The sequence below is a fragment of the Prionailurus viverrinus genome, chromosome B3 (genome assembly GCF_022837055.1).
Source record: "Prionailurus viverrinus isolate Anna chromosome B3, UM_Priviv_1.0, whole genome shotgun sequence".
Taxonomy (NCBI): domain Eukaryota; kingdom Metazoa; phylum Chordata; class Mammalia; order Carnivora; family Felidae; genus Prionailurus; species Prionailurus viverrinus.
This window is the reverse complement of record NC_062566.1, coordinates 37,171,284-37,242,982: the sequence shown is the minus strand read 5'-3', so window position 1 is coordinate 37,242,982 and position 71,699 is coordinate 37,171,284. Positions and strand designations below refer to the sequence as shown.

Genomic DNA, 71,699 nt, shown 5'->3' with positions numbered 1-71,699 from the left:
GTATTTTAATAGACTTTCAGGTGGCTGTGGACATTCTTCTTTGATATTACATCAAAATTGAACAAGTGGTAGTTTCTTAAACATTAACTGCAAGGTAGAATCTGGAACCATAGCAATGAACTTTTCATATTTGGTTATATTAAAATCCACTGGTTCGTGTTGCATTTTGAATTTCCTAACATCTTGTTTGTATAGATCTTCCAAATGTCAGCGTATTTCATAATACGATACCAACTTCATTCATTAAGGTCTCAATGAATCTCAGGGTACTAGAAAGCTGTCAAGCTTGTGGTGTCAGATATAAGCCTACCAAAATTCTAATTTTCACTTGAAAACTCAAGATTTACCATTGGCAACAAATACTGTTATAGGATTTCTTTGAAGTGACAGGCTTACCTGGCTCATTTTTAAGAAAATGCCTGCCAAACTCCCAAGTTAGAAGAAGTTGTCCACTATCCTTTTAGGTAAAAATGGTATTTCATTAAAAAGTGACTAATTCAGCTCACAGTTCACCTCTACAGCTCACAGTCTCTCCTCAAGGCAACTGATCATACTTCGTGAACACTTCCCGTTTTGTCACACCAAATATTAAAAGAGAGTTCTACTCAGTGGGCAAGGTTTAATAGAAGAAATTTCTATGGCTTCACCAAGGACATTCTTAAGTGAAACACTTTCTTTTCTCTAGGAGTGCGTGGTGAAGAATACACCAACTAGTTCAGTTTGCTGCCACTGCCTTGATCTGTGTGACAGTGACAGCAGTGTCAGCCACCATTTCTCCTACCCCATCAATGAAACTGTTAACACCTTGAGAAAGATAAATAATGTTATGATGATGATGATGATGATGAAAATAATTTTGAACACATAGATCCCTAAAAGCTTCTCTCAGACCTGGGCAGGGGGAGTCTCATGGACCAGATTTGAGAACCACTGAACTAGAGTAGTGTGCTTAATCGGACTCAGTTTTTAATAAAGTTCCCAGACGGAGGGGCACCTGACTGGCTTAGTCAGCGGAGCATGTGACTCTTGATCCCTTGTACTCATGTTCAAGCCCCACATTGGGTCTAGAGATTACTAAAAATAAAGTAAAATAATGTTCCCAGACTTTGAAAAATTACATGTTAGCTTACAGATTTTTTTCCTAGGAAAGATGCAAATGATTTTTGCTTAGTAGAAAAGGGAACTCCAAGTGTTGTAATTTATTGCCATATGGGACATTAACCAGTCCTGTATCTAACCTAGCAATTATATCCTAACATTCTTTTATTAAATTACTGATAAATACATAGCTTCTCAAACACGTTCTAGACTGGTCTTTACATCTTCCTGTTTCCCTCATTAATTGATGAATTCAGTAAAATCTTTGACATATGTTTATTTATATTTGCATGAGTCATGATTTTAACTTTTTTCAAAATTGTCCTTTAGCAAACTCAACTTTTACCATCATCAGCATCATTATCACATTCATGTTACTAGTAGCAAATCACTTGTTTAGCAAAACATCTTTAAATTAATGTCAGGGCATGTGGGTGGCTTAGTCAGTTGAGCATCTGACTCATGATTTCAGTTCAGGTCATGATCTCGTAGTCATGAGATCAAACGCTGAGTCCGGCTCCATACTGGGAGTGATGCTTACTTAAGATTCTCTCTCTCTCTGTCTCTCTCTGTTCTCTCCCCCTCCCTCTCCCCCATTGAATTATTTGGGGTTCAATGTTACATACATTTCAAGGGAAATATCTTGTAGACCTCTAGGATTACCAAAATTAATTTTATTTGAATGCTACTTAAATATATACTAGCATGGAATTATGTATAAACTCCTTATGCTATTACACAGCTATAAATACAAAACATATCGAATATGTACAGAGCCACAAAACCAAGATAATACATACCTGCATCTACAGCACCATGAAGAATTCCTGACCCAAGAAAGACAAGTATGAGCAGAAAATTAGCACTTGACTTGTGGCCGAGAGTGGTATAATATTCACGAACCCACAGACCCTGACAATGCCATTGTTATCAGTGGAAAACCCACATGGACATGTGGCCACCTGCTGAGAAATTTTAGGTGCCTCTAGACAAGAAATTTACTTCTCTGAGCTCCTCTGCAAAATAAGAGTGTGCCTACCTATCTAATACAGATGTTCACTTGGAGAAGAAAGCATGCAGCCATTTTTGATTTCTAAAAGAAGATTTTAAAAAAGCATGTCACTGTTTTCATTCTTCTCTCTCCCCTTTCAAGAACTGTCTCATTCCCTAATTTTGTTCTCAGGGTTGGCCCTGGAGCCAAACTCTTAGTTCTACCCTTGCCTACAGATTTGACCTTAAACAAATATTTTACTCTCTCACTTCAGATTCCTCATCTGTAAACTGGAGGTGATTATAACCTCTACCTCATAAGAGTATTGGATGGGCAGTTTAGAATAGGGGATATAAAGCACTTGAAAGTAATCAGTAAATTATTATTACTAGCGTAATGCTCGGCGCCCAAGAGCTAAATAAATGTTGGTTATCATTAGTCAGATTTTAGGTGACAAGTAAGGGTATAGTCCCTTCTACAATGATATTTTTAGAAGGAGGACAAGAAAAAAACTGGCAGTTAGTGAATGGACACCTTGTGCCAGGTACTTTTCATACAATCCGTAATTTCATCTTCACAAAGCCCTGTGAGGCAGATATGATCATCCAGGGTGGGACTAGGGTGAGGGGAGTGAGGCATTTAAGGTTCAAAATTAAGGAAGCACATAGCACACAGAATTAAGGAGGCACTCCCTCTTAGTCTTATGCTCAGGAAAAATGAGACCCACACACAGGAACTTGGCAACAAAATGGTAAGCGACAGAGAGGGGATTTACCCTCTGGTCGGCCAGCTGAAGCTTAAGTGGATCCTCTGAAAAAGAGGGACCATGGGTGGGTCTTCTTTCCTATGGGTTCTTACCCCTTTACTACATTCAGATAGTATAGGTCTCTGAGAGATTTCCCCACCTGTTCTAGAAATTTCCCAACTGATTTTCCTAATTGTGATTGAAGTCCCTGACATACTAAAATGTTCTAACTTTTCTTTCACAGGAGTGCCCTGTTAGAGCTTCACTTAAACTTCTGGTTAAGTATCATAGCAAGGGCCTCTTAAGATTTTCTCAGTGAGTCCAGATTCTAACAGCTTCTAACAACTTAATAAGAAAAAGCCTCAGGAGAAAAATGGGAAGTTAAGATCTTTCCGAGAGAAGTTTGTCTTTGTAACCTGGAGGATGCTTTTGGAAGTCTTAACTGTCATTAGGATGAGTCCTTCAAGCCTACCCTAGGTATTGTTTTCTAACATCCTCTTTTACCTAAAAGGTTAAAATGAGTCTGGAAATAAGAAAATCTGCCCTACAGTTTAGTTTTTCCCTTTCCTTAAAATAGAAAGATTGGCTGAGTGAACTTTGGAACAAAACATTGAATCCAGGTAGAAACCAGCTTCTTAGAATTTGGGGGCTTTCTCTAGGAATCCCTGATGCATTTATGTGACTAAGCAACCCAAGGGCAGGAAAAACCTTCAAAAGAAACAATTAAAGTCTGTTTGGATAACCTTTCCTGGAGCCTGAGGGTAGAATATAGACGGAAAGGTGCCCCTCCCTCCACCCTACCTCAGGAAAGGAGGCTGGGCGGAGCAATGAGTTTCGGGGAAGGAATGTGCCAGAAAAGAATGACTGTGTGTTATTTCCAAGATTTAGTGATTCCTTTAGGAGCATGCTATGAACTAAATTATTTCCCCCAAAATTCGTAAGTTGAGGCTCAAATCCCCAGTGTGACTGTATTTTATGGAAGGGCCTGTAATTAAGATTAACTGAGGTCACAAGAGTAAGGATCTGATACCATGGGATTGGTATCTTTATAAGAAGAGACACAAGAGGTCCACCATGTATGTGATCGAGCCAAGAAGAGGGTCGTCACCAGATCCTGACCTTGCTGGCACCCTGATCTCAGACTTCCAACTCCAGAATCGTGAAAAAACAAATTTCTATTGTTTAAGCCACCCAGTCTATGATATTCTGTTATGAAAGCCAGAGCTGACTAATACAAAATACTTGGGGTAATGTTTCATGCCCAGAGTTTCTTCAGTTGGTTCCCAATGACTCCAGCCGTATTTATGCTGGTTTCACTAATTTTACATCTCTGTCTCTTTAATGCTTGCCACCCATTATGTGGCTAATAATTTTTTTCTGTTTCGCAGCTGAAACTTAGAATAATAGATTATTTGGCTTATAGAATCAAAAACAGTAAGGTCCAGAGCTGGGTGGTCTTATTTGGATCACTTAACCTTTCTGGGCATTAATTTCTCCAGCTGTAAAATGGGGAATATATTAGTTTCTACTTCATAGATTGCTTATGAGGATCTAAGTATCTGCCCCACAATCCCCAATGGCCGGTGTAGGCACTGACCAAGCAGGTCAGAGCCAAGATCTGGTTCCTAGAAGCCAGAATTAGAGGAGGCCAGAAAGGAGAGAACCAGAGGGGTGAGTGAGTGTTCATGTTCTTAAACACTACAAGTTTCAGTGCTAAGAGAGGGTATAGGGACTGGGCTCAAATAGGAAACACATGTGTGTGCCTTACTGGGGGAAAGAGTGTCCTGGACAGGCAGAACAGATGACGGAACAGAAGTGGCCACAGCTTGCCCTATTGGCCATCAGATAAGGCGGAGGCCACAAATAGAATGAGTTGGGGTGACTTACATATTGTGTGGTAATGAATGAAATCATTACCAAAGGCATTAATTTGTTTTTTAACACCTTCATCCCACACCCCTCAACCCAACCCCCCGTGATTCAAGTACAAGTTGAGAGTCACAGATGTTAATGATGAAGTATGGGGTTTGGTAGGAGTCAGGGCTCAGGTGTGCATAGATCTCAACTATGAGATTTTAGAGCCTTAGTTATGTGTTGGATGCAATAGTTACTGAGTTTTAATTTGCTTCCCTCATTTCTTACCCTTTTCGTAATGCGTAATTGAACAAAAGTAATGGCCCTGTTTGGAGCCCACTGGCCATGTTCCCTGTTTGGGAGCCTTCAGTGTTCATGCCAGGGTGCACTCTCCCCTCCCCGACTGCCTCTCTGCTGAGCTGCGAGGCCAGGGCTCTGACCCTTAGATAGCAGAACCTAAGAGGATGTTTGTTCCAAAAGCGCCTGCTCCCTTTAACAAGTGACTTTAATTGGGACCTCCAAGTAGTCCCACTAGGATACTTAGGACCAGACACTCACATTTGAAATCTTGGAAATTCTCTCCCAATGAAGCAACCAAATGCTTTGTTATAGAAAAGCATATTGAGAAAAAAAATGTTTATGCAAATTCTCATTGCACCAGAAAATATGCTGTATTTGAAGAGGGAGAAGGGCGAGGATTCTGAGATATTTAATCTGAAACAATGAGGCAGAGATTGTTCTGGACTCCATTGCCTTTTGCACCCCAGAGTTATTTGGTTTGAACGACTGCCAAATCCTAAAGTTCGAAAGAGAGTCACAAGTGGGGAAGGGGGCCAGAATTCTTGGGGTTGGTTTCCCAGAATGCTCTGATTTATTGTAAGCTTCTCCCTCTGAGGTCAGCCTGCTCTGTCTGGTGGTTCTGTTTTAGAGACAACCCCTCCCGCTAGACTGGGTCTGACAGGAAAAGCATCAACTATGTTGGCCACCCAAGGACTTGAATTTGGATATGTAAACTTCTTCCGGAAGCCACCACCATGGTCATGTCTGAGGTTCATAAGGATGTGCAACCCTCTCACATGCAAGGCAGCTGTTCTCATCAGGCCTGTCATAAAGTACACAAGAGTGGGCATTTTGTCCTTTTAACAGTGTTTCATTGCAATTGAATGTAAACATCAGTTAATAGGAGTTTATGTAAGCCATTAGGCTTGGTTTCACCTTTACAATCTTCCCCTCTGTGCCCTCATCTTCAAACTTCCACCATGCCCTGGTGGATTTTACCTCCAAATTTCCACACCAATCACTTTTCTCCTCCACTGCCACCCCGGTGGCCAGGTCACACTCATGGTTTGCCTTTGTTACCTTGAGAGCCTCCTAACTGCTCTGTCTGCACCAATTCTGCCCTCTCCTCACCCAGAGTCTGTTCTCCACGCTCTAACTAAATCGATGGTTTCAGCACCCAAGTCTGACCTTTTGCTCTTAGGCTGAAACTCAAAACCCTTCCCTTGGCCCCTGGCCACCTCTGCGGCCTCATCCTGACCTTCCTCCTGTCCATCCCCTTCGGCCTGAAGCCACGTTAACCTCACAACATCTTCCTTCCCTCCCCTCACCCACCTGATGAGCAAAGTTCAAATGGCACTTCCTGGGAAAGTTTCCCTTGAGGACCCCAATCTAGAACAAGTCTCTTTGTTTTAAGTTTTCATTAGCCATGTTTCTTTCCTTAAGAGCAATTACCTTCATTTTTAATTACACATTGATGAGTGTGATTATTTGATGAAGATCCATCTTCCCTATGGGTCTCTAGGTTTTATGAGAGCTGGGGCAAGTCTGCTCACTGCTGTGCAGCTAGGTCCTTCCAAGGTGCCTGGCACACAAACAGCTTCTCATGGAACATTTCTGAATGAATTTCAGAGAGGTAGACACTTGAGTGGGAAACACAGACAACTGACCTCAGCTTCCCTAAGGTCCTTTCCACTGGGGAGCCCGGCCTGGCCTGCGGAACCGCTGGCTCTTCTTTGTAAAGACCACACTGGTCACTGATAGTTGCTAGTTATGTGTGGGCTATTCGGTGAGCTCTGGGAAATAGAGCAGAGACACTGGCACCAGAGAGGCCGAAGTTCAAATCCCTTCTCTACGCCACTCAATGGTCACGTGATTGTAAACAAGTTACTTAACTTCCTTCGATCGTCATTTCCTAACCTGTAAAATGGAGGTGACAGCTTCCTAGTTCATAGTGTTGTTGGACAGATTGATAGAGACAATGTATGTCTAACGCTGAACCCAGAGTCAGGGCCACAGTAGACATCCCATCAAGGTTGCTCTCTCCCACCTTCTTGCTCCCCACCACCCTGCTGTCCATGCACTTCCCCTGTGCTCACCTCTTTTTATGTGAGACTCTTCAGCTACTTTCTCTAGGAATGTGTAAGCCATGTGGTGGCCCTGTGTTTTGTTAGGCCCAGGGCTACAAATCAACGGCCTCAGTGATCACACTTCCAGCCAGTTGCCTGATGTCTTAGTTGGGTTCCCCCAGAACTGGCACCTGAGACAAGGATTCCAGTGTAGGTGGTTTGTCTGGGAGATGATTCTAGAAGCCACAGTAGAGAAGGGAGACAGGGCGAGGAATGACGTGTGATCATGCAGGTCACCACTGTGCCCATCTGGAGCTTAACCCTCAGGGAACTCTAGAAGACAATTATTCTATCCAAGGAGCAAGGGAATTAAGGCATACACCTGGCCCCAACAGTCTGTCTTTTCACAGGGGTGAGGGTGGCATGGCAATGACCCTCTGACACCTCCTGTGTGCCACATTCATGTGCAGGACTGAGAATGTGTGGCACCAGAGAAGCCTCACGGGCACAGAGCTGCAGGTGCTGGCATGGAAGGGGTGACATGGAAATATGGGCAAGACACCAACAGCTTCTGCCTCAACTTGTGAACAGCTCCTAAATTCATGCCTTCCTGGTCACAGCTTCCACGTTTCCTCGACCAAAGTGAGTGTAACATGGCTACTGCCTTGTTCTAGACATAACTACATTCTAGCCATAGACTCTTCCAGTTTGCAAACTGATAAATGAAGGAACTTCAGGGGCGCCTGGGTGGCCCAATCGGTTGAGGATTCAACTCTTAATTTCAGCTCAGTTCATGATCTCACCATTCATGAGTTTAAGCCCCACGACTGGCTCTGCACTGACCGTGTCAAGCCTGCTGGAATTCTCTCTCCCTGTTTCTCTGCCCCTCTCCCCCCAAAATAAATAAATAAACTTTTTTTTTTTTTTTTTTTTTTTTTTTTTTTTTTTTTAGTGAAGGAACTTTATACCTGTCTTTTGATTTGGGACAGGAAGGAACATCATTTCCTAAACCAAAGGCTGCTTTCTCTGCTTTCTATTATACTCTCAAATATCCCACGTAACTACCTTCATTTGGCAAGTTTTAAAGACACAGTCTGCATATTTAAAGCCTGTGTAAGTCCAAGAGAAAGTTTTCATCACCTTTAAAATTTCTAATTCTTTCCCCCCACCCAATCACATATAGATAGCTCAGGTTTATTGTTAACATTACCTGAGGATATTTTAAAACATCCATATAATCGAGAACCCTAATTAATGAATGTCTGGATAATAGGAGGGTCACTACATTAAATGCCCGTTGATAATATAGGCCAGATAAAGCACAGGGGAGGAGTTTCAGATGTGACCTCTGACCCTCTGGATGCTATTCATTATTAAGCAATATGTACTAAGTGCCTACAAGGTGCAGAGTGCTGTGCTAGGCGCACAGAGAGGTTTCAGAAAGGTTTCAGAAAGAAAGAACTTCCCTTCCTCAAAACAATTCTGAGCCTATTCTAATTTCCGCTATTAGAGATTTTTTTTTCTTTTCCAGAATCCTTTTATACAATGAATCCTCACTAGGAGGGATCAAAGTCCCAGATGATACAGCCAAGAGGGGCCTCAGTGTTCCTACTGCTGTACAGATAGAGACCCAGAAGGGAAATGATTAGCCTGAAGTGACCCAACCCACAGTGGGTAGAGCTGGGCCTGAAGTCCGTGCCTCTGTCCCTACTGTCTGCTTTCTTCACATTTTAAAACTGTTATCTGACCTTCGCATTTGAGGGTGGATTAATTAAGGGCTGGTCTCCAAGATAGCTTTCTTTCTTTTTTTTTTTTTTTTATTTTTTATTGTTTATTATTTTTGAGAAAGCAAGCACGGAAGGGGCAGAGAGAGGGAGACACAGAATCGGAAGCAGGCTCCAGGCTCTGAGCTCTGAGCTATCAGGACAGAACCCGATGTGGGGCTGGAAGTCACAGACTGCAAGATCATAACCTGAGCTGTAGTCGGTTGCCCAACCGACTGAGCCACCCAGGTGCCCCTCTGAGATAGAGCATGTACTGGCAAAGTGGGTTTTACCACCTGCCCCCACTCTCAACTTTGCAGCTGATGGTCATTTTCTCTGGCAGACCCTTTGCTGGCTAAACTCCTTTGAACACCCTTCTAGCTCACCGCTGTTTCTCCTCTGACCACTGGATCAAAATCCAATGGGAAAATCATTTTAAGTGTTCACTTTTTTTTTTTAATGTTTATGTATTTTTGAGAGAGAGAGAGAGAGAGAGCAAGCACAAGCAGGGGAGGGGCAGAGAGAGGGGGACAGAGGATCCAAAGTGGGTTCCGCACTGACAGCAGAGAGCCCGATGCGGAACTCGAATTCATGAACCGTGAGATCATGACCTGAACTGAAGACAGACGCTCGACCAACTGATGCACCCAGGTGCCCCAAGTGTTCACTCTTTTTTTTTTTTTTAATTTTTTTTTCAACGTTTATTTATTTTTGGGACAGAGAGAGACAGAGCATGAACGGGGGAGGGGCAGAGAGAGAGGGAGACACAGAATCGGAAACAGGCTCCAGACTCTGAGCCATCAGCCCAGAGCCCGATGCAGGGCTCGAACTCACGGACCGCGAGATCGTGACCTGGCTGAAGTCGGACGCTTAACCGACTGCGCCACCCAGGCGCCCCCAAGTGTTCACTCTTAAGAGCCCCCGTACTCCAGACCTACTGAGTCAGAACTCACCTCAGGGGCTTGGGCCAAGGAAACTACACTTGTAATAAGCCTTTCATGTGTCACACCAAAGTTTGAGAACCATCAGCCTACTGGTTGAAGCCCAGCATCTTCAATGTGGCTTAGAAGACCTGCCTACCTTCTGGCCTCACCTCCATCAGCCAGGCTGAACCACCCGCTGTTCCAGAAACAGGCCTCAATATTGTCAAGTCCCTGCACCTTTGCTCACTCTGTTTCCCCTGCCTTGTTTGCCTTTTTTTCATCAATTCTACAGGGTGAATTCCTGTTCCTCCTGTTCTCCTCCAAGGCCCTCCTGAAATGTCCCTTCCTCTCTGTCACTCTTCTTGACTCCTTCCCTGTTTCTCCTTCCTTCTCATAGTTATCGATACCTGTATCTATTACAGCACTTATGTTCCTGTAGGAATGAGTTCTAGGCCTCTACCTCGATCCAGGGCCCCTGGGAACACACATTGCTCCTTTGTGTGTATTAGAAAAAGGCACCCCTTCCTCCAGAGCCAGACACGTGGCTTGGCAATAAGAGTAGAGGCTGGATTTCAGCCCAGGCACCCTCCCCAGGCACCCTCGTGCAGGCCAGAGGCTGCTCAACCACGTGCAGGGGCCCTCCACCTGCCTTCTCGGCTGTGAGCTCCTGAGGGTCCCCTGGAACTTGTTCACCATTGTACATCCCCAGCCTGGAAGTGTGGCCCTGCAGTGACTGTCTATAAAAGGTTTTATGAGCTGAAGTGAACGGTACGCGGGCTGGGAGCATAGGCAGTGTTGCTCCTCACATGAGTCATCAAATGCTGTGAATTGCAGGAGGCCCCCAGAGCAGCATAGGCGGGATGAATAATGTCATCTGTTCTGTTCTCCATGGATTTTGGATATTTTAACATCTGCAGCTGGAAATTGTTCAGAGCTGTGAGACTAAAATAGATGCCTGCAGCAATCTGTTAACTCATTCTTTGCCTTTTGGACCTAAAAAAAAAAAAAAATCCTTTCTATTTTCCCCAGAGTTAATCTATCTGAGGCTAGTTGTTATTAAGGCCATGGGAGAAATCGCCTGCCTGAAAGACCCTCCACAAGATCCCTTCTGCCGCACAACTCGCCCATCAGTCAAGTGCGGTTGCCTGTCAGGCCCCCCGAGGCTGAGTCACTAAGTCGGGAAACACAGTCATCCACAGTAACAGAACGACAGAGCGCAGTGTCAGACTCCCTGCTGCTCTGTAGAGAGGGGACATGGGTGTCAGTGCAGGGTTTAGTTCCAGTTCCCGGGCGTTTAACATTCTCATTACTCCAGTGAGAATGCATTCCCGTGTGACTTGATTCCTTTCCTTAACAAGGTCATTATGACATTTCACAACAGGGTTGTTCGTTAACCTTCTGTCAGTACCAATCCAGGAGAGGCATAGGAATTGAATTCCTATTTTGTCTTTAATCACTGAGGCAGTGACCAAACAATGAAGTCGACAAGTGGAGGAAAAGAGATGTGAGAGCAAGACAAACCATGTAAGAATAAACTGGAAGATTAGTTCACATGCAGCAGGAAAAGAACTGGTGACTTTAGTAGTTGACATCTTGGGTGTTTGTTTGTTTGTTTGTTTGTTTTAATTTTCACTAAAAATAATATTAGGGGCAGAATAAACAGTTCTAATTTGTACTCTTCATCAGCTGGCATCCTCACTAAAGTTTATATTTCATCATTTTTACAGGTCCAAGCACACTTAATTGTCACAACAAACAATCAGTGTCGTTATGATGAGTCCTACCTTACAGATGAAAAAAACTGAAATTCAGGACTCATCACCCAAATTCAGACCCAACAGGTCATAAAACAGGTGCTGAGCTTTGTATATGAGGGACACAAACATATGTAAGACAAAGTCATGCCTTCAATGGTTTGCAAACTAAATCAGAATAAACAACATGGACAGTGATTGGAAGACAAAAGATCAAGGTAAAAGACAGAACATTTAGCTCGGATATTAACCAGAGAAGTCTACATGCAGGAGGCAGAAATCGGAAGTTGTGCAATAATCACATTCAGGAAAAGACATGAAAACATTCTGAGGGTCCTGAGGTTTGGATTTTTTTTTTAATATACAGTTAGTACCAGAGCAGGGATTTGAGCCCACTTCAGAACTCATCACAATTTCATTTGCACCCTACATTTTCTAAAAGAGACCATTTTTCGAGCAGATTTAGGATAACAACAATATTGAGCAGAATATTCCAGAGATTTCCCATATATCTCCTGCCTCCACACATGCATAGCCTCTCCCATTATCAACATCCTCCACCAGAGCAGTATGTTTGTTACAAATGATGAACCTACCTTGACACATCATTATCATCCAAGGTCCACAGTTTATATTAGTATTCATTCATGGTGTTGTACATTCTATAGGTTTGACCAAATTTTAATGACTTTATAGTATCAAACAGAATAGTTTCATTGTCCTAGAAATCCTCTGTTCTCCACCTTTGTATGCCTCCCTCCCCACTAATCCCTGCACTGATCTTTTTACTCTCTATAGTTTTGCCTTTCCCAGAATGTCGTGTAGTTGGATTCATACCTTATGTAGACTTTCCAAACTGGCGTCTTTCACTTAGGAATATGCATGTGAGTTTCCTCCATATCTTTTCATGGCTTAATGGCTCATTTCTTTCTTTTACTGCTGAACAATAGTCCCTTGTCTGGATGTGCTACAGTTTATCCATTCACCTACTGAAGAACATTTTAATTGCTTCCTAGTTGTGACCATTATGAATAAAGCTTCTATAAGTATCCATGTCCAGGTTTTTGTGTGAACATAAATTTTCAATTCCTTTGGCTAAACACCAAGGAGAGAGACTGCTGGATTATGATAAAATATGTTTAGTCTTGTAAGAAATTGTTAAACTGTCTTCCAAAGCAGCTATACTGTTATGCATGCCCACCAGCAATGAATGAGAGTTGCTCCATATCCTTGTCAACATTTGGTGTTGTCAGTTAGATCTTGACCATTCTAATAGGTGTGTAGTTGTATCTCACTGTTGTTTTACTTTGCATTTTCTTGATGACATATGATGTGGAACCCTCTTTCATATGCTTATCTGTCATCTGTGTGAGGGGTCTGCTGAGATCCTTGGCACATTTTTAATTCAGTTGTTTGTTTTCTTATTGTTGAATTCTAAGAGTTTTTTGTATATTTTTGGCTAACAATCTTTTTCGGCTTGGGGGTTTGTAGGTTTTGTTTTTTGGATAACAGTCTTTTATCAGATATGTCTTTTGCAAATATTTCTCCTCCTTTGTGACTTCTCATTCTCTTGATGGTGTATTTTGCAGAGCAGAAATTTTTAATTTCAGCGAAGTCAAACTTATCCATTTTTTTCATGAATCATGCGTGTCTTTAGTGTTGTATTTATGAAGTCATGGCCAGACCAAAAGCCATCTAAATTTTCTCCAATATTATTCTCTAGAAGTTATATAGTTTTGCATTCTTAATTTGTTTTTGTGATGATTTTAAGTTAATTATTGGAAGAGTGTAAGGTCTGTATCCAGTTGTTTTTTTTTTTTTTTTTTTTGCATGTAAACATCCAGTTGTTCCAGCATCATTTGTTGAAAAGCCATCTTTTCTCCATTGTATTGCCTTTGCTCCTTTGTCAAGGACCAGTTTACCATAATTATGTGGGTCTATTTATGAACTTTCTATTCTGTTCCAGTGATCTATTTGTCTGTTATTTTGCCAGTACTTGATTACTGAAGCTTTAAAGGAAGTCTTGAAATTGAGTGATGTCAATACTCCAACTTTGTTCTTCTCCTTCAATATTGTGTTGGCTATTATGGATCTTTTGCCTGTCTATATAAACTTTAGAATCAGTGTATTGGTATCCACAAAATAAATTGCCAGGATTTTAATTGGGATGGCAATTAACCTATATATCAGGTTGTAAAGAACTGACATCTTGACAATATTGAGTCCTCCTTGCCACAAACATGGAATATCTCTGTACTTATTTAGTTACTTTGATTTTATTCATCAGAGTTTTGTAGTTTTCCTCATATAGGTCTTGTACATATTTTTCCAGATTATACCTAAGTATTTTGTTTGGGGGGTGCTAATGTGAATGGTATTGTCTTTAATTTCAAATTCCACCTGTTCATTGTTAGTATATTAGGGAGGAAATTAGCTTTTATATATTAACCTTGTATCCTGAAATCTTGCTATAATGGCTGATTAGTTACAAGAGATTTTGGTTAATTCTTATGGATTTTCTACATAGATAATCATTTCATCAACAGACAAAAGTTTTATTTCTTCCTTTCCAGTCTGTAAACCTTTTATATGCTTTCTTGTCTTATTCCATTAGTTAGGACTTCAGTATAATGTGGAAAAGCTGTGCTGAGAGGGGACATCTTTGCCTTGCTCCTGATCCTAGTGGGAAAGTTTTTCACCATCAATTATGATGTTAGATGTAGGGTTTTTTATAGATATTCTTTATCAAATTGAGGAAATTCTCTAGTCCTACTTAACTGAGAGGGTTTTTTTTTTTTAATCATGAATGGAAATTGATATTATCAGATACATTTTTTTGCATCTATCCATATGATCATATGATTTTTCTTCTTTAACCTGTTGATGTGATGGATTACATTAATTGATATTTGAATGTTGAACCATCCTTGCATACCTGGGATAAATCCCACTTGGCCATGGTATATAATTCTTTTTATACATTGTTGGACTCAATTTGCTGGTATTTTGTTGAAGATTTTTGTATCTTTGCTCATGAGAGGTATTGGTCTATAGTTTCTTTTCTTGTAATAACTTTGGTTTTAGTATTAGGGTAATGCTGGCCTTATAGAATGAGTTTACAAGTATTCCCTCTTCTCTGCTTCTAATCTCTGAAAGAGATTGTAGAGAATTGGTTTAATTTCTTCCTTAAATATTTATTAGAATCCACCAGTGAACCCATCTGAGCCTGGTGCTTTCTGTTTTAGGAAGTTATTAATTATTGATTCAGTTTCTTTAATATATAGAGGCCTACTCAGATTATCCATTTCTTCTATGTGCATTTTGGCAGACTGTCTTTCAGGCAGTTGGTCCATTTCATCTAGGTTATCAAATTTGTAGACATAGACTTGTTCATAGTACTCCTTGATTATTCTTTTTATGTCTGTAGGATTTGTGGTAATGTTCCTCTTTCATTTCTAATATTAGTAATTAGCATCTTCTCTCTTCTCTTATTTTCTCTTCTCTTCTCTTCTCTTCTTATCCTAGGTAGAGACTCAACAATTTTATTGATCTTCTAATCAAAGAAGTAACTTTTAGTTTCATTGATTTTCCCTATTGATTTTCTGTTTTCAATTTTATTGATTTCTGCTCTGACTTTCATTTCTTTTCTTTTGCTTACTTTGTATATTTAATTTGCTCTTCTTATTCTAATTTCCTAAGATTGAAATTTACATGACTGATTTTAGATTCTTTTTCTTATTTAATATATGCATTTAGTGGTATAAGTTTCCCTTTAAGCACTGCTTTTGCTGCATCCCACAAACTTTGAAAAGTTATTTAGTTCAATAGTTTCTGTGGGGATTTTTTAATGTTTATTTATTTATTTTGAGAGACAGAGCACAAGCAGGGAGGGGCAGAGAGAAAGGGAGAGAGAGAATCCCAAACATCCTCCATGCTGCCAGCACAGAGCCCGACGGGGGCATGCAATCTCATAAACCATGAGATCATGACCTGAGCCGAAATCAAGAGTCAGTCGCTGACTTAACCAACTGAGCCGCCCAGTCACCGCAAGTTCAACAGTTTTTTAGTTAATTTCCCTGAGGTTCTTCATTGATCTATGTGTTATTTAGAAGTGTGTTATTTAGGGGTGCCTGAGTGGCTCAGTTGGTTAAGCATCTGACTCTGGCTCAGGTCATGATCTCACAGTTTGTGGGTTTGAGTCCCATGTCAGGCTCTGTGCTGACAGCTCAGAGCCTGGAGCTGCTTCAGATTCTGTCTCCCTCTCTCTCTGCCCCTCCCCAGCTCATGCTCTGTCTCTCTCTGTCTCTCAAAAGTGAATAAAGATTTTTAAAAAACATTTCTTAAAGAAAATTGTGTTGTTTAGTCTCCAGATATTTTGAGATTTTTCTAGCTATTCTCTATTCTTAATTTCTTAAATTTTTTTTTTAATTTTTAAAATTTTTGTTCTGTTACTCATTTCTATTTTAATTCTATTAGAGTCTGAGAGCAGATGTATGATTTCTATTCTTTTAAATTTGTTGAGGTAGGGGCACCTAGGTGGCTCAGTCGGTTAGACATCTGGCTCTTGATTTCAGCTCAAGTCATGATCTCTCAATTCATCGGGCTCTGCACTGACAGAATGGAGATTGCTTGGGATTCTCTCTCTCTCTCTCTCTCTGCCCCTCCCCAGCTTGTGCATGCACTCTCTCTCTCAAAATAAATGAATAAACTTTAAAGAAAAGCTTGTTGAGGTGTGTTTTGTGTTTTATGGCCAAGAATGGGGTCTGCCTTGGTGAATGTTCCATATGGGCCTGAGAAAAATATGTATTCTGCTCTTACTGGATAAAATGAACTGTAGATGTCCATTATATCCAATTTATTAATAGTGTTATTGACTTCGGCAGTGTCATCCCCAATTTTCTGCCTGCAGGATCTGTCTGTCCATTTCTGATGGAGGGGAGTTGAAGTCTTTAACTATGACAGTGGATTCATCTATTTCCCTTGCAGTTCTGTCAGTTTCTGCCTCACATCGTTTGACTCTCTGTTGTCAGGTGCGTACATATTAAGAATTGTTATGTTTTATTGAAGAATGAATCATGAGGATTCTTTTTAACTGCATTTTTTAAATTAAACATTTTGTTTTCTGAGATAGGTGTAGATCACATGCCCTGATAAAGAATCCAAAGAAATCCCATGTGCCCTTTACCCAATTTCCCCCAATGGCAACATCTTGCAAAACCATAGAAATAATATCACAACCAGGACATTGATATAACTGCAATCCATCAATACAAATCAGGTTTCCCAGTTTTACTCATACTCATTTGTGCATGTCTGTGTATTTAGTTCTGTGTAATTTAATCACACATGTAGGTTCATGCGTCCACCGCAGTCAAGATAAAGAACAGTTCCATCACCACCAATATGCTTCAGGTTGCTTTTTATAAATGCTCCCAACTCCCTTCTCTCCTCCTCCTGCCCCAGTCCCTATCCTCTTGTAACCACTACTCTGTTATCCATTTCCATAATTTTGTCACTTCAAGAATGTTATATAAATGGGAAAAGGATCCAAATAGACGTTTCTCCAAAGAAGAAGGACAAATGACAGATAAACTCAACATCATTAGCCTTCAGAGAAATGCAAAGCGAAGCCACATTAGATAGCACTTCACACCTGCAAGGATGGCTGTTATCAAAAAGACAGTATTGGCAGGGATATGGAGAAATTGGGACTCTCATCCAATGCTGGGGGGAAAGTAAAATGATGCAGCTGCTTTGAAAACAATCTGGCAGGTTCTCAAAAGATTAAACATAGAGTTATCATATAACCTAGCAATTGCAGTCCTAGGTCTATGCACAATGAAAACCTATGTGCACACAAAAACTTGTATATGAAGTTTCATTGCAGCTTTACTGGTAGTAATCACAAATTGGAAATAGCTCTAATGTCCATCAACCAATAATACATAAACAAATTGTGGTATATCCATATAATGCAATGCCACCCACCAGTAAAAGGGAATGAACTATTAATACATGAGTTAGCATGTATTAATTTCAAAATATTATGCTGAGTAAAAGAAGATATACCAAAAAAAGAGCATATACATGCCATATTTTTTCACATACATAATATTCTAAAAAATGCAACCTAATCTACAGTGCCAAAAAACTGTTGCTTAGGGAATGGATAGGGAAGCAACTAGCAAGGCAGGAAAGGATTGTAAAGAAGATGACGGAGGGATGCCTGGGTGGCTCAGTCAGTTGAGCATCCAACTTCAGCTCAAGTCATGATCCCACAGTTCATGGGTTTGGGCCCCACGTCAGGCTCTGTGCTGACAGCTCAGAGACTGGAGCCTGCTTCGGATTCTGTCTCCCTTTCTCTCTCTGCCCCTCCCTGCTCACTCGATCTCTGTCTCAAAAATAAATAAACACTTTAAAATAATTTATAAAAAATTTTTAAAAAGAGGATGATGGATATGTTCATTGTCTTGATTGTGATTGATGGTTTCACACTTAACCAAACTGTACACTTTAAATACATACAGCTTATTATATTTTAATTATATCTCAATAAAGTTTGTTTTAAGTACACCATTAAATAACATACTTCTAAAAAACACACATAATCCTACAAATTCCTCCTCCTCTACATTCTCATGTCTTTATACGTGTTTGTGTTTTTACTACTGCAAAGCAGAATGTCTTACTTTTTCCGCTTAACACTGTTTCAATGATTATTTCTTAAATTATGCTTTATCATTTTTTCAAGTTTTTCCTTTTTCTTAATTTTTTTTTTTTTAGTGTTTATTTTTGAGAGAGAGAGACAGAGCATGAGCAGGGAAAGGCCAGGAGAGAGAGGGAGACACAGAATCTGAAGCAGGCTCCAGGCTCTGAGCTGTTAGCACGACGTGGGGCTGGAACTCATGAACCACGAGGTCATGACCTGAGCCAAAGTCAGAGGCTTAACTGACTGAGTCACCCAGGCACCCCTCATTTTTTCAAGTTCTTATTTTGTTATACATGAACTTTTACATGAAAATATAAAATACAGGGGTACCTGGGTGGCTCAGTCGCTTAAGCATCCGACTTCAGCTCAGGTCATGATCTCACAGTTTGTGAGTTTGAGCCCAGTGTCAGGCTCTCAGCTGCCAGCACAGGGGCTGCTTCAGATCCTCTTACTCCCAATCTCTCTGCCCCTCCCCCACTCATTGCATGTTCTCTCTCTCACTCTCTCTCTCTCATAAATACACACATATATATATATAATACAGAGAGAAAAATGCGCAAATTATAAGTATACATCTCAATGAATTATCACTAAGTGAACACATCTATAAGATTTCGCTTTGAAAACAAGGATCTCTGGGGCACCTGGGTGGCTCAGTCACTTAAGCAGCCAACTTCCGCTCAGGTCATGATCTTATGGTTCGTGGGTTCGAGTCCCACATCTGGCTCTGTGCTGACAGCTCAGAGTCTGGAGCCTACTTCGGATTCTGTGTTTCCATCTCTCTCTGCCCCTCCCCTGCTCATGCTCTGTCTCTCTCTCTCTCTCTCTCTCTCTCTCTCTCTCTCTGTGTCAAAAATAAACTTTAAAAAAACATTTTAAAAAATTTATTTTTGAAAACAAGGATCTCTTTTTGAAGAATAGTATTTGGGGCTGAACAATTCACAGTGCACCGTCAAAGATAAACACGGTAGGGCATTAGTTCAAGTGGTGAAAACAGATTTTCTTCAGGAACCACTGACAGTAGAGGAAAGAGCAGAGGGCCATTCAGATTTGTACAGAGGTGCTGGAGTATTTTAAAGGAAAAATGAGGGTACAGGGAGGGGGCAGAATGAACAGAATCAGAGAAGTGAAAAATTACAAAAAGCTGAGAGAGTTTGTGTAAAAGGCATCTGAATTAACCTGCTAGTTAACCTGTTAATAACCTGCTAGTTATTGAAGTTAGGTTCCTACCCACCCATAGAAACTGGGAGACAGATGGCCTGTCTTCAGGTGTTGACTGACACAAACAGTAAATGCTTTTGGCAGCCCTGATTTTTGTGGGGCAAGCACCTTAGAGGGGAGGGTCGGCCTAGAGATATGGCCTTGAGCTGTTAGAAACTGTTAGTGTCGGTTTATGGGTTTTTTTTATAGCCAAGGTTGAGGCCTAGTCGAGAGGAGGGCTCAAAGGAGTCTGGCCAGAGTTTGGTCACGGAGAAAATCTTTGCCAGCACAACTCTCCCACAGATTGAAGGGCTTTCAAAATCATCCTGGGCCCCTTTCCACTAAATGTCAGGGGCCCCCCTCCTCCCTCCCCCAATTATGATAAGCAAAAAAAGAAAAAGACAAAATAGCTCAATGCCTTCCTAAATGCCCCATCCCACTAAAACCACCACACTATATAATGTCTGATGTGTCTTCCAGCTTTACAATCCTCAAGTAATACCACTGGCTATTTTGTCTCCATTTGAAGATAGAGTCAGGGGCGCCTGGGTGGTTCAGTTGGTTAAGCTTCTGACTTCGGCTCAGGTCATGATCTCTCGGTCTGTAAGTTCGAGCCCCGCGTCGGGCTCTGTGCTGACAGCTCAGAGCCTGGAGCCTGCTTCGGATTCTGTGTCTCCCTCTCTCTCTGCCCCTCCCCCACTTGTGCTCTGTCTCTCTCTATCAAAAATAAATAAATCTGAACAATAAAAATAAAATAAAAAAAGAAGATAGAGTCAAAGAAGCAGGCAGAAAAGACAGTATGCAGAAATGGCAGGCAGGGAATGGAGGGTGGAGGCAGCTATCGCGGCCCTGCCTCCTCTGTAAATCTACATGGCAAATGCATACACACTCCCTTGTATGAATCACTTTGTACAAATCCCCAGGCAGCAAAGCAAGGAAATGCGCAGACCCTGGAGCAAACCCTAATTCTAATTCCAATTCTTCCATTTGACTTTATTTCTTTGAGCAACTTAGCCTCTCTTAGCCTCTGTTCTCTTACTTGTCAGGGAGATAATACCTACTGCTCAATGTACAAATGCATATCAAGTAGCCAGCACATAATAAAGTCCAATGATGGTGAGCTCTCCTCCCTCAGGGGGTGAGATGGCCCAGTGCTAGTAAGGTCTTCTCCCCGGGTGAATTCCATTTTCTAGTCCTCCAGTAGGATTCTCTCAAGCTAAAAAACAAAACCAGCAAGTGAAAACCTTAGGAGATGGAACTTGAGTAGCAGACTGCAACTATTTTTCTATAAAAAGTACAATTTTACACTCATTCATATAGAGTCTTCAATATATACTTATTGAAAGCTCACCATGTGCCAGGCACTAGGGCTAAACCCAGATGAAATAGTCTCTGCTCTGAAGGAATTCACAGACCATTGGCAAATCCAAAAAGTTGGGTAAAAAAACAAATCCAAAGAGTTAGGTCAAATTGTACCACAGGGCTAAGTGCCGCAATGGAGGAATGTAGGGCAAGATGGAGGCAGGAAGGGAGCGTCCCACACCCTCCAGGGCGGGGTTTGCTGGGTAAACCCCAGATGTTGATGAGAACTTTCCAGGAAGAAACAAAAGCTTGTGCAAAGGCCTGGAGGCAACCAGCAGCCTGTTCTCTGAGAACTGGAGATAAGAGCCCTGATGAGAAGTGGGAGGTGAGGGCGGTGGGAAAGTTGGGAGCATACTGTCTGCTGCAGATTACAAAGACCACTGTAGCCAGGTCAAGTAGAAAAGGAGTTTATTGAAACATATTGGGTGGGATGACCATATATTTTCTCGCCCCATTTGAGAGGGAAAGGGCACTATTTTTAATTATGCCTGACGGCAGATGTACAGGAGACACGCATGGAGTTGTTAATATTAGGGCACTCCCCAAAGCTGGAAAATTGAGAGCAGTGTGCAGCCTGGAACACTGCCCAGGCCTGCAGTGGGGCGGCCCTGCCGCCCAGACAGGCACTGGACACTGGACAAGAACTCCTGTCACTGCCACCCAGGGAAGCACCCTTGATGGCATTACCAGCTTCCAAAAACGGGCACCTCTGATTGGTGGAGGCTACTTCACACACCTGCCACCAAGTGAAGGAAGACTGAGAAGATAAATTCCTGACACCACCACCTACTGGCTGGGAGGCTTTGGGCCAATTACTTCACTTCTCTGTACCTCTATTTCCTCATGGAGGAAATGGCAAGGATAATAACACTAGCTGCCTTTAGAGTTGGCACGCTGCTAAAATGAAATATGTGTCAAGAGCTTAGACCTGTGCCTGGCACAGAATAGCACTATATAAGCATTTGCTATGATTGTCGTTTATTCCCCAAGGAGGCAGAATTCAGAAGAGAGGAAATTCTCTCAAAGAAAGGAAAAGTGTTTTTGCAGGGGCCCAACGGAATGACACATATCCACTACACCTTGATTCAGTGCTGAAATTGTAACAGAAATGAATTATTCCACTCATTTATTTACTCAATAAAAATGGCAGTGTCCATGGGGCTGAGGGTACAAATAATGCCTTATCTTTTCATTTGCATAAATCAAATCAAACATAGCAAAAGCTCCACCCATCAAGGTTGGTAAAAAGCACTAGATGGATCTTCTTTGTGGGGGTGGGACTCCTTACACCACCTTAGTATTAAACAAGACCCCAGAAAGTTGTGGGATTGTGTTGCTGGACCCCTGTCTATGGTTGTTGTTGCTGTGGTGCTCTGCCAGGGGCGAGGAGTCCCCGGGTCTGTGGAGGCTATTGTAGGTGGGATTCTTCTCTGGACACGTAACCTTGTCAGCCTCCAAGTTAGTCTGGGAGACCTTCGCTGAGCTCTGCAAAGCCGTGGGTTTTGGAAGTTCCCGCTCAATGTACACAGGCAACCGTGCCTTCTAGGGGCAGGCCCTGTAAGGCTCTGCCAGCTGCATGGCCCAGACCCAGGGCCACACCGGCCACCATTCTTACACCAACCACCTTTCTCCCGTCAGCCCCCTGACTCCACAACTGTTCCTGGTGGTGAGTGTAGGCGTGAGGGACTGGAAGGAGGGGAGAGGGCGATGAAAGCAAGCAAGCCAAAGCCCCCCTTCAACCTCTGCCAGGGGCCTCAGTGCAAGAGGCAGCCTGCCCAGCTCCTGGAGAGAGGGTGTTGAACTGCACTTGGCAAAGGAAAAAGTACCTAGAGCAACTGAATGTTCCCTTGAAATTACACTACTTTAATAGCTAGATGTGACTGAAAACGTTTGGGACGAAACAGGGATGTCACTAAAGTTCCTTTCTACCCAGTTGGAAAGAGATTTAGCCAAGCAAAGTAGATAGCTGGGAAAAAACAAAACCTTCTCTGTTTATACTTTGGTGGGTTGAGATCTCTCAAACAACCAGTTACAGTTGTTAACTGCCCCCTGGGGGATAAGGAAAGCCCAGACCTTCAGGTTGCAGAGGCCTGGCTACCCTCTTGGCAGAGAAGGAAATGTCGTTCATTCCTTTGTGGTAAATCCAATTCTGAAAAGAAAAAAAAAAAAGTTTCTCAATAGGTTATCCTACCACGTGACGAACCACAGGAGTCTGGACTTTCTCCTGTTGAGAAATAGCACTTTAAAGCATTTAAGTAGGGGATATGCATGATTACATTTCAGTTTTGGCATATTCATCCTGGTTCACACTACATCTTGTATTTTTAAATAAGCTTTTTAAAATTTTGGGATAACTGTAGATTCACATGCAGTTCTAGGAAATGAGACTGATCTCGCATACCCTTTCCCAGTTTCCCCGTGGTAACATCTTGCAAAACTATAGGGCAGTATCCCAACCAGGATACTGACAGTTGATGCAGCCAAGATAGAGAAAAGTTCCATCACCACAAGAATCTCTTATGTTGCCCCTTATAGCATCTCTATATAGATCCTCACCACAAGGATCTCTTATATTGCCCAACCCCCTCCTTAACCCCTGGCAACACTAATCTGTTTTTTATTTCTGCAATTTTGTCAGTTTCAGAATGTTATATAATATAGAATCATACAGATACATATACATGTTTAGATATGTACATATATATGTATGTAGATATATATGTATATGTACAGACATATACAGATACAGATATATAAGTATTATATATACTGTATTCTCACAATAAAGTAAGCTAGAGAAAAGAAAATGTTAAAATCATGAGAAAGGGGCACCTGGATGGCTCAGTCAGTTAAGCGTCTTACTCTTGATTTCGGCTCAGGTCATGATTTCATGGTCCATGGATTTGAGCCCCGAGTCATGGGTTTGAGCTGTGCCGACAACACACAGCCTGCTTGGGATTCTCCCTCTCCCTCTCTGTCTGCCCCTCCCCCACTCATATGTGTGCACGCACTCTCTTTCTCTCTGTCAAAAGAAATAAATAAACATTTTAAAAAGGAAATTATAAGGAAGAGAAAAATGCATTTACAGTATTGAACTCTATTTATCAAAACAAATCCACATATAAGTGGACCCATGCTATTCAAACCTGTGTTGTTTAAGGGTTAATTGTATATACTTTTAAACCTAAAAAGCTTTCAAAAACACAGATGTGTACCCATCAAAAATATGTAATATTGTTCGTGTAGGTTTTAAAAATGTATACAGGGTATTATTATATACAATTCTCTCGCTTCTCAGTTTTCTTTTTTCATTAAAAAAGGGGGGTTTGTCTTACATTTCTTATAGGTGACCTAGAGAGAGACCTAGCCCATTCCTTTCAATGAATACAGAGTAGCCACGTGGTATGTATGTGCCACAACTTACCCATCCTTCACTGAAGGATATTTAGGTTGTTTCCAATGTTTTGCTATTACTAAAAATGCTACAGTAAACACCCTTGCATCGTTTCTGTATGCGCGTGTGTGAAAGATTGCAAAAACGGGCCATCTTCTCTGTATCCATTGTAATTTTTCAACCTCCCTGAATCCACTGCAATATGACTTTGAGGCTCTGCCCATCAGCAGTTAACGTCTGTTTCTCCTCCCTTTGAATCTAGGATGACCTTGGGCTTATTTGGCTAAGAGAATGCAGCAGACAAGACAGCATGCCAGTTCCAAGCCTAGGCCTCATGAGGCCTTGAATCCTTCTCCTTTTCTCTCTTGGGTCCTTATCCGCCACCACGTGAACAAGCTGAGGCCAACCTGTTGGTTGGAGAAAGAGAGACCACACTGAAGAGAGTTGAGCTGTCTTCTGAGGGCATCCTGTACCAACCAGACCCAGCTAACCCAGCACGAACTGCTGACAACGACTGAGGCCAGAGGAAATCAAAACTGCCTACCTGAGTCCAGACCACCTGCCAGTCTGAAGAACTGTGAGTCAAGTCATTGTTTGAACAGCGAAAGTTATCAGATACACTTGTGCAGGTATTTCTTTAGAGTGGTTTTCAAACTGTAGCATGTATCAGAATCAGCTGGTGGGCTTTTAAAATCACAGATAGCTGGGCACCCCTGGTGGAGTGTCTGATTGAGTAGGTCGATCTGGGTGAAACCTGAACATATGCGTTTCTAATGACTCGGGTCATGCTAATGATGGTCCAAGTGCCATACTTTGAAAATCATAGCTCTAGAGTGTACAACCTAAAATGGTGTTGCTGGGTCATGAGTTACAAGCATTTTTTTTAAACAGCTAATAGACACTCCCAAGCTGCCATCCGAAGTCAAGGTACCCTCAACTAAATTTTAAGGGATGAAAGAATAAACTACCAAAAGAACACATTAAAACCAGATAGTATGGTACAACAAGTGTAACAAAGGAAACAGCAGCATGAAAGAGGAAATGCTCTGAAATTCTTGTGGTTGGAAGGTTGGGCAGGAAGCTGATTAACTAATAGTTATGACCCCTGATATCTACACACCAAAGCACAGAGTATGAGTGATGAAGTAATTTTGAAAGTCTCCCTAGAAAACAGATAGTATTGCATAATACTATATATTATAGTATAGCTTACACTGCACTGAGATCCGGTGGAATAGGACTTGTGGCAAGAAGCAGCTCTAGAAGAATATTCTTTCTTCCAAAGAATCAAAGGGGAGATAAGATCTTGAATGTCAGTGCTCAGCCTCATTTCTCACTTCTTTCCCCTTTGTTTTCCATGATGGCCACCATGGCCCCTTTTAATTTCTTGAATGAACCCTCCTCCCTCCTACCACAGGGTCTTTGCTGTTGCTGATCCCTCTACATGGGACACTTCCTCCTCTTTCTGTCCATACTTGGACCAAGTTAATTCCCATTTATCCTTAAGATCTTAGATCTCATTTTGCCTCATTAGAAAAACCTTCCCTAATCTTCCAATACTAGATCAAATCTCACCATTATAACCTCTCAACACACTATGCACCCCTCCTTCACAGCTCTTGTTACAGTTGGAATTTTACATTTATTTGTGTGTTTATATGATTCATGAATATCTTACCCTCCCGCCTGTGATCTCTAGGGGGTCTGAGTATGTGTCTGTTTTGAGTAACCATTGTAACCTTAGCACCAACTTTGTCTGGTAAAGAGCAGATACCCATAAATATGTGTTGGATGATTAAGAGTAGGGTTCTGTGAAAGCCTTCAATGAACCTTAGATCAAAAGTGCAATGGGAAACATTCTGAAGAGGAAAATAGGAGAGGAAACAGAAGTACTTTCAGGACATCACACACTAGCAGGTCACAAATAGCAATGACGGGCTGCCAGCCATTTAAACAACCACATCAAAAGTACTGGCTACTAGATCTCTGATCTCCTGGAGAAAAGTTTCTATTGGTGGACTAGTGGGTTCTGTATGAGGTCCAGTCATATTCAATATTTGAACAAGATGGAAGGCTTACCTATCTTGTTTGCAGATGATATGAAAGCCAAAAGGTTATTATAACATAGACAGTGACAGAATTTAGGTTAAAAATAATGCCAATGGAAATAACTAAGCCAGGGGCGCCTGGGTGGCTCAGTTGGTTAAGCATCCAACTTCAGCTCAGGTCATGATCTCATGGTTCATGGGTTCGAGCCCTGCATCAGGTTCTGTGCTGACAGCTCAGAGCCTGGAGCCTGCTTCGGATTCTGTGTCTCCCTCTCTCTCTACCCCTCCCCTGCTTGCACTCTCTCTCACAAAAATAAATAAACATTAAAAAATTACAACAACAAAAAGAAATACTAAACCAAAACAGGTAAGATAAAGGTTAATCAATCTTGCAAGTACATGCTAAAGAAGGGAAGCTAGGTTTGACTATATTGTTTATATAAATAAAACAAAACAAAACAAAAAGACTTGATTGCTGACCACATATTCATTATGAACCAGTCTTGCAATTCAACTGGTGAAAATGCCAACTGTCCAGAAGAGGGAAGATGATGGGCTCACTTTACCGTGGACCCTGAAGCACAGTGTCTGCTAGTTCTTAGAACCGGTTTGGGGCCCGGAAACCTTAAGATATGAAGAACGATTAGAGCAGCTGGAGAAGGTTAGCCTGCAAAAGTAAACATTGAGGGAAAACAAAAACTGACCTCACGTAAAGGCAGCCCACGAAATTCATATTTCCAACTTCAGAAAAGATGCTCTTTTTAAATCTCTCATGATTTTTTATTTCCACAATTTCTGATAAATTCTTTTTAATATCTTTGTTGTTTCACTTATTCCTATTTTTTCATAATTCCTTACTTGTTTTGTGAATATTAGGCATTCATTTCTCTCTTCGAGGATTCTTTGGGAAAAAAACATACTTTGTTTTCTATCAACCTTTTTTTTTTTTTTTTAACCAGGGAATGGCTTCTTTTTCCTCTTTTCCTATAGATTGTCCTACTGCTTTCATTTGATTGAGGTATTTCACTTTTTGATTATTGCCAGTGTTTCTTAGGAATATTTTCCTTCATATGTTTAGGAAATTTGGTTTGCCAGTTTATACTTAATGGAAATTTTCTTTCCTTCTTACTTTTCCTTCCTTTCCTTTTTCTCTATTCCTATCTTTCCCCTCCTCTTTCTGTCTTTACTTTTTAAAGTAAAAGTTTACTTTTCTTCTGTCTGGTTTCTGTGGCTCCCAGTCCAGAGCAAGCTAAAATATTGCCGTTCTGGGCTCTGGCCCCATGGTGATAGTAAAGAGGCAGCCAACACTTCTGCCAGCTGTTTGGATAGGTTGCCTCCTAGGTACTTGGCTCTCATGGAGAACATTTATTCTCTGTTACCTTCACAGAAGCTATACTATGGGTGGCCTCTACCTGCTTCTGAACTGCTGGAAGTCCACCAGCAACTTGCCTTTTGCTCTCTGCATGGCTCTGTGCTTCTATTCCATTTTTGATCCAAGGAGAAGTACAGAAGAGTACATAAAATATATGTACAAATTTAAAAAGAATACTAAAATGAGAGCTCATTGTGACCACCACTAGCTATGTCTTTTACATTTTTGTCTTTGTATTTTTGTTCTCTTGTTGTCATGTGTTTGGAGTAGTGGGGCTTCCAGCAATACCATCTGATAGAATGCACCTGTCCATTCTAACTGCAGGTGGTGCTCTAGAGACCTCTGTGAGTTTCAGTGCCAAACCCCTGAGTCCTAGGATACCCTGATCTCTTGCTGGTAGTGGCTTTGTTAGCAGCCCCAGTGCTTTATAATTATTTAGCCCCAGTGTCTCCCTAATAAATACATATATTGAAAACTAAATATGCATAATTGTAAAATTGAAATGGATAAGTGTTTAATTATCTTTAAAATTAACATCGCCATTACTTGTTCAGCAATAATTATACATCTTTTACATGTAGCAATTAAAAAATGTTTTAATGTTTATTTATTTTTGAGAGGGAGAGAGACAGAGACAGAGACAGAGAGAGTGTGAGCAGGGGAGGGGCAGAGAGAGAGCGGGACACAGAATTCGAAGCAGGCTCCAGGCTCTGAGCTGTCAGCACAGAGTCCCATGTGGGACTGGAACCCACAGAGGGCGAGATCATGACTTAAGCCCAAGTCGGTGGCTTAACCGACTGAGCCACCGAGGCGCCCCTTTTGTAGCAATTTGATGTTAGATTTCTTATTTCACAGTAATCTCTGATCATCTACAGATGTCAGAAATGATAGCTAATTGTAAATTATTTCAAGTGCAAAAAAACGTTTAAATGTTTGCAGCAAAAAGAAAAATTGTTTTTAATATGGGCCTGCATATAACTTAACGCTTGATGTGGTGTAACGCTGGACCTCCAAAAGTAGATTTTAAAAAGGACTCAAGTAAATGGAAGGAGCTGAAATGAGGCATAAAGAAAGGACATGGCAAGAGAGAATTGGGGGGTTGGACGCGGTGGAAGGAGATGCCTGCAGAGTGGCTGCTGTGTACGTGGCGCTGTTCCAAGAGCTGAGAATCCAAAAGTAAAAGTCACAGCTCTCCAAAGAGGTCATAGCCTGTCTGGTAAGCAATCAGATAAGTTCGATGAAAGCGTTAAGTATTATTAAGGAGGTGTGAGCACTGGGGGGTCAAAAAAGTGTGGCGAGTACTTCCGCTGGGATGGCAACTGGGAAGGCTTCCCTGAGGAGGTGACAGTTGATCTGAGGAGAGGCAGAGAAGAGAAAACCGGTGCGGGGAAAGAAGAAACATCAACAAAGAGACCAGGCAAGGAGATAAAGGGAAAAGAGGAAAGGCTCGATGCTATCGGCGCTCCCGAATCCGGCGTCGACTGCTAAGGTCTGCGCGCGGTCACCGCCTCCTCATTTCCATCCAGTCCCCTCCCCTCCCCGCGCCTCTGCCGCCCGCCCGGCCTGCGCGAGCTCCGAGGCTTCGGTCTCGCAGCGGACGCCATGTACCGGCTCCTGTCAGCCGTGACGGCCCGGGCCGCGACCCACGGAGGCTGGGCCTGGGGACGCGGGCGGCGCGCGGCCCACCACCGCGCTGGCCTGCCGCCCCTCGGCCCCGGCTGGGTCGGGGGGCTGGGGCTGGGGCTGGGGCTAGCGCTCGGGGTGAAGCTGGCGGGCGGGCTGAGGGGCGCCGCCCCCACGCAGTCCCCAGGGGCCCCCGACCCCGAGGCGTCGCCCCAGGCGGAGCCGCTGCCGCCGCAGGAGCAGCCCTTCGTTCCGTGGTCTGCACAGACCCCGATGCTGCCCCCTACCCGGCGCTTCGCCAGAGCCATCGACAGCAGCCGCGACCTGCTGCACCGGATCAAGGTGCGGAGACGGGGGCGTAGGCTGCCGAGAACCCGGCGCCCCACCACCGGCGTCACCCCGGAATGGGGCGTCTTGGTGGTCATCTCCCGGGCCCGAGCGGACCCCTCCCCAGGCGGTGGGATGCCTGCGGTCGGCTTCCGAGAAGGACTTCCCGTTCCCCGGTCGCCCGGCCACGGTCAGACGTTCTTGGGGGTTGCCCAAGTGGGGGCGGAGGTCACCTCGCCCGCCTCGGGGACCGCCCCTTCGCCCTCAGTGCAGACCAGGCACGCCCCTCACCGTTAGCGCCGGGCTTGGCCGAGCCGGGGTGGGCGGGGCCCGGGCGGAGGGGCGGGGCGAGGGCGGGGCCTCGGGAAGGCCCTAGAGGTGGGCGCTGGCTGGCGTGCGAGGTGTTTCCGCCTGTCTTTGAACTGTCTGTTCTTTCCCCTTCGCTCTTAGGATGAGGTGGGCGCCCCTGGCATAGTGGTTGGAGTCTCTGTAGATGGAAAAGAAGTCTGGTCAGAAGGTGGGCTCAGAAAAGTGTTATTTAGTGGTTTGTTTTGTGCCAGTTGGCGAATGAAGTTTTGATGTTTTACCGCGTGGAGTGAATCCCATGAAATGTTCAGTTTTCCTAAGACCATACGTGTTGTAGAGAAAACAATTCTAACGGAATAAAGAATGGGGCCTTCTGTAAACAGCAAAGTTTAAACGTGATTCTTGAAGTCATAAAGACGGCTTCTGTCTAAGGACTAGATTTACCGTCCTGAAAGTTGTATATAGAACAATCTGTTACCTCCTGCATATTTGTAGATAACACTTAATGCTAGTTAAATTTTAGTTAACAATTTATCGAGCCCCCTGTTCTGTAAAATGCACTAAGAACTAGGGGTATGCATAATTCTCTTAGTGGGTTTTACAATCTACTTTATTACTTTTGTTTTTCCAAACAAAAACTAGAGACTTTGGGAGAGGGATTTCTAATCATTTTATGATACTTTTATCAAAGCATATTTTATAATTTGATTTACTTACCCATTGCACACGAATTGGTCCAACTGGTCATTCCAGGTTTTTAAGAACCCTACTTTTAGGAAATGTGTCAGATATCATTTAAAGGAATGAGTACTTGTGGGGCGACTGGGTGGCTCAGTCAATTAATTCCTATTTTGGCTCAGGTCATGATTTCCGGGTTGATGGGCTCCGTGCTGGCAGTGCAGAGGGATTCCCTCTCTTTCTCTCTCTTCTCTTTCTTCTCTCTCTCTCTCCTCTCTCTCTCTCTCTCTCTCTCTCTCTCTCTCTCTCTCTGCCCCTCCCTTGCTTTCTCTCTATTTCTCTCTCTCAAAATAAATAAATAAACATTTTTTTAAAAATAAAGGGCTGAGTGCTTTTTTAATGTTTATTTTTGAGAGAGTGAGTTGGGAGGGGCAGAGAAAGACAGAGAAAGAGAGAGAATCCCAAACAGGCTTCATGCTGTCAGTGCAGAGCCCAATGCGGGGGCTTGAATTCAGGAACTGTGAGATCATGACCTGAGCCAAAATCAAAAGTCCGACACAATCCACTGAGCCATCAAAAATTATGTAAATGTCAGCTTTATGGGTGAGGGCTTTATTTTTATGTAAATATTTTTCAGCATAATCTCCATTTACAATTTAAAAACAATCATTGTATCCTTTTTGTTCTTTTCAGATTTCAGTTCTTATCGCTTAGATTTTCACACTTTCAGCCTCCAGAAGATAAAAACAAACTTAAAAATTTCTCTAGGACTTTTTTCTTCTGGTTTGCAGCTGAGGTAAACTGATGGTTACCTACATTGGGTTTGCAGGACACCTTTTCATGTTTACTTTTTTTTTTAAGTTTATTTATTTATTTTGAGAGAGACTGAGTGCAAGCAGGGGAGGGGCAGAGAGAGAGGGAGAATCTCAAGCAGGCTCTGGGCTGCTGGTGCAGGGAAAGTCAGGAAACTGTGAGATCATGACCTGAGCCAAAATCAAGAGTTGGTTGCTTAACCCACTGAGCCACCCACGTGCCCCTCACGTTTACTTTTCCTGCGTGGCTATTTTAAGGAATTTAGTGGAAACTCAAGAATCAAAAATAAATATAATCAGAGAACAAAGATGTTTTCTTTAAAGAATATAGAATAACTTATGTGAAATGTGGAATAACTGAATTGTTGAGATAAACTAAGAATAATTAGGATCTGAAGCAGATAGAAAATTGCTATCGTGCACAGTGTGTAATTTTGGCTCAGTTAGAAGATTCTTAGCCTTACTGTTGGCAGTGTTACTGAGGTTCTCTTCCCTTAAGTGTTGACTTTTTTATAAAAGTGTAATATCAGGGTGCCTGGGTGGCTCAGTCGGTTGAGCCTCCTACTTTGGCTCAGGTCATGATCTTGAGGTTCATGAGTTCAAGCCCTGAGTCGGGCTCTGTGCTGACAGCTTGGAGCCTGGAGTCTGCTTCAGATTCTGTGTTTCCCTCTCTCTGTTCCTCCCCCACTCGCAGTCTCTCTCTCTCAAAAAATAAATAAACGTTAAAAAAAATTTTTTTTTTAATGGAATATCTTTTCCTTTAGATAAATACATGGGATGTTTTAAGATAGTATTGCTTCAGTTTCTGAAGATTCTTTTGACCATGAAGCCTGTTAATAGTGACTTTTTGCTTTTCTTTTTCTAAAGGTTTAGGTTATGCTGATGTTGAGAACCGAGTACCCTGCAAGCCAGAGACTGTTATGAGAATTGCCAGTATCAGCAAAAGCCTCACCATGGTTGCTCTTGCCAAATTGTGGGAAGCTGGGAAACTGGATCTTGATATTCCAGTACAACATTATGTTCCTGAATTCCCAGAAAAAGAATACGAAGGTGAAAAGGTGATGAAACTCATAGTTCATTTTACTGACGGCATGTTAAATGGTTTAAAAGGTTTCACAAGATTCTTCAGTTTGTTTTTAATGATTGTTAATGGATTAAAGTTTTTTTTTTTTTATCCAGATGATAAGTGATTGTGTATTTTTCTGAAACTTAAGGCTGAAGATGTGAACATGACATGTTTTTCCAGCAGCAGTTTAAAATGGAAAACAGTACTGAGGCATTATTCTAAGGCTACTAACTTTTTATTATGCAGTTTAATATTATAATTGAATTTCCATGTTTTTACAATTAGGTTTCTGTCACAACAAGATTGTTGATCTCCCATTTAAGTGGAATTCGTCATTATGAAAAGGACATGAAAAAGGTGAAAGAAGAGAAAGCTTACAAAGCCTCGAAGATGATGAAAGGGACGATGGAATCTGACCAAGAAAAAGAGTTCAAAGAAAAAGGAGGCAAAAGTAACGAAAAGAGTGACTTTGCTAAAGCTAAGATAGAGCAAGATAATGATGCCAAAGGCCGGAATTTAAAACCTGGCAAGAAAAAGAATGATTTTGAACAAGGCGAATTATATTTGAAAGAAAAGTTTGAAAATTCAATTGAATCACTAAGATTATTTAAAAATGACCCTTTGTTCTTTAAACCTGGTGAGTGTTAATTCCCTCTCTTAACAAAGTCATCATTATTGAAGTATTAATTTTCAGAAAATCTAAGATGATCTCACCCCGAGAGCACTGGATGTGGTTGATGATTGCGGCATGGGTTTCGCTGTTAGACAAGTGTGTGCCTTTTAGTCTGTAGTTCTTGACACAGCCTACCCTCCAGGTAGCGAGTTGTTTAGATTTAGCCTTATCAGTCATTTAGTGGATTTTCTGTATCAAGAGATTTTTGAAAAATTAGGGAGAAATGTTATATGTTCTCCAAATAAACTCCGGACCAAAGAGGGCATGATAAAATATTGCCAATATGTCAGTATTTAGTGTCTAATTTAGTGTTTAAATTGCTCCACTTATTTTCTGCTTTCACTCCTTAAAGAAAATAGTTTTCAGCAACTTAATTTTATTTCCCAAAAAGCTGACTACAAAAAATTTTTGTAAACATATTTTTTGGTATGATGCCTACCAAAACCACTTAATATCTTTGAATTTACCATAAGCGTATGTACTTCTATTCCATTTCTATTTTAAAAGTTGTTTTCTACCATGAAGACATATTATACAGGTATAATTAATAAGGACAAAGGAATAGAATTCTGGATTTTGTCTTAAAAAATCAGGTTACAATTATTAGCACAGATCTTACAATCTGTGTTTCCAGAATCCCAAATGACATAAAGGTATGTATTCGAAATGTATCTGTATTTGAATATATATTTGTATTTTAATGTATATTTGAAACAAAGTCTTTCTTACCTACATATACTTTATTAAAATAAGAAAGTACACAACTAATTCATGCCTTAAACAATGAGTATTAGATACACTAAGAACAAGACCGTTAACTCAAGAAACCAAATTTGCTTTTCTTCCCCTTTCTGTTTTGTTACCAGTTTGAAGGATTTTAATTTAATTTTGAGGAAGGATAAGTTTGCTTATTCATTATCGCAGAAGGAGTAGATTCATGTGAAATGTTAAGTATTCTGATCTTCATTGAATCATGGAGTAAGCAGGGCCATTGCAAAGTTGACAAAATTTATTAACATATCACCCATTATCTTTTTCTAAATGCTGAAGTAAAATATTCCAGTTGTAAAGGTATGCCAGTTTTCAGTGGGAAACGTTTTATGATTGTAAATAATAATGAAGCATTTTCTTTTCTTCCCTCCCCCTTGCAATGATGTCTCAAGGTAGTCAGTTTTTGTATTCAACTTTTGGCTATACCCTACTGGCAGCCATAGTAGAAAGAGCTTCAGGATATAAATATTTGGACTATATGCAGAAAATATTCCATGACTTGGATATGCTGACAACTGTGCAGGAAGAAAATGAGCCAGTGATTTACAATAGAGCAAGGTAAATGATACCGTCTGGTGCGTGTAGCTCTATCACATCTTAATGCTTTGTTGTTCATTAAAAGTCAGACTTTCCTTGTCTCCGTTCCAAAATCACATGTGCCACATTTTAGAGCTTTTCTGCATGTCTGTTTTTCCATCTATAAAGTAAGAGAAATTGAATGTATTTGCAAAGTACCCCAAGTTCCTCAGATGAAAGACAGCAATAATAATTTCAACTCATTATTAATTGAACCAAAATTGCACCTATCATGGGCATCTATAATATGCTCTTCCATCATCTCTTTTCTTATGTTGTAGCTAATACTTTACCTTTTATTATTTCTTAATGGTTTTTCAATTTTGAAATGATTTAATACTTAATAGAAAAGTTACAAGATGAAGTACAAAGAATTCCCATATACCTTTCACCTGGATTCCCCAAATGTTGTCTTTTTACCACATTTGCTTTATTCATTCTTTTTTTCTCAACCATTTGGAAATAAGTTGCAGACATGGTGCCCCTTTACCCGTAAATACTTAAATATATATTTTCTAAAATTAAGGACATTCAGGAAATGAATATCAACACAATACTTCTATCAGATCTACAGACCTTATTCAAATTTTGCCAGTTCTTCCAGTAATGTCCTTTATAGCAAAAGAAAAGGAAAAAAAAATATTTTCTGGTTCAGGATCTAGTCTAGGTTCATACATTACATTTAGTTGTCATGTCTCTCAGAAGTCACATGAGGTCAGTCCATCCCATTGTTGGTGATGGTGACTTAATTGCTTTTTGAGGTGGCACTGATAGGTTTGTCCCCTGTAGAAGTTTGAGTCATTTAATTGAAATGTATCAAACTAAAATTTTATCATAACTTTTACTAGTGATTTGTAAAAGGGGTATTGGGAGAGAATTTTTGAGACTAATGACTATGATGAGTTGTATGGTTGTGTTTTCTTTTGCATTTCACTCATTACTATTTGGTTTGTTAGAAAGGTAACACATTTAACAAAGCAACTGTTACTTTTATTTTGTATATTTTTCTTAGTTCATGCTTTGCAAATGGATTAATGGTACTTTCATAGTGGGATTATTTTAGCTTTATCTTCTTATCCCTTTATTGGTTTTGTTCAGTCTTCTGTTATAGTTAGTTAAATTGCCATTTTAAAATTACCAGTTTATTTAAAAGGATTAAATGTACATTGCAAATCAGCCTAAAAGCGGTTTTTTTTGGATCTAAAAGAAATTAGGTTAGCAGCAAACAATGAATTTTAATTTTAAAATGGCCTATGGTTCTCAACCTCTTCAAACAATTAGTGTTTATTATTTTTAGATCCCACATTACATTCTCCTGGAAAGCATAAGAAAATGCCAGAGTTTGTCAATTGGATCTAAAATGATTCTCTAGTAAAGATGGCATAGATGCATGACCTTATTTTGTTTTAGATCTAGGCATTTGATAATGCTTATACTTACATGTAAGGGGGAGAGAACATTAGGTGTAATCACTGAGCTTCTTTTCTAAACTGAAAATGAAGACTCTATGAAGGTACAGACTGCAGGGCAGTTATTTGCTGTTCGTGACTTGCACGAAAATCAAAATATGGCATATGATGCTGAATTAATTTCAGCTTATCTCCCATTCTTAAGAAAAGAAAAGGCCATGGGTTTCCATTTCTTTTGTTAAAGGCTCCTGTGAGCTCTGATTTGTTAGATTTTGATAGTACCCAGTGGAACTAAAGGGGTAGTTGATTCATTTTAGTTCTATTAAATGGGCTGCTGAAAAAGGGCACTAGAAGAAGGGAATATTGTTACCTATGAAAAGGGTCTGTCTGTTTGCTTTGCTTTTGTTTTACTTACTACAGTATCTATTTGGGCCTCTAAAACTCAACTCTGATTATTTTTTTGGTAATAATTATTTTAAAAGAGCTTAAAAGCACTAGCTTTTTAAGTGAGTTCAGGGAGTATAAGGAAATTTCAGAGATACGGTTTTTTAAAGACAAAAAAATCTTAAAGTAAAACTTAGTAAATGCGTATGTTTCTATTGGTTTATGTTAAACAAGTTCACTGCTTTGTTAGTCTCCTGACTCCTTGATCATAATCATAAATTTAAGCATATTTATATTATCATGACAGGCTTGTTAGAGTTATTATAACCCAAGAGTAAATGCGTATCATCTTTATCACTTCTCTGTGTATATATCTGTGTGTTTAAAATAATGCCTCCCAGTGTCTGTCACCTGTTTAGGGTATTTCCCTGGAATCCCATCCCAAAATACTACTTATATTTCTTTGGCCACAATTTTAGCAACAGGCCACACTTAGCTGTAAGAGATGCAGAGAAATTAGTTTTTAGCTGGATACATTGATGTCTTGAATAAAACTGGGATTTTCTTAAATGGAAGATGAGGAACATTGACTTAGTATACACAAATAGATATATTAATTCTGTATAACAAGTATATTCTATATAGGCAAGTAAACTAAATAACCCTTTAAGCAAATACCCATGGGGGGAGTGGACTGAATATTCTTGTACTGAAAGACACTCAGTTTATTGATAGGGGAATCCCTAGTCAGTGCATTAGCTTATTTTCATTTTATTTTTTTAAACAATATGAAAAAAATTTTTTAATGTTTATTTATTTTTGAGGGAGAGAGAGAGACAAACAGAATCTGAAACAGGCTTCGGGCTCTGAGCTGTCAGCACAGAGCCCTACATGGGGCTTGAATTCACAGACTGCGAGATCATTACCTGAGCCAAAATTAGATGCTTAACCCACTGAGCCACCCAGGTGCTCCGCCCCTTTTTTTTTTTAAGATGTTTATTTTCATTAGTTTATTTTTAGACTCCGTTCATATTTTCTGAGTTTGGCATAATAGTTGGCAACAAAAATCTCTTTTCTAATTGGATGGGACCGAAAGCTAATACAATGGATGCTTTCCAAAGTGTTTGCTATAGTTTGACAGTGTAGATATGGTCTGTACCTCCAGTTATTATCTTTATGATTATTACTTATTAGCTTTGTTTGCTACAGTATCTTCCATAGTTAAGCATTGTTACTTAGGTAGCTCTTTTCTGTGCCATTAGCTGATAGGCTCTCAAGTAATAGGTTCAATCCAAATGTTAATGCTAAATGTCAAGTGTGGGATTGGTTTTTATAATATGCATTTTAAATTCTGTGGGTTTTTAAACTTCTCATAACAATATAACATGAACTGGTGCATATTGATTTCTAAAGGGATTTAAGAAGCATTGTAAAAATAAAAATATTTTCAATTTCTAAGTTGATAGAGATTTCTATAGTTATATAATGCTGTTGTGCAGAATCTAGAGATTCTTAAATAAGTAGGAAGAGGCTGTTTGTCATCTGGCATTATTCCATCAGTTACTCAGTTACAAAGATGTCTCAGTAACTTACTCAAGAACTTGTGTCTATATTCCATTCTTTTTAGAGCAGAAATTCCTTAAGAATTTGAAATGGTAAACATATCTTTTAGCTGAACAAAATTATTTTCACGAAAAGTCATTAACTTGTTCTCTGTGAAAAGGAATCAAGAGATTAAAGCCTAGAATTTGTTTATTTAAAGTTTGGAATTCTTGATTGGAGTCTGAAATTCTCCATATTTTTATATTTTAAAAGAGGAATGCCTGAGGAGTACTAATTTCCAGCTTTGATATAAGCAGTTTGGAATGCTTTACTTTTAAAAGAAAGTTACTCACAGCTGATTATCAGCCAAAATATACTGGTAGTTCTCCCCTAGTTTACAAATTTGGAATTCACTGTAAAACATACATTACCCAATGAGAAAATGTATTTCTATTATGTGGTTTCATTTCGATTTCACTGGCTGGAATTAGAAGTGTAATCAGAGTTCAGGAAGAAAGTAAGGAGGCCCCAAAATATGGGAGAAGCCATAGGAATGAAGGAAGGGAAAAGGGTAAGTCACAAAGCAGAAGTTGAATCATAGAATTTAGCCTCTTTTTTTTTTTTTTTTTATTAAAAATTTTTTTTTTCAACGTTTATTTATTTTTGGGACAGAGAGAGACAGAGCATGAACGGGGGAGGGGCAGAGAGAGAAGGAGACACAGAATCGGAAACAGGCTCCAGGCTCTGAGCCATCAGCCCAGAGCCCGACGCGGGGCTCGAACTCACGGACCGTGAGATCGTGACCTGGCTGAAGTCGGACGCTTAACCGACTGCGCCACCCAGGCGCCCCTAGAATTTAGCCTCTTGATGGATGTGAGAGTTGAGGGCAAGAGAGTCAACCAGGGTTTTAATGGAGATGAGAAATATGAGAAGAAGTTTTGGAAGAGATTAATTTAATTTTGGACATGTTCATTATGAGAAATGAGAAGACCACAGACATATCAAGTCATTGGTTCTCAAGAGAGCATATTAAGATTCTCTGTAGGCTTTTTCCCCCCCTATCTTCAAAGCACATACCTTTGGCCACCCCTGCTTCTCCCAGTGTTATGCCTCAGACTTTTAGGGGACATATAAGATTCTTGAAGGAAGGAAGAAAGGAGTGATTTTTCAAATTATATATGCCCACATTCCCTCCAAAGTTATGAATTTTGAGGGAAGGGTACAATTTTGAGAGAGGGGAGGCCCACAGGTGATTCTGATAAACAACTTTCCTGCCTTTCCCCAAAACCAGATTTGAGAATTATTAATGCTAGTAGAAAATCTGATTGTAATTCGGAACAGGGGCTGTGGAACTGATGGAGATTTATAGTTATCTCTGTAGAAGAGAAGACTTGGGAAAGCGGGGCCACGGTGATTGAAGGAGATGTAGGGAATCGGGATTGAGATCTAGAAGCCGAGAGCAGACTGGCCCGAGGGGGAGTCTGAAGGAAAATCTGGTTAACAGTGCTGCGGGGGCAAATAGGATACAGCCTGGATGAGGGAATTAGGAGAGCCTTGAAAACCCACAAGAGAGCTGTTGAGTGACTAAAGACCAGAAGCCAGGTTTTAAGGAGTTGAATGACTAGAGAGGGTGAGTGCGTGGAAACAGAAGGTATGGGCTGCTCTGTGTAGTTGGGAAGTAAATGAGAAGAGAGAAAGGACTGACAACTGGAAGCTGTAATGAGGATAAAAAGATAAAAGGCTCCCCCCCCCCCCCCCCCCCCCCCCCGCTTAGGATACAGAAAACCAGAGCATTTTGTGAACTAAAGTGAAGGAGTCAAGGCTCCTAGCGTGACATAGGAAGTTCTTTGTGACCTGTCCCCTGGCCCATGTCTTGTCTTCCAGCATCACCTTCTGCCACTTATCCCCTCAAACTCTCTGCCTCGGCCAAAAGAACGACTCTGCCCCCCAGCCTGGGCTCTGTAATCGGCCATTTCAACAAGGCTCACTCTCACTAGTGCTCAGGAGTCCTCACATCCATCTTGCTAATCACCCCACAACCTGTTTCTCAGAGTGTGGTCCAGGATCCAGCAATATTGGCATCACCTGAGAGCTTGTTAGACTTGCAGAATGTTACCCCCTCCCCAGACCCACTGAAGAATCTGCATTTTAACAAAATCCCTAGGTGATTCATATAGTGCTTTGAAATTTAACTATCCAACAAGACTGTTAGCACCTTGAAAGCAGCCGGTGTATGGTTTAACCTGTCTCTCCAGTGCCTTCCAAGGTGTTTCCATTAAATATTTGGCCAACAAGTGATGTTTTTATGTATTGAAAACTTTTTTTTAATGTTTATTTACTTTTTTTTTTTGAGAGAGACAGAGACAGAGACAGAGGCATGAGCAAGGGAGGGGCAAAGAGAGGGAGACACAGAATCCAAAGCAGGCTCCTGGCATTGAGCTGTCAGCACAGAGCCCGCCACAGGGCTCGAAGTCATGAATGGTGAGATCATGACCTGAGCTGAAGTCAGACACTTAACCGACTGAGCCACTCTATATTGAACACGTTTAATGAGCACTCAGTGGATGGCAAATACTATTCTAGATAGGGGAATCATCAAGGAGCAAGATAGGTAAGGTTCCTGCTTTTATGGGAAAAAGACAAACAGGCTAAGAATTTCAGATACTGATAGGAAGAAAATAAAAGAGAACATGGGATAAAGAGTAACATGGAGAGAGGTAGGGGATCCATTTAAAATACATTGGTTTTTTTGGGGCGCCTGGGTGGCTTGGTCGGTTAATCATCCAACTTCGGCTCAGGTCATGACCTCATGGCCCCTGAGTTCAAGCCCCGAGTCGGGCTCTGTGCTGACCGCTCAGAGCCTGCAGCCTGTTTCAGATTCTGTGTCTCCCTCTCTCTCTGCCCCTCCCCTGTTCATGCTCTGTCTCTCTCTGTCTCAAAAATAAATAAACGTTGAAAAAAAAATTTTTTTTTTAAATAAAAAAAATACATTGGTTTTAGACATGACTGATAAGGAAGGCTAAATTGCCTTGTTGCAAATACAGAAATAAGTCTGGCACAAAAGAAGCAACAGAAGATGTTCTAAGTGATGAGATCAAAGAAGGAGGGACAAAATCATATTGGATGGTGAGTCTCAATGCCATTAGACCTCTGCCCCTTAATTTCACAAATATTTTATAATCCTTCTTTTAATATCCTGAAATGAAAGTTGTAGATCATATAACCTATACTCACTACTCTAAAATAAAAGAAGAGAGGCACTTGGGTGGCTCAGTCGAGCGTCTGACTTCAGCTCAGGTCATGATCTCACGATTTGTGAGCTCAAGCCCCATGCCAGGCTCTGTGCTGACAGCTCAGAGCCTGGAGCCTGCTTCAGATTCTGTCTCCCTCTCCCTCTGCCCCTCCTCTGCTCGCACTCAGTCACCCTCTCTCCCAAAATAAACATTAAATAAAGAAGAAATAAAAGAAATGTAATTTATAATATATAGTAGATATTTCAATATGTTTGTTTACTCAGAGCATTAGAAGACGTGATAAAGTCAGAAGCAACTTAATACATAAAAGCATCATAAATGTAACAACTGTAAATGCAGACCACCACAGGTATATTGTATTGGTGCTTCAACTCATGCCTTTGTTGGCCGCCTCTGGCTAAAGGTTTGAGCAAAATAAAGTGCAGTCTTTCTTCAGTTTTCACAATAGTTACTTTCAAGAAAAAGGCATCGTAGAATAAAAACATGCAAAAAGTACTTTGTGTTTATGTACCAAATGGAGAGGTTTGAGGCTCAGCCCACTATAGATTTTTAAAAAAATTTTTTTTATGTTTGTTTATTTTTGAGACAGAGAGAGACAGAGCATGAACAGGGGAGGGTCAGAGAGAGAGGGAGGCACAGAATCCGAAATGGGCACCAGGCTCTGAGCTGTCAGCACAGAGCCTGACGTGGGGCTCGAACTCACAGACCGTGAGATCATGACCTGGGCTGAAGTCGGACGCTCAACCAACTGAGCCACCCAGGCACCCCTAAATAGATTTTTTACTTCCATGAGTGTCTGGTGGGATAGTGGAAGGTCTTACACAGTATGGGAGAATACCACTTTGTGGGACTTTTCCATACATCATAAGACGTTTAGGACGCTTGAGCCTTTATCCACTAAATGTCAGAGCCCTCTAATAATTGTGCCACCTAAACAAATGCCTCCAAAAATTTCCCTTAAGGACTTAGTACTGCCTCTGTTGAGGACCATCAATTGTGTTGTAGTCCATCATAATAAACTTGGGTTTTGTCCTCAAAGTGGTAACCATTGGAAGGTTTCAAGTGGATGGAAGAAGGGGGAGACACAGTCTCAGGCTTCTGCATGGAGAATAGACTGCAGGGAGATAAAATGATCTCGGAAGTAGAACTGGTGGAACAAGGGTGTAGAGGCAAAAAGGCAGTCAGAGATGCAGGTAGTAGAACTAGTCTTAAAAATAATAGGACATTTTCATAAGTGACTGGAAAGGAGACAGTAACGCGTGATAATGTAAATGCACTTTAAGATAAAGATGGCAGTTTGAGGCCATCTAAAGCACCTAGAGTAGGCTGGAATTTTCTCAGTGAAACAAAGGATATAGTTGTCTGCTCACTGGCCAGGGGTGGATGACCAAGGGTGGAAGAGATTGGAAGTAGCTCTTGTGAAGAACATACCAGATAATAACCAGGAAAAGAAGGAGATTTGGTAACAACAGTGACAACCCTTAGCAAGAGTATGACTTGAGACCAGTCAGCTTTGCCGTGTATCTGCAGCCTTTCTTGGCAGATAAGGATCCAAAGAAAGGGGTGCCTAAATTTATTCAGGATTGGCGGATTGGTGAGTGAGGAACCCAAAGGTGCTAGTAACAGTAGTTCAGGCTAAAACAGAAAGTCGGGTGAGATCAAGAGGAACTCCAAGACCTGGGGAGATGCGGAAGAGTCCAGAAGGAATAGATGGGAGTCCAGGGGGAATAGTCACAATGAGGGCAGAGAGTAGGTTCAGTTGGAGAGTTTGGCAGGACTGGAAATCACAGTCCCAGGAAGAAATTCCCGAGTTTGAGACCTTGCCGATAAAGCAGCTGAAAGTAATGGTGAGCTTGAGTCTGACAGTGTTAGGAATAGCCAAGGTGGGAAGAAGATGAAGGTCATCACAGATGGACAGCACACTGCAAACCTGAGAGCACATTTTGTTATGCATCTTGAAAGAACGGATTCTCCTGAACCACGTTTCATTTTATGTCTAATTATTGTGTGATTTCATTCCATTTACCTAATATGGATGGTGCAGTCTCCTCCTATTAGAGTAGAAAGCTCATGAGGTCAGGCGCTTGGTCTCTTTTGTTTAACATTTCATTCCAGCATCTAAGCAGCGCCACACGCATAGTAAGTGCTCCACCAGTAATTGTTGAGTGTGTGAGTAAATGAAAGCTTACGTTTATTAGGTAGCTACCAGAAATGTGTAAAGGGATTCATGCACGCATTCCTAACTCTGCAAAGCAGGTATTTTTGTCACCACTTCACAGATTAGGATGCTGAAGCAGAGAGGCAACAGACAGCCTGGGTTTGAATCCAACTCTGCCACTTACAAGCTTTGTGACCTGGGACCGGTAAATTTATACCGCCTGTGCCTCAGTTTTCTATCTGTAAAAAAGGAATTATAGTGGTACCTACCTCCAACTGGCATTAGTTCATACTTACATAGTTCTTAGAACAATGCCTGGCACAAAATAAGAGCTGTGTAAGTGTTAGTCAAATAAAATAAGCATATTTTACTAGCTAAGAAGGGTGAGTTGGTATTCAAACAGGTTTGCAAACTCCACTTTCTCTCACTACACCAAGAAAGTACCATGTGACATCGCTACACATAGTATTCCCATGGCATTTTTAACCAGGAGATGTAGTCTCCTTACAAATATTAATTTTATTCTTAAATATCCCAATGTATACACTTGTAGTTATAAAAGTTACATGTGGCACATGATTCATTGACCCCAAGGACTGGGAATATCTACCAAACAAGAAGTGTTTTTGCATATGCACAGGGTAAATGTATCATGTATAACAATCAGTACATTTTTACCAGTATTAAAGTATACTGGTATAAAGTATATACCAGTATAATACACTCAGAATGGGCAAGCCATGCCAATAGGGGGGAAAAAAACACACATTCTATGCTTTAATTACTCATTTATGTTTTTATCAGAATCTGAATCATACTGAAAATCAGTGATTTCTGAGAATGATCGCTCCATGAAAACACATTCTGTCTCATTTACATATTTTCCTATTCATTTTCATATGTAAAGTCAGTAGTAGACTATTAAATTTTTAATGACCATTCTTATTTCATTTTAGATTTTACGTTTACAATAAAAAGAGACGACTTGTCAACACACCTTACGTGGATAACTCCTATAAATGGGCTGGTGGTGGATTTCTGTCTACAGTGGGTGACCTTCTGAAATTTGGGAATGCAATGCTGTATGGTTACCAAGTCGGGCTGTTTAAGAACTCACATGAAAATCTTTTACCTGGATATCTCAAACCAGAAACGATGGTTATGATTTGGACACCAGTCCCTAACACAGAGATGTCTTGGGATAAAGAGGGTAAATATGCAATGGCATGGGGTGTCGTGGAAAAGAAGCAAACATATGGTTCTTGTAGGAAGCAACGGCATTATGCCTCACATACTGGAGGTGCGGTGGGTGCCAGCAGTGTCCTGCTTGTCCTTCCTGAAGAACTGGATGCGGAAGCTATAAATAACAAGGTTCCCCCAAGAGGAATAGTTGTTTCTATCATATGTAACATGCAATCGGTTGGCCTCAACAGCACTGCTTTAAAGATTGCTCTGGAATTTGATAAGGACAGATCTGACATATCTTAACAACACAGGTACAAAATGAGCTGTTTTATTCTTGTTGTTGTCTTTGGAAACATGAATCCCAAAATACATGAGGTTTTTAAAAAATAGATTTGTAATAGAGTATAATTGAATGCAGAGAATTATGTACCTCTAATTGCTTACTTTTGTAATTGTCTTTTATTGTAGGATTAGTTCTTTATACTCAGGGAAGTAACTATTATTTTTACTTTTTGAAAAAACGTGTTAATTCTTGAATAAAATATTCTGATAAAAAATATATTTTTGAACGTGTAATATAAAGCAAATGTCATTCTACAGGAAAGTTCAAATACTGTTATTTTAATATGACAGCAGAAACAAGTTTATGAGAAACTGTATATTATCTATTGCAGTTTAAAAGAACAAAAAATTAACTCATGGTTTCTGAGGCTTAAGAATTCAGTAGCCTGGCTGGGTGAGTCTGGCACCAGTCTCTAATGAGGTTGCAGACAAGATGTAGTCATCTCAAGGCTTCTCAGGAGCTGGAGGAAATTCTTCTAAAATGGCTTACTCACTTGACTGGTGGTAAGAGGTCTCAGTTTCTCACCATGTGGGCCTCTCCGTAGGACTGCCTAAGTATCTTAGTCTCATGTTAATTGGCTTTTCCCAGAGCAAGTGATTCGAGGGACATTGAGAGAGAGGGACAGAGAAAGAGGGAGGGAAAGAGGGAGAGCCATAAGCCAGGCAGAAGTCAGTGTCTTTTATAGCCTAGCCTCAGAAATCATACCCCATCACAGATGCTATATTCTCCAGATCACACAGACCAGTCGTGATACAATCTTGGAGGGATTACACAAGGTATGAATATTAGGAAGTGGATGGAGATCATGGGGGGTCATCTACCACAGTCTGACCTCTGCTCTAAAAATCATAAGATTTTTAATGTTCTCAACCTAACAACCAACTGAGAAAAAGGCACTGATGTCTTCATACTTCTCTCATTTTGAAAAAGGCAATTCCTGTGAGCAATGAATCAGATCCTGCTTGATGCTCTGGTCCTATCCGTTCCAGCTTTAACTGTTCAGCAACTTCCTGTAAACCACCTTTGAGATTTTTGCAGCTCTTCATGAGGTACTTCACATCATATATGATAGGAAAAAATAATCAAAGGATCTCCAAGAAGTCAAGTTCTTCAGGCAAGTTAGAGTTGGTCAGGATTTTCATTAAATAGCCAAGGTCATAACCACTATGAAATGATAACCATTTGACCCCTTCACAGAGGACCACTCCCGATGTCTTAAGAAGTTCTGCAAAGTACTGGGTCTCAATTCCTTCCTCCTCATGTTTTTTAAACTGGATGCCAGATGTTGTTAGTAGCTCTATAGAGTCCTGGGCATACATGTCCTCTGTCAAATTTAAAATTAAACTGCCAAGTTGAAGTTCCTGGAGGGTATTCTCCTTGCTCATTCACAAATGTCAGTCCTAGCTGAATTATCTTTAACAAGTCTACATTAATGTCCTTTCTACATACAAAATACGCTTACAGCCTCCCAAGTTTTCCAGAAATTTCTTTCCATTATAGTATCCGCTCATAGCCCAGTATCTATTGTGTAAATCCGGTCTAGGTATGGGTAAGGTTCCTTGGGGGTAGTTCCTGAAGTATAGTTCCTCTGTATCTGAGATCTGTGAACTAAAGACAAGTTATTTGCTCCCCACATGTGGAACATGCAGTGGCACAACATATGTACAGTTACTGCTATAGACCCTCCTCTTCAGAAAGTGGGGAAACGGAAGACATACATGAGTTCTAGCAATTCTGAAATCCAACCAGACACAGGTTGGCAGCTCCTTGATTAGTACTCAAGGCCTGGGGATAATTCTTTGTTCTTGGCTATATTCTCCAGGCCGCTGGTTCTGCCCACTGAGTTATAATTTGTTCATGCAAGGTAGCATGTGTTGGTAGCTGAGTGGCTTTCTCAGCCTGCTTTCTGCTCATACAAGTTTGAGGCCCAAAGGCCTCTTTTGTGCTCTGTCCTTTCTGTCTAAGTAGTGTGCCTGCCAATGTAATTTGTTTCAACCTGGCAAGTTTCCTACAAATCTCACGGGGAGGTGGGGGGGGTGGGGCACGGGTTCATGTTAGCAAACATGAGAAACACTTGTTTCTTTTTTTTTTTTTATATATATTTTTTTCAATGTTTATTTATTTTTGGGACAGAGAGAGACAGAGCATGAACGGGGGAGGGGCAGAGAGAGAGGGAGACACAGAATGGGAAACAGGCTCCAGGCTCTGAGCCATCAGCCCAGAGCCCGACGCGTGGCTCGAACTCACGGACCGCGAGATTGTGACCTGGCTGAAGTCGGACGCTTAACCGACTGCGCCACCCAGGCGCCCCAGAAACACTTGTTTCTAATAAACCCTGTTGTTTATATAGCCCTCTGAGGCACCATCTTGGTTCTTCCAGCAGTGAAAGGATTTTATAGTCAGGACCTCAGCTTCATCTTTAGACTGTGTTTTCCAGGAAGTGCCCTAAATTTTATCTTTGCCTTGAAGCCATTTCTTAATTTTAGCTTCATTTGCCATCTGGAGAGTCTGGGAATTTTCCAAACCATCCATTATTGATTCTTTTTATCAAGTAGTCCTTCCTTTAGCTTATGTCTCTCGTGCCTTTGGTATAAGCAGCAGGAAGAAGGCAGGAGGCACATTGAACACTGGACATCTCAGCTGGATTCCCCTATTTATTGGGCACATTTTCTACTTTCTGTGTTCCTTCAGGCCAAAAGTGTTTCTGCCACTGCAAAATTAGAATTCCTTTCCTCCGATTTCCAATAAGATTTTCCTCACTGTCCTTTAAGGCCACAGCTTCAGCCTCAAAGGCCATCATATTTCTGAAGGGTTTCTTCGAGGCTCCTGAGGTTTTCACTAACACCCTCTTCAAAGTCCATCCAACTTCCAGCCCCTGCTCTGTTCTAAATCCACTCCCACATTTTGGGTTTCTGTTATAGCCACACTCTATTTCCAGGTCACAAATCTGTAATGTGAAAAAACACATACTTCAGATACAATTCACAATTCATATACCTTAAAATTCACCCTTTTAAGGAGGTACAATTCATTGGTTTCTAGTGTATTCACAAGGGGTACACCCATTCAATTCCAGAACATCTTCACCCCAAAAAAGAAATACTCATTACCAATTGCTCCCCATTCCTTTCTCATCTGAGACCTGGAAACCACCAACCTACTTTCTGTCTCTTTGGATTTGCCTATTATGGACATTTCACATCAGTAGGATCATCCAATATGTGGCCTATTTCGTCTGCCTTCTTTCATTTTGTACAATGTGCATTAGTTATCTATTGCATTAACAAATTATCCCATCTCACAATTTCTGTGTTTCATAAATGTGGGCGCAGCTTAACTGAATGGTTGTACCTCAGGGTCTGTCCTGTGGTTGCAGACACTATGTGAGCAAAACCTTCAGTCATCCGAAGGTTTGCCTGGGACCAGAGGATCTTATGTTAACGTGGCTTCCCCGTGTGGCTATAGGCAAGAGGCCTCCATTACTTGCTACTGGCTTAAGGCAAGAGATCTCAGTGTCTCACCACATGGACCTAGCCATAGATCTGCTTGATTGTCCTATAGCATCCCCAAAGTTGAGTAATTGAAGAGAGGACGAGGTAAATGCCACAATGTCTGCTATAATCTAGCCTTGGAAGTCCTTTACCATCGCTTACGACAAATTCTTCTGATCACACAGACCAACCCTGATTCATTGTGGGAGACTGGCTCCGCAGATGGTTTCTTAGAGCGTTGACATATTAGGAAATGTTATTCTAACAGCCATAGACGAATATATTGGGGATACACTCAATTCAGGAAAATTCAAAAAGATAGCAAAGTTTTCCTACACTCTAATAAAAGAGGGGTTTTCTATACTTCTGAGCCCTAAGCCTGTTTCTTCACTTTCCAGTTTGATCTGTAAAGGTAAATACATGGATGTTTCTGAGTTGGTTGAAGTATAGAGAAAGCAGCTCTCTCTCTATAACTGATCCGTTTGATCTCCTTATTCCTTTCTGGCTTCTGATCTCTAAGTCTTGTATTCATATTTGTCAAAGTTTTCAATCCATGCTGTTTTTGATAAACGTGAAAAGGTCATGCCTTCCTTTAATTTATTAAATTTAACGTTTAAATTTTAAAATATGTTGTGACTAAAAGCAATAAAATTATGGCAACTTATTTATTTTTAATGTTTATTTAATTTTGAGAGAGAGAGAAAGAGAGCACAAGTGGTTGAGGGGCAGAGAGACAGAGAGAGACAGAGACAGAGACAGAGACAGAGACAGAATACACTGTCAGTGCAGAGGGCTCACTGTGGGACTCTGACTCACCAACCATCAGATGGTGACCCAACCCAAAATCAGGAGTCAGAAGCTTAACCAACTGAGCCACCCAGGCACCCCAAAATTATGGTGATTTAAGAAAATGGGGGTGCCTGGATGGCTCATTCAGTTGACCATCAGACTTTAGCTCAGGTCATGATCCCATGGTTGTTGAGTTCTAGGCCCACATCAGGCTCACTGCTGTCAGCTCAGAGTCTGCTTTGGATCCTCTGTCCCCCTCTCTCTGCCCCTCCCCTGCTTGCGTGCGCGCGCTCTCTCTCTCTCTCTCTCAAAAGTAAATAGACATTTAAAAAATAAAAATAAATCAATGTTTCTGATACTGAAAGATACATAGGCTTGCAACTTGATCATGCGATGTTATTGTATGCTTCAAACTTGTGTACAGACTGCAGAGTGAACTGCTCAGAGGCTCCAAAGTGCGGACATTTGAATTAGGGGGAAAGGATGAGGAAAGAACGTTATCTGGGCACTGGGGAGAAGTGCCCTGTGACTGAACTATAGGTGCAGGAGTATCCACAAAGCGTGAAGAGCATGCGAATTTAGTGAGTGTGTATTATGAACAAGGCACTTGCTTTAGATGTTTTTCATCTTCTTTAGGATTCTTAAAGCTCTGAGAAGAGCTGTGAACTTGCTCAGAAAATGAGGTGCTATGCAAATGTTAGGGCTTCGCAGACCCTAGATTAAGAATTCCTGTTTTAGAAAAAGAAAAAGAAAAAGAAAAAGAAAAAGAAAGAATTCCTGTTTTAGATATTTTTGCCATGATAACTTCTTTTCTCAATATTGTTAGAAACAGTCTTGATAAATGTACCTATCTCCCAGAGTGCTATCTCTGGTGTGGCAGATCCTTAATATTAGGGAAAAGAACTAAAGAGAACTTGACACAAGTTTCTTGTAATTGGGGTTGTTGTTTTGTTTTGTTTTGTTTTTTTCCTGCAATTTACAAGTTTTCAAGGTGATCATTAGCTACAAATTATTTTCCTTACCTTCCTGTATTAAACTGATCTTTTATTTTTATTAAACTTTTATTTTGTGAAGTCAGAAAAAAAAAGCAGAAAGCACACAAGAGTCATATGGCAAATATTCAATATAATCCCAATACCCAGAATTTAAAATGTTAACATTTCATTAAATTTTCTTCATTAAAAAAAATAGTATCATAAGAGATAAGGCTGAAGACCCCTTCATGCCAAACCCAAAGTTCCAGCCCTTTTGCCCCACAGGCTACAGCTATCAGGAATTGGTATATACCCTTCCAATTCCTTGTTTAATTCTTTCACAGCCATGTATGTATCCATATCTAATAACGGTATTAACTTGTATTATTTACATTTATATAAATAGCATCATTGTATACATGTTTTATACATTCCCTTTTTAAATTTAACATTGTTTGGTGATCTAGCCAGTTTATTTTAACTGCTGTAAAATACTACATTGCTTAACTATATCGCATAATGTTTTCTCATTGACAGATTTTTTTTTTTTTTAGTGGGCAGTACTGTAAGGAACATCTTTTTCTTGGTTGGACCATATGAAATTGCTGTTTTTGTAGGTCAAAAATATTTTAATAGGGAGTTTTTTATGATTAACCATTAGCCATTTGGATTTCCTCTAATGTAAATTTCCCACTTACATTCTGTGCTATCTGGAATAAGATAAATGAATGAAGTATTTCAAGAATTTACTGTGGGGGTGCCGGAGTGGCTCAGTCGGTTAAGTGCCAACTCTTGATTTTGGCTCAGGTCATGATATCACAGTTTGTGGGATCAAGCCTGGCATGCAGCTGTATCTGATACCATGGAGCCTGCTTGGGATTCTCTCCCTCCCTCTCTCTCTGCCCCTCCCCTGTGCTTGCACACATGTGTGCACACCCTCTCTCTCAAAAATAAATAAATAAACTTCTTTAAAAATCTTAAAATAGTTAACATAACTATACTCTAGTACGGTAATGGGGTAGGTAAATAATTTAGAGAAAAATAGAACTTGAAAGTACGTGATTTTTAATAGGATCCTTTTTAATTAAAAACATACCATTAACAAAGTGCTTATTATGTGTTAGGCATTGTGCTAAGCACTTTGTATATGTTACTTCGTTTGATCTTCAAAACAACTCTATTAAATAGAAATTATTCTTATTTTGCCTGAGGTCACACAACCATTAGCCATTGGAACTCATTGCAAACCCAGGTATATCTGGCTGTAAAGCCTGTTCTAATCATTATCTTGCCTTCCCATAAAAAAAAAAAAAAGTCTCTAAAAATCTACAGATCCAATAAAAGTCACACTTAGTGGCATGCAATTTTATAGATAGTAAAAATAGGTTAGTAAAAACTATATTTTAGATATTTATAGTATATAAACAATAAATAGTAAGTTCTTAAGGTACATAAAATGAATAAAAATAAATATATATTTGGATTTTAATTAGTAAATCTGGCTGCAAATAAACAAAAGTACACAACTTTTACATTACTGCACAGATTAATATAAAGACAAGATGAAGGTGGCACAGTAGAGTCATGTTCTTACATTCCACCTCCTAAATACAGAGCTTGACATATAAAATGGGAAGTGGGAAAAGGAGAAAGACATTCACGGACTGAAGAACACAAACACAAAACACTGAGCAGAGCTGAAGCTAATGTCTGGTGAACTCTGGGTCCAGAAGGCAGTGACAGCTTAAATTTCTGTTCATGTGGAATAATCAAAACTAAAACTGCTTCCATAAGGCAAGATTTGAAGGTAGGCTTTTCACTAAGTCTGACAGGACTATTTTCCCTAATTCTCATTCTAAGGTGAGGTTTTGCTAAGCAAGAAAATAACAATAGACTTGGAATAGCAATGAGGGAACTGAGCTAGGATAGGTAGAAGAGATAAACTGAGAAAATTATTCCGGCCTTCCCTTAGAAACAAGATTCAAAGGCTATCTGAGCCTGGGTTTAACTTGATGTAATTATTTATGCCTGTAGTTAAGAAAATGTAGCATTAAACTCCTAAGAGGTTATAAGGTAAGGTCATTATTCTAGAAAAGTAATTGTTTTTCTCTATAAAATGCAGTTATAAATTCTAACCCTTCCAGACAAAGATTTAAGGTTTTTTAATGTAAGTTTCTTTTTTTTTAATGTTTATATATTTATTTTGAAGGAGAGAGAGAGAGCAAGCGTGCATGCATGCACACAGGCACCTAAGCAGAGGATGGGCAGAGAGGGAGGGAGGAGAGAATCCCAAGCAGGGCCATGCTGTGAGCTCAGACCCCGACTTGGGTCTTTATCCCACAAACTGTGAGATCATGACCTCAGCCAAAACCAAGAGTCGGATCCTTAACTGACTAAGCCACCCAGGTGCCCAGATTTAAGTTTTTTTCCACTGAGAATTACAAAGACACATTTCCAGAATCTCAGTTTTAAATTCTGGGATAGAATTTTAAAGCTTTGTATTCTGTGATAGGCAGAATACAGATGCCCTAATCCCCAGAACCTGTGAATAAGTTACCTTACACAGCAAAAGGGACATTGCAGATGTAATTAAATCAAGGATCCTGGACAGGGAGATTGTCCTGGATTATCTGGGTGAGCCCAATGTAATCACAAATGTCGTTATAAGAGGAAGGTAGGAAGTAAAGGCCAGAGGAGATGTGATGACATAAGCAGAGGTAGGAAGATGTGGGGTCAGGGACCAAGGAATGCAGGCCGCCTCTGGAAGCTGGAACAGACAAGGAAACATCTTCCCCCAGAGCCTCCAGAGCCTCCAGAGGGAACATGGCCCCACCAACACCTTGATTTTTGCCATTTTGGATTTCTGATCTCCAGAACTGTAAGATAGTAAGTTTATGTTTTCCTTGTTTCCCTCTCTCTCCCTCTCCCTCTCTGTCTCTGGTGTGTGTGTGTGTGTGTGTGTTTTGTTTTATTTTTAGAGACATGGATGATCCATTAAGTTTGACGATCCATTTAAGTTTGTGCTGTTTTAAGCCACTAAATTTGTGCTAATTTGTTACAGCAGCAACAGGAAACTGCATTCCAACTCTTTTTAGACATATTTCTAATATGGAGAATTTGTTGTCGTTGTTGTTGTTGCTGGTGTTATTAAGAAAAGGCAAATGAGAAGGAATTCTAGGAAGATAGCAGCTTATTTTGCCTTTTTTACATTCCCACACTCCTCAGTAAGCAGATATACAAATTAGAGTAACAATGATGTATATGTAACCTTATGGTCATCAAAATGTCAAAAAATTTAGATTCCATTTATTAGTGGAAGAGATGGAGAAGGAGGAGAATGTTTTCATATATTGCTGGTGAAAAGCAATCGGTATTACCTATTAAAATGAAAAATACATTTATCTTTCCAACCAACAATCCCACTCCCAGAAATCTAACCCACAGAAATAAAAACACCTTTACTAAAGACATATTTAAATATATTTATGGCATTTGATTACAGTGGAACAAACTAGAAACAAAGTGCCCATCAACAGGAGAATACTTAATAAATTATGGCACTTCCATACCATAGAATGGTATGCAACCATTAAAAAGAATTAGAGAATAAAGTTGAACCCCTGTCGCACACCGTATGTAACAATTAATTCAAGTTAATTCACAATGGATCAAATCTAAATGTAAGAACTAAAACTAGAAAGTTCTTAGAAGAAAACAGGCATGAATCTCCATAACCTTGAATTAGGCAATGATTTCTTAGATATGACACCAAAAGCACAAGAAACAACAACAAAAAAAATAGGTAAATTAGGCTTCATAAGAATTTAAGATGTTTGTATTTCTAAGGACAAAGTTGAAGACAACCCACAGAATGGGAGAAAATTGTTTATATGTGTAATATCTACAGTATATAAGAATTCTTACAATTCAACAATAAAACACAACCCAATTAAAAATGGGTAAAGGATCTGAACAGACACTTCCCCAAAGAAGAAAAACAACAAGCCAATAAGCACATGAAAAGATGGTCAACATAATTAACTATCAGGGAAATGCAAATCGAAACCACAGTGAGATAACTCTTCACACATAGTAAGATGGCCACAATCAAAAAGGCTGATAAAAACAAGTGTCGGTGAGGATGTAGAGAAATTGTAACTCTTGTACGTTACTAGTCAGAATGTAAGATGGTACAGCCTTTTTGCAACATAGTCATTTCCTCAAAAAACTAAACACAGAATTACTATAACCTAGCAATTTTCCTAGGTATATTACCCAAGAGAATCTAACTTAGGTCTACACAAAAACTTGTACACACAAGTTCATAGTGCAATTATTCATAGTAGCAAAAAGTGAAAACCCACTGTCCATCAACTGATGAATAAACAGAAGGTATATTCTTACAACAGAGTATTATTCAGTCACAGAAAGGAATGATGTACTAATACATGCCACAGCGTGGATGGCCGTCTTAAACATTATGCTAAGCCAAAGAAGCCAGACACAAAAGGTCACATATTATGTGACCCCATGTACATAAAGTGTCCAGAATAGGCAAATCCATGGAGATAGAAAATATATTAGTGTTTGCCAGGAACTGGGAGAAGGAAGGAATGGGGAGTGAATGCTAATGAATATGGAGTTTCTTCATGAACTAAGGAAATAGTCTGGGATTAGACTATGTGATGGCTGCACAACTTGTGGATATACTAAAAAACACTGCGTTTCATGTTGAATGAAATGTTCACTGTTCAACGTTGAGTTCTATATACATCGTATGAAGAAGACCAAGGACAAGAACAAGGATAAGAACAAGAACTTTTTTGGATGATTTGCAGGCACCACCAGGTAAGAAACCATTTGTCATCTGATCAGGTCAGAGCCAAGAATCCATTTTATTTTGTTATCTTTATGTAACTGGATTTTCTATTTAGAGAAGACAGGAAAGTTCTCCTTTGAAAATCTGTTTACATCTGGGGTACCTGGCTGGCTCAGGCCTTAGAGCATGTGACTCTTGATCTCAGGGTTTTAAGTTTGAGCCCCATGTTCGCTGTAGATTACTTAAAACCTTTTTTAAAAAGTTTACATTTTTAAAAAATGAAGTCAATATAAGTAAGAGTATTAAAGAAAAGCATTCAGTAAATAACAAGGTATATTGGCAGACTCTGACATTTGTAAAAGTCCTAGTGTTCTATTGCATATTTTTCAAACCCAGGAATACTGTTTGGATTAATAATGAAGTAAAAGTCAATACACCATTCACTTCCCAGTGCCAAATATCTCCATAACTTAATCCTTGGATATGTTTTTCGAAGTACAAACCCTTTCTTTCAGTACTATCTCCAAGGAAATTTTCAGGGATTTGCTCTCTAGATTAGGTATCACAGGTTTTGCTCCTTTCCATTTCAATAGGCTGCCATCCCCACTGGCTCTCCACATGGGGCCAAGTTTCCTGAACTGTGCAAGCTGAGGTGAGTTGAGGCACAAGAAAAGCTTTGATACTGGGTATCTTTTGGATACCATGCCAACTTGTAGTTCCAGGTAGTTAATATGTGACACCACATTCCTTTCGATGTATCAGATCTTTTTTTTTTTCCATGTTTACTTTGAGAGAGAGCTGAGCAGAGGAGGGACAGAGAAAGGGAGACAGAACCCCAAGCAGGCTCCACGCTGTCAGTGCAGAGCCTAACGCCCAATGTAGGGCTCCATCTCATGAACCATGAGATCATGACCCCAGCCAAAATCAAGAGTCAGATGCTTAACCAACTGAGGTACTCAGGCACCCCTGATGATGTCATATCTTTGCAAAGCTGGGTTTTGGGTCATTGCTGTGATAAAAAGCAAGTACTACGCAAAAATCAGTGTGGAAGAAAGGAGATGGCAGTTGTCTAGTCTGATCCCAATTTTGAGAAACCGTGCAGTGCCCAAAAGGGACACCCATTCGATTACTAATGTGGTCATTTAAGAATGAGATAAAAAATACCACTTTTGTTTTTAATTTACATGTATTAGAACCTAACTACTTAATGTTAACTGTTAGGTTTTGTTTTGTTTTGGCCAAGGAACTCTGAAAAAATTACTGAGACTCTAAAGATACCATAAACCAAGCAAGTTTGGAAACGTTTGGGTTATTTACTTCTCCATATATTAAATACATTCCAAACTTTGGATAGTTCTTCAGTTTGTTTTTTGTTTTTTGAGAGAGAGAGGGCAAGCAGGGGAGAGCAAGCAGAGGGAGAGAGAATCTCAAGCAGGCTCCACACTCAGCATGGAGCCTAATGCAGAGGGCAATGCAGTGCTCAATCCCAAGACCCTGAGATCGTGACCTGAGCAGAAATCAAGAGTCAGATGCTCAACAGGTTGAGCCACCCAGGTGCCCCAAGTTTTTTAGTTCTTGTGCCACATTCCTCTTGTATATGAATATGTTTAAGGATCAGCCTTCCAGATTGGGGGTGAATATATAGAAACATCTCTTGATAGCAAAGGCCCATCTTAAGTGCCTACTTTAAAGGTAACAAGTCAAATACAAGCAGTCCAATGTGGCTAGAGGGAGATACACTCCCACTTCCTAGCTCCCTAGGATCACTCCATAAACTATCAAAATGACAAGGAGACACCAGAGCCACTCAACACACATCTATAATCAGGTGTGCTCATGTGTCTGGATCAGAGAATTCCATACCATCTACCATTCCCAACCAGGACATCCTGGGGTAAATCATGCTACTCCTGATGTCTCCTCTCAAATTTCCTACCCCAAAAGGAGCTTCCTATAACTCAGACCCCAGCTGCAGTTATTCTACTAAATTATGCAGCATGTTAGGGCCACAAAAACGCAAACCATTACATTATAATTACTCTGTAATTATACTGATTGTTACAGCATTAAATATGTACTTCTGAAAATGTGTTTCCATAGTTACAATAACAAACTATTTTTAGAATTAACAAATAATGGACTTCTTTCCATTTTTTAATTGTTTAGCCCACTCACAGCAATTTGGAAAAGGGCTGAAAATCAAATATTTAGGGTTTCCAGTCCTGAAATGAGACAAACTAATCAGAATACACTTCTTAAAATGTTTATACCAAATTCACAGACACAGTATACATATAAACATATAGCATATTCACACATACTTTAAAAAAAATAAAAAGGGGAATTTGCCCATAATCAAAACTTTATTGAAAAACTGACACCAAAATAGGAGATGACTGTTGTATACCTTACAAAATTAAACATAATTACATTATCTTGGTAGATTAACCGGAATTATTGAACTGATAAGGCTTTCTGCGATAGAACACAAATTCAAGAGGTTGTGTGATCATTAGTGTTGCTTTCTTCTAAATGAACACCCTGCAAAGGAATCACAAGAGCATGTTAAACAAGTGTACTCTATCTCTAGTATAGTTTTAATGAGAAAAAGTACTTTTTAAGTTAAAAAAACCAAAGTTTTAGGAATATTAGATTAACATTCATATATACGTTATTTATCCTTTTATACTAGAACTTTATTATAATAAATCTTGTACATTTGAATTTATTCTGATGTGACTATAACTATTATTCCTGTTTCTCAAATGCTATGTTGGAGTCTACATAAGACCATGAGCCTAAATTCAACAGTTAAAACTTTAACGCCAGCTATCAGAAAATGCAATCTTAGTTTTTAGGAATTATTTTGAATCACTTCCCAAGAAACTAATTTTGATGAGGATGCTCTTCAAGTCTGCTAGGAAAACTCTAATACCCTATTAATCATCCATCAGCACATGGGCACAAAACTCTAAGATCATGGCATGATATAAAGGTTTAAAAACTCTTCCAAGTATACTTTTGAGAGCAACACTACACTTAAATATCGTATGCTGACCTCATACTTAGATCTCACCAGGTCACACAAAATAGATTTTAGATTAGTTCCCAAACCACTTATAACTCTTCTGGTGAGAACAATGTGGAATTCACAACTCCCCAAAATATCACAAGCAAATTTCAAATATAATTATGGAACTATAAATCTATAAGTACTATGGAAAACAATATTCATAATTACTCTTTTTTTTCTTGGTGCACAAAAGTGAAAGAGCAACTCAAACGGGATTTTTAGGGGCACCCAGGCTGCCTCAGTCAGTAGAGCATGTGACTTGATCTCAGGGCTGTAAGTTTGAGCCTCACACTGGAGGTAGAGATTACTTAAAAATAAAGTCTTTAATAAGTAGATGAATAAATACATAAAAATTTTTAAATGAGATGTTTTATTAAGCAGGTACTCACAAATCAAAACCTCTGGCATTTTAATTTATACATTAGTTTTCTGTTGCTTAGCCAGCAATGATAAAAACTGTCTTCAGTCAAATGCGTCAACTATATATGAAACAAAATATTTATGATGGAATTTTTAAAATTCTATGGTTTTAAAAATCTGTATGTCCTATTGTATGTAGTTATTCTTTGGCTCCATTTTGACTTATGTTTAATATTCCAAGTTAAACAAACTAAATGACTAACTGTAACAGAATTAGGTGTTCCAAACTAAGAAAAATAATAGTTACATGAGTTCTTTACAAAGTCAAGAATATAAACTTAGCCATCTGAGCAGGGTACTCTTTACTGACAGAGCATACGATGAAAGATACAACTATTTTGGTAATAATGAATTTAAGATTTCTTTTAAACTGGTTTTTAGTAAAGGAAGACATTTATAATCATAAAATCTCATCACTGGGTTAGAAACGGCCAAATGACATACCTTCTGTGAGTCTGGCCTTTCCTCCCGTTGGCTGGCACAACACTGTTGAACAGCCTACACAAAGAACCACCGTCTGAGCATGGCTGAAAACCGTGGTAATCTTGTAGCAACCTAGAAAAAGGGCAAATTGAAAGCGAAAAGCAGAAGAAAATAAAGCATATTGTTCAACATATTTGTAGCAAAGACTTTGTAAAAGATTAAGACTTTAATGTTTGCAACAGCAAGCCACATATTTAACGTCACATAAAAAATGTTTTTAAAAGCCAACAGGTGAAGTTAGTAATATATTTTATTGAACTCAGTATTTCCAAAATATTATTACCATTGCAACATGTAATCAATATGGTTTTTGTGTGTGTATGTGCTACATCTTAAAAATCAGGTGTACATTTTACACTTAAGGAATATTTCCCATTTTGGCCACATTTCCAGTGCTCAGTAGCTGCCTATGGCTAATGGCCACCACACTGCGCAGCACAGCTTTACACTGAAGAATCAACATACTTTTCATGATTAGTTTCAAGAAAACTAACCATCTGCATAGCTTCACACTTAGTAAGTCAAATGTCATATCCCCTTTGGAGTCTCCTCTTCACCACCCCCCCCCCCCCAAATCTTTCTCTTGTGGTTTGAATAGTTTACTAGGAAACTGTCCCTCTTGACATTCCAATTCTGTAATCCCACTGCTAGTCAACAAAGGGTCCTAAGGGATCTAAACATACACACCACATTAGCAATCCCTTCAGAAATTTTCCTTGAGAAAGGAATTAAGATCTGAAATTTTACCTGGGCATTTTACATCCATAAAATAGGAATTTGGGCTTTGAACTAGACGTTTCTTCTTATGTTTTTTCTTTTCCTCTTCCAAGGACGGGTGGAGTAAATCTCTAGCCAACTGAATAAAAAAAACGTATTATTATTCCCAGAATGAATCCACAATGGTGGCAGATTTAACCAGACTTAAAATACACACGCAAAAAAGAGAATAAAGTCATACTCAGCCGACGCAACATGTCAGATACTTGTTATTTTTTTAGCCTGTTAACTTTAATCCATACTTTTTATAATGCTTGTGTTCTCTACGTCCCGGTAAAGGAACTCTAGGACGATCAAGAAGCATATGGTAAGGTTAATCCCGTTCTTCTTTAGTCCGCTGAGTAACAGTCTCCGATAAAAACAACACTGTGGTGCTAAGTAAGAACTTGACCCCAACCGTGCACCCGCTGAAAGTAGAAATCGCTGAGGTAGACCGGAGAGTGCCAACACGGGGGTGACTTCTGCCCCGGGGGTTCAACATCTGATCTGACAGGAACTCTCAGCGGCTGAAGCCTGACTGTCCTTGATGCAGTTAACAAGTAGGGTAACTGCGAAGACAGTTTTGAAAAAGGAAACCAGCAGAAAATCGCTTCCGAGACGAGGAGAGAACCACCAAGCACAAGGAGAGCAAAAAGACTCCAAAGACTACAGTCTCGCGAGCGCCCACCCAAACCCAAGAAGGCTGAGTGTTACCGAGAAGCTGTGTCCCCCTAGCTAGGGACTCGAGACCTAAGCACTGGGCGGCCCCGGGTCCACCCCGCTCCACGCCCATGCAGGGCCCGACACGCCGCGCCGTCCAGGCAAGTCCCAACAAGTCCGCCACGCGCGGAGGAGCTGCGCGATCCGCGCCCCTGAAATGCGTTAGGCAGGGACCCCGGGCCCGCGGAAGCGTCGGGCTAACCCGCCCCCAGGACCCCTAGACAGAGAAGCCCGAAATAAACGGAAAGCCAGAAAGTAAACAACTCACAGGCATGTTGATCCTTTCGCAATCCCAGCCAGTCCCGATCTCTAAGGCGACACCCCTAACGAGCAGCACGCGATCTGGCGAGCTGCATCAACTTCCGGGATAGAGGCGGCTGGGCGGAGCGGAGCGTCGGGACCCGCGGGCCGGTCCGCTCTAGGCGCTCCTCTCGGTGGTGGGGGTCGGCTTCGGCCGGGTCAGCGGATCAGGGCCTGCGGGAGAGGCCCTGAGGTTCCCATCGTGCCGAACGCCCGAACCGCACCAGCCTCGCGGGCTCCTGGGCCAGGGCCGCCGGCCGTAGGGCTGCGCGTCGAGCCAGCGGTGCCCGGAGTGAGGCTCAGGCGGTGTGTCCGGCTAGGAAGCCTCCTGGGGCTTAGGCCGCGGGGAACGCTGACGGCCGCCTGAGCCCCGCGGCGTAGGGGAACCCGGCGGGCGCGGTGGGTGGCCCCCGCCACGGTCCTGGTCGCCAGGCCCCCGGCTTTCGCCGCCGTTCTCTGTTCGTTTTTTAAAAAATAGTAGCGTCAATCGAAACCGTTAACCCGTGTTGGAGAAATTATGAAGGGTTCCTATACTTGAGCATCCACCTTCCAAGGTACCCGTTAAGTTCTTTGTGGGATGCGGCTGTGCCTTGGGTTAGCTTCGCCCTGAAGTTTTTAAGAAGCAGGATTCGCTGCCAGGCTTAGTTCACCGCATGGTTCCTTCCTGCCTCCGCGGACAACTGGGGCCTGAAAAAAATGGTGTCACTGAGAGCCAGACTTGAAATGTGGTGTTGTTTTTTTTTTTAATTTATTTATATTTAAGTTAGTTAATGTACAGTGTAGTCTTGGCTTCAGGAGTAGAACCAAGTGATTCATCTTTTACATATGACACTCATTGCTCATCCACGAAAGTGCCTGCCTTTTTTTCTTTAATTTTTTTTAGGTTTATTTATTTTGAGAGAGACAGATAGTGCAGGTGGGGGAGGGGCAGAGAGAGAGGGAGACAGAGAATACCAGGCAGGCTCTGCACTGTTAGCATGGAGCCCAGCATAGGGCTTGAACTCACCAAACCTTGAGATCGTGACCAGAGCCAAAACCAAGGGTCGGATGTTTGACTGAGCCACCCAGGTGTCTCCCCACCTCCCCAGCGAAAAGTGCCCTCCTTAATGCCCATCACCCATTTAACCTACCCCCCCCCCCCCCCCCCCCCCCGCCAAACCCTCAGTTTGTTCTCAGTATTTAAAAGCCTCTTATGGTTTGCCTCCCTCTCTGTTCATCTGTTGAGTTTTTCAAAGTCCACATATGAGGGAAATCAGGTATCTGTCTCTGTTTGACTTACCTCACTTAGCATAATACCCTCTAGTTCCATCCACTTGTTACAAATGGCAAGGTTTCATTCTTTTTCATCGCTGAGCGGTATTCCATTGTATGTATATACCACATCTTCTTTATCCATTCATCAGTCATGGACATTTGGGCTTTTTCCATATTTTGGCTATTGTTCATAGCGCTGCCATAAACATTAGGGTGCATGTGCCCCTTTGAACTGAAGTATTTTTGATGATGAACTTGAAGGATGGATGTGAGCAAGTGTAATTAAAAAGATACCAAGGAGAAAATGTGCTAGGTAACATTGTCAATCACCTTTTATTTCACACATTTTGGCAAATGGAGAAAAATTGAAGAAAATTAAAATGACCATCCAGAGATAAACACTATTGACATTTTGACCTTCCCAACATTTTTTATTTACTTACATAGTAAATAGTAATATACTTGGGGTTTGGGTTTTACATAATTGTTGTCTTGTGCATATTCTTTTGTAGACTTTATTTTCCCCCATTCATTATATAATGAACATTGCTCCGTGTTACATGTTTTCCCACATTATGACTTTTTTTTTTTAATGTTTTTATTTATTTTTGAGACAGAGACAGAGCATGAGCGGGGAAGGGGCAGAGAGAGAGGGAGACACAGAATCTGAAGCAGGCTCCAGGCTCTGAGCTGTCAGCACAGAGCCCGACGCGGGGCTCGAACTCACAGGCCATGATATCAGGACCTGAGCCGAAGTCGGACACTTAACCAACTGAGCCACCCAGGCGCCCCCACATTATGACTTTTAATGTGCACACAGCATTCATACTATCAATATATAGCCTCCTTTCATCCATACACTAAAGTGGACGTTGAATTTAGGTTTTTTAAATATTACAAAATACCATTTTATGAAGATAAGTATGTGGAACTATAATACAGTAGTGTAGGCAGAATAATGACCCCCAAAGGCTTCAGCATTAATCCCCAGGACCTATGGTTACATGACAACTGGAATTAAGCTTGCTAATTAGCTAACTAGGAGCATTGTCTGTGTAGGCCCGATGTGATCACAAGGGTCCTTGAAATTGGAAGAGGAAAACAGACGAAGAGTCAGGGAAAGATGCGGTGATGAAAGAAAGGTCTGAGGGATGCTGTGTTGCTGGATTTGAAGATGGAAGAAGGGGAGCCTGAGCCAAGGAATGCGGGCAGCCTCCAGAAGCTGGAAATGGACACTGCCCTGGCACACGGTCCTGCCAGCACCTCAGTTTTAACCCAGTGAGACCCAGGTCGGACTTTGAACTACAGAACTGTGACTTAAAAAATGTACGTTGTTTTAAGCCACTAACTTTACGGTTTTTTGTTCCAGTAGGAAACTAATACAATAATGAAGACCCATGTAGCTACTCCCCAATTCTGTCAAATCTTAACATTCAGTACTCCCTCCCCAGAATTTGTCATTGTTAAAATAACACTGTCGTAAACATTCTTGTAGGTAAGTCTCTGTGAACGTCCTTGATTATCTCCTTAAGATAAATTCCTAGAGGACAAACTGCTGAGTCAAAAGTTATGCACGTTTTGGGGAGCCTGGGTGGCTCACTCAGTTAAGCGTCCAGCTTCGGCTCAGGTCACGATCTCACGGATCGTGAGTTCAAGTCCCGCATCAGGCTCTGTGCTGACAGCTCAGAGCCTGGAGCCTACTTCAGATTCTGTGTCTCCCTCTCTCTCTGCCCCTCCCCCATTCTCACTCTGTGTCTGTCCCTCTCTCTCATAAATAAATAAACATTTAAAATAATTTTTTTAAGTTATGCACATTGTAAGGTGTATAATATAAACTACCGGGGCCCCTGAGTGCTCATTCAACTGAGCATCCGACTTTGGCTCAGGTTATGATCTTGCAGTTCATGACTTCATGAGCCCACATGGGGCTCAGTGCTGTCAGCACCTAAAGTGTCATCAGCACAGAGCCCACTTGGGATCCTCTATCCCCCTGTCTCTTTGCCCCTCCCCCACTTGTGTGCACATGCTCTCTCTCTCTCTCAAAAGTAAATAAACATTAAAAAAAATAATAATATAAACTATCAATTACCCTCCAGAAAAATCAAACCAATTTACATTCCAGTTATAAATATTTGAGATGCCCCTTTCTTTTACCCTTGACAATACTGGATATTATGTTTTTCCCTATCTCAGTCAATCCTGAAGAACTGTATGGTATTTTATCATATTTCACTGTTATTTAATTAATATTTTCCAGTGCTTATTGGCAGTTCACATATTTCCATTGAGGTGATCATCCATTTCTTCCTTTATGTGTTAATGACATTAACCAGTAATCACATATGCTGCAAGTGTTTTCCCAACTCATTAGTTCCTGTTAACTTTATCCTGTTTAATTTTTTTTTGGTGATTTGAAAACTATACAGAAATTTTTAATTTTGCGTGTATATGTTTATTTCAAACTATTGGTTTTTCCTTTTTTTTTTTTTTTTTTTTTTTTGCTTTTGTGTTTTCACGGGCCTTGGCCGTGTTAGGATCAGCTAAACTTTCTTCTAATTCTTTTGTTGTGGTATTCATTCTTTAACTTTTTAATTAACCTGGAATTGATTTTGGCACTTGATATGCAGTAGGCCTCAAAACACTTTTTTTTTTTAAGTTTATTTATTTATTTTGGGAGAGAGAGAGGGAGGGAGAGAGAGAGAACCAGCAGGGGAGGGCCAGAGAGAGGGGGACAGAGGATCTGAAGTTGGCACCAGAGAGCCCGATGTGGGGCTCCTCCAACCATGAGATCATGACCTGAGCCGAAGTCAGATGCTTAACCGACTGAGCCAGGAGGCGCCCCCCTCAGAACACTTTCTAATGACCACTCCTAGTTATTGCTTCCATTTCTTACTAATGCCCCGTACAGTGTCAAAACCCTCAACTTCTGAGACACAGTAATTGCATGGGAAATAAAACTCAAGGTCAGAAGGACCTGGACGCCACAACTCTGCCTCCTCCTCCAAAGCTAAGCGTCTCCTAAAATGTCCCGCTGTCTTCGCACTGCTGGCAGATTAAGGGACCCAGAGCCCCTTTGCCTTGGCAGTCTGCTCTCAGGGATCCGGCGCAAAGAGCCCCCACCTGGCTTCCCAAAGTGCCAGTTGGAATTCTGTGTACTGCTGAGAACTCCCCAGCGGTTCTACCTGGCCACGTCTGAGAAAGTGCTTCTGTTATCTCCTGTTCAGTACCAGCCTAACAAGTGCGCAGCCATCTCCGCCCCCTTCCCCCTTTGTCAACTTCAGACACTGGGAAAGCGCACAGGTGTTCCAATTAAGCCAGGAACTTAACCGGTGCTAAATTTCAGGCTAGCCAAGACCAGTTCTAAATAGGTCAGATCCCTACTTGCCCCGGAGTGGGGGCGTGCCTCTGGCTTGTGCCCTTCTTTTCCCAGAAAGATGGTGGGAGATTCGTTTTGTCTTAAGAAATTCAGGGTACGAGGTGGGGCCCAAAGATAACTCTTCACACTCCTTATTTTTCTAAGAAAGAGAAATCTGTGTCATCAGCAAACTGTCACAAGGTTGTATTCTTTTTCTCTTCCTCTGTGCTCCACCTGTTGTCAGGAGTCAAAGCTTGAGTGGCTTACTCTCAACACATTCCTGAAATCAACAGCAACTTCTGAAAGCTCGCCTCTTCTCTGCTCACCAGTTCTCCAACAGGATCACGATCATTGTCCCAAAATGTCCGCTGTGGGGGTTGAAGTTCACCTGTCTTTCATGAGGATGTTTGACACCCTCAGGTAAGCTCCCGTCTAGAAGGGGTAAGAGTCTCAGGTGCAAATTCTGTTGTCATTTTCTCTTCCATGCCAGCTGAATTTCTGACAGAAGCTGAGCCCCACTGGGCTGTACTATAGGCTGAATGTTTGTGTCCCCCTGAAATTCATAGGTTGAATCCTAACTTCCCAGTGTGGTGGTACTGAGAGGTGAGGACTCTGAGAGGTGGTTAGGTCATCAGGATGGAACCCTCATGAATGGAATTAGTGCTATTATTAAAGAAGCCTGAGAAAGTTCCCTCACTCCTTCTACCAAGTAAGGACATAGTGAGAACACTGCCATCTATGAACTAGGAAGTGGGCTCCAAATCTGCCCACACCATTGATCTTGGACTTGCCAGCCTCCAGAATTGTGAGAAATAAATGTCTGTTATTTAAGCCACCCACTCTAGAGTATATTGTTATAGCAGCCTAAACAGGCTAAGTAGTCTGGCCTGGCAGAACATTTCACCTCATTCTTGGAGATTGTGCTAGGTTTTCCATGACCTGATCTGCTCTCCATCCTTCACCCTTCTCTGTGCCCAGGAAGCTGACTTTGATGGACTGCATCTGCTGAGTTCTCTTGTCCTCTGGTTTCTACTTGAGTTGGGCCAATGGGAGGTATTAGTAGGAAATCACAAGGTGGGTGAAGAGAAATATTGGGGTATTCACTCCCCTGGATCTATCCATGGTGGGCTATTTTCTTCATGTGGCTGTGCTTCTCGAAATTAAACAGTTGTGGGGCACCTAGGGCTCAGTGGGTTAAGTGTCTGGCTGTTGGTCTCAGCTCAGGTCTTTTATTTTTTTGATGTTTATTTTTGAGAGAGGAGAGAGAGAGTGTGAGCAGGAGAGGGGCAGAGAGAGAGGGAGACACAGGATTTGAAGTGGGTTCTCCACCTTCAGTGCTTTCAATGCAGGGCTCGAACTCCCTAACCATAAGATCATGACCTAAGCTGAAGTCAGGCACTTAACCAACTGAGCCACACAGGTGTCCCTCAGCTCAGGTCTTAATCTCATGATCCTGAATTCAGGTGCCTCATTAGGCTCCGTGCTGGGTGTGAGGCCTCTTAAAAAATAAAAATAAAGGGACACCTGCGTCAGTTGGTTAAGCATCCAACTCTTGATTTCAGCTCAAGTCACGATCTCATGGTTTGTGAGAAGGAGCCTGTGTCGTGCTCTGTGCTGACAGTGTGGGAACTGCTTGAGATTCTCTCTCTCCTTCTCTCTCTCTGCCCCTCCCCCAGTAAATAAATAAATAAATAAACAAATAAGAATAAAAGAAACAGTTGTTTCAGGTGTCCCTTTCCTACAGCTTTTATGGGATTCCAGTCAATACATCCTCCTCTTTTGGTTCTTCTGCCTGAGGGATGGTATCTCACCATCTTTTGTTCATTTCTGTTAACCCTGCCTCAACCTTGTAAATAATACCTACATGAAGCTATCTTCAGTCATCTCTTCTGAGTGGGCCATTTGTACTCTACCAGGACCCTGACATGGGGATCCCCTGCCAGGATATGGTCCTCTTTAGCCCGCCAGGCTTTGGAGATCTGTAGATGGGTCTGTCTGCCCTTCAGCTCTCAATCAGACCAGGTCACAGAAGGATGTCCTTTGCCCCTGACTGTGGAACACTTCACGTTTAACAGGTTATGGCTTCAGATGGAAATGGGAATCTTAAGAGAGACAGCCTAGAGTCCTAGCCATGAAGATCTTTGACATGTTATGGGCAGCACTGGGATCACCTAAGAATTTTCTGGAAATGGAGACTCAGGCCCCACCCCCTACCTCTTGAGTCAGAATCTGCATTTTAACAAGATGGCCTGGCAATTTGCATGCAGATCCCAGACCTAGAAACACCGCCCTAGATTTACCAACTGGCATTCTTTCTGGAGCCTTCCTACCTCCTCTGTGGGACTCTACAAAAACCAGAACCCAGATTCCCACTACTCCAGACAACAAACCAAGGCTATTTCTCTAGATTGCAACACGGAAGTTCCCCTCTTCCCTCCTTTTCTAAGATGCTTTGTCCATTTTAGTAGATCTTATTCTCTCTTACTATGTCCAGGAACCTTTTAAGTCAGTGGGACTCAAACTTGGTTGCACATTAGAATCACCAGAGGAGCATCCCAGGTCAGTTTAAGAGCATATGGGGGTGGGACCCAGGCGACAGTGTTTTTTATAACTCCCCAGGTAATTCCAGGAGGAGTCAAGGTTGAGAACTACTACTCTCCATTCTCCAGAGGGCTCAAAATTTTCAAAAGCAAAGCCCAGAAGAACTACAGGCTACTCCTGCTGAAAGGTAGAAAGAAGGACAAATACAGAGGGGAAAAAAAATCATTAATATTTAGTACATCAAGACTCGGTAGCCAGGTGAGACCTGCCAGCACCGTCTTGCCTGCCTTGATGGCCAGGTGCTTGGTCTCCATGTCTCTCCAGCTGTTGCTTCCTGCAAACCCTCTCATCTCCTGCCTGAGTCTCCAGGGGAGAAGTGAGCTACTGAGAGGCCAGGTGTTCTCTCATACTTCACTGTCTCCCCACAGCTCACAGTGAAGATATTTTATGAAGATGCTGGGGTCAGCAAAAATGTGTGCAAATGTAACCTTTCCCTTTTCTGCAGCACTTACTGCCTACATTAATCCTTTCTCAATGACCACTGCTGTCTTGTGTGGTTTTTCTCTGCAAGTTCTTGTACTGCAAGTTCACGCTCCTCATGTTCCTCTGAGTGTGTTCTCTTCCTTAGAAGTCCATAGGCTTCTTAAGATCAGGATGTGCTGTCATTCCCCCACTTGTCTAGTAGCATGATAGGCACAGGAATGTGTCCAGAGTGCCATCTACTCAATGTAACTGCCTTGATCGTCTTTCTTTGAGAACTAACTCTTCTCCCTCTGGTTTATCCATAACCCTTCTTTTTCTCTCATAACTTTATAGGTCCTTCTTGATGCATGCCTTTGGTATTTCCTCTGCCTCAACTTGGTGTGATGAGAAGACCGAACGACCACAGAATTCTGACCAAGCCCAAGTTAACTTGTTTTCTGAAACTGAAAAAGTAAGTGTAAGTCATTATAAGGTTAATGAGATATTACAGTGATATAGTGATATGGAGATAGTATAACCTTCCCTTGGAAGGCATGTTCAAGCAAAAATAAATGAAAATCATTGTTTTCCCATTAGATAAAAGCTGATTAAAAGGCTAATGGGTCAGCAGGCTCAGAGTATTAAGAAGAATGGTGCTCTGTTTATTCACATTTAAAAACTTACTCAACTATTTGCAGAATGTCTATATACAGAACGGGCAGGCAATGCAGAAACTTTTTAAGCCTAAAGCCACTTAACTGTGTTGTTTCCCTATCTGTAAAATGAAAATATTTATGTCTGCTTCATAAGGTTATATGAAGACAGAATGAGGTGATGCTTGTAAAGTGCACAGTATACTAAGTGCTCAGTCAATGCCAACTGTAATTCCTAGAGCTTGTTGATTACAAAGGAATCAGTTGGCTCTGTGAATCTCGGGCTGATGATGATTTCCCTCTTAGTGACTTGTAAAATTCTAGCTTTTTAGAATAGTTCTGACTTAGGGAAGACCATGAATTTGTTCCAGCTGCGGAAAATCCTTGCTGGTGTCTTACCTTTCAATCAAAACCTGAGAGACTGTTCTTTCAAAGTCCAATAGGTGGCACAAGGAGCCACTTGTCATGCAGGACAAGCACTGGCCAGCAGAGAGCCTTATCTTCCCAGCTCCAGAGGGCCTTAGTCCTGGCTCTGTCTCCCTATAGACTCTTTAAATATATAGACTGGGTTATTACAAGTTTTAGGAAAAATAGATGTGACTTAGAAGGCAGTTGAGAATGAGTCTAATCTTCCCCAAATATTTCCCCCTAAATATTCCACTCATCTGAAACTAGTTAACTCTGTTGAACTACTTAAATTCCAAATCAGCCTTAGGTGAAAGTTAAATACCATTGGCCCTAAGTATATCTTTCACAGAGACACATAGTCCAAAAATGTAGTAGAAGGTCTGTCGTCATTGTGAATTGTGCCAGCTCTGCAGTCACTGTGTAGCATAGACTCGAAGCAGTGGGACCCTGGAAGATGGGGGAGAGTTATGTTGCTGATCTGTAGTGTTTGCTGATTTCCCTAACTGTTTCCACAGTGGTCAATTTCAAGAACTAAAATGAAGTCACTTTACACAGAGCCGGGAAGAGGAGAGCATAATCCTCCTGACCAGGTAATGCCAAAGTCTTATTCTAGGAATATTTCTACCATCATCAAAACTGCTAATAAAATATCCATATCGACACTTTGGGGCATCCTTTTCTCTTACATCAAAAGCAGGAATCAAAAATAGGAGAAAGAATGAACTACTAGACTAACCCACAAACTGTATGGTTGGCTTTAAATGAAGAAGGGCTGACCTGCTGGATCATTTTATCACCTGAGCACAGCATATTACACAGAGTAGGAGCTCTATAAGCCATTGCTCTCGGACTTGCTAATAATGTAGCAACGTATTAAATATGGAATTTCAGGTTAGGAAGGGCCAACCCATTCCTATTTTCAAGAGGAAATCCTTTTATGTCAAAGTTTGCTTGCTTTTAAATTCCCCTATTGATGGGGCGCCTGGTTGGCTCAGTCGGTTGTGTCTGACTTCAGCTCAGGTCATGATCTCGTGGTTTGTGGGTTCAAGCCCCATGTAGGGCTCTCTGCTGACAGCTCAGCGCCTGGAGCCTGCTTCCAATTCTGTGTCTCCCTCTCTCTCTGCCCTCCCCCACTCATGCTCTGTCTCTCTCTCAAAAATAAATAAACATAAAAAAATAAAATAAAATAAATTCACCTCTTGACTTTCAGGCCTAGGAAGGGAACACAGGAAACACATGTCATTCATTTTCCAACTGAATTCCCTGAGCTAATTAAGGACAGGGTCGCCTCCTCTTAGAATCTACTTCTCCAGGTTGAATATCAGAGTATTTGCCGTTTCTCATCACCCTTTTCGTGTTTCTTTGGTCATGCTCCAATTTGCCCACATCCCTCTTAAAGCGGGCCCAATGACTGAACACATTGTCAGCTCTGAATCACAGGGAACCATTGCTTGTCTTGTTCTGATCATCACATGTGTACCGGCACAGTCCAATATCACATAAGCTCTCTTGGCAGCATAATAGCATTGAACCATTTATTTACCTAACCGTATAGCTGACTAACATCCTAAGTCTTTTTAAGTGTTATTAAGCCTCATATTTCTCATGCTTTAATTGCATTTTAAGAAATCTAAGTCTAGGGGCACTTGGGTGGCTCAGTCGGTTAAGCAACCAACTCTTGTTTTCAGCTCAGGTCATGATCTCATGGTTGTGAGATCGAGCCCCACGCGTTTGGGTCCGTGCTGGCCGTGGAACCTGCTTAAGATTCTCGCTCTCTGTCTCTCTTTGTCTCTCTCTCTCCCTCCTCCCCGTCTTTCCCCCTCTCCCCTCCCCTCAAGAAAAAAAAAAAAAAAGAACAACAACAACCCTAAGTCTAGTGAATATAATAAAAACCGTTGCACTGCAGTCTGTCAGTGGGTTGTATATGTGACTATCAATAAAGCTGTTAAAAAATATAAGTTCAGGAAAGAAAAGCAGATGTATTTTATCAAATAACTACGAAATCTTGCCAGACACATTATCTCATATAATCCTTTCAACAATTCTTTTGTGTTCTAGAGGAATTAAGAACCTTGTGTAAGTGAAGGAGCAGGGATTTGAACCTAAGTGTGCTCGAGATGCCCATGCCCATTCCACCACATTGCTTCCCTGTCACCCTGTTAAGTGCTAGGCATTGTGACTGGTGCCCAGTTGAAGTGACAGGGAGGAGGTCTTCCAGGCAAGCAGAGCTGCAGGACCATGGACCCTCAGAGAAATAACAAGCGATGTGGCAATTTGGAGAGATTCAGGTACCAAAAGAAGGTGTCCCATAAGTGAAGCAAATGTGACTATTAGCAGCGGTGAAAGTGGGGGGGCAGATGTTGGAAAAAACAGTGTGAGTGACCCCGAGTGGCCACACAGGATGAAGGGCAGGTAGCAAGGTCCCCAGCTTGGTCTGCGTTTCGGGTGTGTTACCTACAAAGAATAGGTGTGTGCAAATTACAGTCCTGATTTTGGAGGGGCCACAGTCCTGGTTTTATGGTGGCAGGGGCTGAAG

The 71,699-nt window shown here is 41.1% G+C and overlaps 2 protein-coding genes and 1 pseudogene across 5 annotated transcripts; 1 reads left to right on the top strand and 2 right to left on the bottom strand.

The window, feature by feature from the left end:
- The first annotated feature begins 28,674 nt into the window (after positions 1-28,674).
- LACTB (lactamase beta) lies at positions 28,675-44,872 on the top strand. 2 transcript variants are annotated; one of them, XR_007153242.1, is made up of 6 exons: positions 28,675-29,523; positions 29,959-30,025; positions 32,172-32,362; positions 32,656-33,007; positions 34,211-34,372; positions 44,094-44,231. XR_007153242.1 is itself a non-coding variant. In XM_047863861.1 (6 exons), exons 1-6 carry the CDS (start codon positions 29,161-29,163, stop codon positions 44,623-44,625), a joined length of 1,671 nt encoding a protein of 556 aa, XP_047719817.1. In that variant the 5' UTR covers positions 28,686-29,160; the 3' UTR covers positions 44,626-44,872. The 2 variants fall into 2 exon arrangements, 1 of the variants encoding a protein (XP_047719817.1); XM_047863861.1 differs by having other exon boundaries at positions 28,686-29,523; positions 34,207-34,372; positions 44,094-44,872.
- A 646-nt stretch (positions 44,873-45,518) lies between these two features.
- On the bottom strand, positions 45,519-48,069 carry LOC125168040 (CCR4-NOT transcription complex subunit 7-like; annotated as a pseudogene).
- A 9,013-nt stretch (positions 48,070-57,082) lies between these two features.
- RPS27L (ribosomal protein S27 like) lies at positions 57,083-60,599 on the bottom strand. Of its 3 annotated transcripts, none has more exons than XM_047861556.1 (4): positions 60,459-60,599; positions 59,462-59,570; positions 58,676-58,786; positions 57,083-57,279 (listed from the first exon to the last, which is right to left on the bottom strand). In XM_047861556.1, the coding sequence occupies exons 1-4, from the start codon at positions 60,462-60,464 to the stop codon at positions 57,251-57,253; spliced, it is 255 nt and encodes an 84-aa protein (XP_047717512.1). In that variant the 5' UTR covers positions 60,465-60,599; the 3' UTR covers positions 57,083-57,250. The 3 variants fall into 3 exon arrangements, with proteins under 3 accessions (XP_047717512.1, XP_047717514.1, XP_047717513.1); XM_047861558.1 differs by lacking the exon at positions 60,459-60,599 and adding an exon at positions 60,185-60,384; XM_047861557.1 differs by lacking the exon at positions 60,459-60,599 and adding an exon at positions 59,734-60,115.
- Between the last annotated feature and the right edge of the window lie 11,100 nt (positions 60,600-71,699).

Bases quoted from the DNA above. Each gene is read 5' to 3' on its own strand.
- LACTB (XM_047863861.1), top strand. From the start codon at position 29,161: ATGTACCGGCTCCTGTCAGCCGTGACGGCCCGGGCCGCGACCCACGGA. The intron at 33,008-34,206 runs GTGAGTGTTAAT...TGATGTCTCAAG, and splicing joins CCCTTTGTTCTTTAAACCTG to GTAGTCAGTTTTTGTATTCA. The intron at 34,373-44,093 runs GTAAATGATACC...ATTTCATTTTAG, and splicing joins GTGATTTACAATAGAGCAAG to ATTTTACGTTTACAATAAAA.
- RPS27L (XM_047861556.1), bottom strand. The intron at 58,787-59,461 runs GTAAAATTTCAG...CCCTTTTTCTAG, and splicing joins TATGGATGTAAAATGCCCAG to GTTGCTACAAGATTACCACG. The intron at 57,280-58,675 runs GTATGTCATTTG...ATTCCTTTGCAG, and splicing joins AAAGGCCAGACTCACAGAAG to GGTGTTCATTTAGAAGAAAG.